The sequence below is a fragment of a genome, unplaced genomic scaffold, assembly GCF_019419815.1.
Source record: "Pyrus x bretschneideri cultivar Hongxiangsu unplaced genomic scaffold, Pyrus_bretschneideri_v1 Contig70, whole genome shotgun sequence".
Classification (NCBI taxonomy): domain Eukaryota; kingdom Viridiplantae; phylum Streptophyta; class Magnoliopsida; order Rosales; family Rosaceae; genus Pyrus; species Pyrus x bretschneideri.
In genome coordinates this window covers 495,617-557,962 of record NW_025999810.1, presented here as the reverse complement: position 1 = coordinate 557,962, position 62,346 = coordinate 495,617, and the positions used below count along the sequence as shown (strand labels likewise).

The 62,346-nt window shown below is 37.1% G+C and overlaps 4 protein-coding genes across 5 annotated transcripts; 1 reads left to right on the top strand and 3 right to left on the bottom strand.

Moving 5' to 3' along the window:
* Window positions 1-1,826: 1,826 nt before the first annotated feature.
* LOC125472651 lies at window positions 1,827-2,201 on the top strand. Its single transcript, XM_048574306.1, has one exon. The coding sequence runs from the start codon at window positions 1,827-1,829 to the stop codon at window positions 2,199-2,201; it is 375 nt and encodes a 124-aa protein (XP_048430263.1).
* Window positions 2,202-23,224: 21,023 nt separating this feature from the next.
* On the bottom strand, window positions 23,225-24,596 carry LOC125472637. The gene is made up of 3 exons (XM_048574291.1): window positions 24,440-24,596; window positions 23,841-24,186; window positions 23,225-23,738 (listed from the first exon to the last, which is right to left on the bottom strand). The coding sequence occupies exons 1-3, from the start codon at window positions 24,440-24,442 to the stop codon at window positions 23,671-23,673; spliced, it is 417 nt and encodes a 138-aa protein (XP_048430248.1). The 5' UTR covers window positions 24,443-24,596; the 3' UTR covers window positions 23,225-23,670.
* A 7,210-nt stretch (window positions 24,597-31,806) lies between these two features.
* Window positions 31,807-36,320, bottom strand: LOC125472657 (cyclase-associated protein 1-like). The gene is given in 11 exon segments (XM_048574313.1): window positions 31,807-32,425; window positions 33,422-33,565; window positions 33,844-33,900; window positions 33,976-34,031; window positions 34,192-34,301; window positions 34,394-34,541; window positions 34,614-34,929; window positions 35,117-35,181; window positions 35,272-35,420; window positions 35,422-35,438; window positions 36,039-36,320. Coding segments are annotated over 11 exon segments (1,428 nt in total). The 5' UTR covers window positions 36,315-36,320; the 3' UTR covers window positions 31,807-32,335.
* Window positions 36,321-37,549: 1,229 nt separating this feature from the next.
* Window positions 37,550-40,735, bottom strand: LOC125467952 (probable receptor-like serine/threonine-protein kinase At4g34500). 2 transcript variants are annotated; one of them, XM_048574296.1, is made up of 7 exons: window positions 39,954-40,735; window positions 39,196-39,300; window positions 38,982-39,104; window positions 38,605-38,775; window positions 38,375-38,504; window positions 38,080-38,289; window positions 37,550-37,934 (listed from the first exon to the last, which is right to left on the bottom strand). In XM_048574296.1, the coding sequence occupies exons 1-7, from the start codon at window positions 40,511-40,513 to the stop codon at window positions 37,911-37,913; spliced, it is 1,323 nt and encodes a 440-aa protein (XP_048430253.1). In that variant the 5' UTR covers window positions 40,514-40,735; the 3' UTR covers window positions 37,550-37,910. The 2 variants fall into 2 exon arrangements, with proteins under 2 accessions (XP_048430253.1, XP_048430254.1); XM_048574297.1 differs by having other exon boundaries at window positions 37,550-37,903.
* Window positions 40,736-62,346: the final 21,611 nt, after the last annotated feature.

The following is a 62,346-nucleotide window of genomic DNA, read 5'->3' as shown; positions in this document are numbered from 1 at the left end:
CAATCTAAAACATATTTGAACTAATTAGACACTCTAAAACAAATGGGGATTTGGTTTTGGACGAAAATCAAACAAACAAAACAAGAAATTAAACTAGGCAGATTTGGACGAATTTGATGGAATTAAGTGGATGATGGGATAGCTAGGAGGTTTTTCTCCACACATGGCATACTTGCATACAAAACAATCTCTAGTTGCTTATTCAATGAATTATGAACCTCAACATCCCAAGTTAATTAGGTACGCTTAAATTAACTCTCAGATTTCCCTTAGGTCATTGAATTGAATGGAATTAGCGCATTGCAATCAAATTATTCCTCAAAAGTTCTCTATATGAAAGCGCATAATAGAAAAACAATCAAAGATCATTAGGTTTTATGGAAATCATAAGTGTTGATGAGGCATTCGTAACTATGAAAGCGCATGATACTTATGCCAAGAATTTACTTAATATGATTGTGACCAACAATCTTAACTACTCATGAATATAAGTTCCCAACGATTAGGTGAAGTTTCCTTATACCCTAGCATCAGATTTATGCATGCAAATTAAGTGTGCACCCTCAATTCATATACATAAACAAGTTTTAATTCAAACAGATAAGTAAATTGAATTCACTATTCATGAAATCACAACTGAACGTAATCAAATCATCATGCAAATATAGCCATGGTTTCGAAATTCCCCCTAGCCAAAAAGGGGATTAGTTCCTCATACTCGCAAAACAAAGATCATTGAATTTAAACATTGAAAGAACAAGAAAGATTACACCTAAACGTTTCAGCAATTCCAGGTTGAATGGCATGCATGGCTAGGCTTCCCTTCCTCTTCCTTGCTGCGGCACAAGTTGTGGGTGGTGGATTTGGGGGTTTTGAATGGTGTGTTCTTGTTTAGAAGGATGAATAATGGCTAATTATGGTGGTAGGGTGCGGCAGGTTGTGTATGGAGTGTATGGAGTGAATGAATGAAGGAGAATGAAGAATAAGGGTTGCGGCAATAGGGTTTCTGAATAGCATAAAGGGTGGTACGAATTTGTGGCTGAAAATATGTTTATATAGTCTTAGGGTTAATTAGATTAGGGTTACACTTAGCAGATTTTTTGGATTAGGGCCCTAGGGTTCTGCACAAGTAAGTTAAATCCACTTAGGAGAGGGTTTGGCCCAATTAGTTTCATAAAAGGATTTGTGTAACCCAAATCCACAATGAATAAGGCCTAATAAATCAGAATCCAAAAGGAAAAAGGTTTAGGAAATTCGTCCAAAATTGGGCCTTCTAGAAACTAGGTGTTTTGTGGCTGATTTTGGGTTTTCTAGAAGAGATAAAAGGGGGAAGGGTGCAGCACCCTTTTAGGGTTAGATAAGGCTTCTAGAAATCATGTTTTTAGGTCCACTTGCAGCTAGGATTAAGGTGGAACAAGATTAGGTTAGGATAGGATAAGATAAGATAAGGTTTTGGATAATGTTGGATAAGGTTTTTGATAATGTTTCCTCTTTTGAGCTGATTCCTTATCCTCTTTGTCTTGACTTTAATTTCTTCCTCTTCTTATCAGGATCCTAGCCTTTTGAACTCCAAATTCGTCCATCCATCTTGGCCCATACATGTGTTATCCATTTAGTGCCCAAAACTGCTCCAAAATGCACTTTCTTGGTACCTTAACCCTTTGGACCTACAAACACACGAAAATGAGTTGAAATACTACATTAACTAAGAAATAATAACACAAATGCACAAGAATAAGCTAGCTAAGTCACCTAAATATGCTCCTATCAATACTTCCACTGCTGCACAAAGACTGAAGCATGAAAAGTAGGAGAAAGCCAAAAGGATGTCATTTATGGTCATAAAGAGGACCATAAGTGAGACTGTGAGAGGAGGCATCACTGCTTGTGACAAAGCAAAGGACTTCATGGAAGCTGTCGGGGCAAAGTTTAGGGAGTCAGAAAAGGCTGAGATGGGGAACTTAATGACCACACTTACATCTCTCAAGTTCAATGGAGACAAGAGTGTCAGGGAGCACATTTTCAAACTGGTCGAGACTGCTACAAAACTCAAGGACTTGGAGGCGCCTGTGGATGAAGCTTTTGTGGTGCATATGGCACTCACTTCACTACCATCTAGCTTTGATCAGTTGAAGATCTCCTATAATACACAAAAGGAGAAGTGGACCTTGGATGAACTCATATCCATTTGTGCTCAGTAGGAAGAAATGATGATGTATGAGACTATCAACCATATCAACTTTGTTCAAAGTGACAAGGGTAAGTAGCATGCGTACCAGTCTGGTAAGACCTCTAAGCAGTTGTCTTCTTATGGTAATGTTATAATTGACTCCTCCTCTAGGGGTCCTAAGATGCTTAGGGATAATTTGGACAATGTCAAACGTATTTTTGCAAAAGATATGGGCATTTGAAGAGGGATTGTGATAAACGCAAGAATTGGAAAATTAATAAAGGTATTTCTTTTGTTGAATTCTTTGTTTGCTTTGAAACTAATCTTGTTGAAGTCCCTCCAAATTCTTGGTGGTTTGACAGTGGGTGTTCGGTGCATATCACCAATTCCTTGCGGGGATTCGCAAGAGGAGTCACAACAACAAAAAAAAAAGGTCTTTCAAGTATATGTGGGCAATGGAAATAAAGTGGCAGTGGAAGCTATAGGCAATCTAAAGTTGAAGTTGTCAAGTGGCCATGTTTTAGAATTATTCGATGTACTCTATGTACCTTCGTTAAGAAGGAATTTAATTAAGCTTGTAAAATCTAGTTATGCTTTCATTGGTGATGATGAAAGCATTTGAATTTTCTTGAAAAATAATCCAAACAATGTTCTTGGAATTTGTTTCTTAATGAATGATTTATGGCAATTGTTGTGCTCACTTTTATTAAATTCAAATTGTTTGGTTGTTGAGTCAAGTTTATCTTGCAAGAGATTGCTCACAAATGAATCTTCATCCATGTTATGGCACAAAAGGTTAGCTCACATATCTAAGGCAAGAATTGAAAGACTAATAAAAGAAGGAATTTTGCCGACCTTGGATTTCAATGATTTAAAAGATTGTATTGACTGTTGCAAGGGAAAATTAACAAAAATAAAGAAGAAGAGTTCAATTAGGAGTAAAAAACTTTTGGAGTTGATACACACGGATGTGTGTGGACCTTTTCCAATTAAGACTCTTTGTGGCAATATGTATATGGTCTCTTTTATTGACGATTTCTCAAGGTTCACTTATCTCTTTTTAATCAAGGATAAATCTTCAATGTTTGATTGTTTTAAAATCTTTAAAAATGAGGTACAAAACCAATTGGATGTCCATTAAAGTTTTAAGGTCCGATAGGGGAGGAGAATATTATGACAGGTATAATGAGATTGGTCAAACAAAAGGACCTTTGGCGCTCTATCTGGAGCAATGTGGGATCCAAGCACATTACACATCAACAGGCACACCGCAACAAAATGGTGTGGTTGAAAGAACAAAACAAAACTTTGATAAAGATGGTGAGAAGCATGATGTGTCGTTCTAATTTACCACACAGTCTTTGGGGAGAAGCCTTACAAATGGCTAATTACATACTGAATAGGGTTCCCATGAAGTTAATTTGTAAAACTCCCTATGAGATTTGGATTGGACGAAAACCAAGCTTGAATCAAGTTTGTGGATGTTGAGCAAAAGCGAGGGTATATAACCCTAAGGAGAAGAAACTTGATTCAAGAACCATATCGTGCCACTTTGTGGGGTTTCCAGCAAGAACAAAGAGATATAAGTTCTACTCTTCCAATTTTCCCATGAAGATCTTTGAAACTGGGGTTGTAAAATTTATTGAAGAAGGTGAAGCAACATATGATTCTCAGTTGGGGTCTTCGAGCTTTGAATTTGCAGAAACTGGGAGTATTTTACCTAACAATACTCTTGGTGATTTTCAAGGAAGTGAGAGAATTGAGATTATTGGCAATGGTCAGGGAGTTGTCATTGAAGTTCAACAACAAATTGAATTTCACTTTGATAGCTTTAATCAGTCTCTTGGGAGCATTAATGGTGATCCGCAAACTAGAACATCATCGCATGCATGTAATGAGTTACTTCAACAAGAAGTTATGACAGAGAGCGGAATACAACCAAATATTGGGAATTCGTCAAGGATTTCTGATGAGTTGCTTGAACAACAAATCACAATTGAGAAGAGAGTGCAACCACAGAGAACTAGAAAGTCAGCCATCCCTAGTGATTATTTTGTATATCTTCAGGAGATTGAGCAAATGAAGGGATGCAAGAAGATCCAACCTCGTTCAATGAAGCAATGGAATGTGAGGAGTCTAATTATTTGAAGGAAGCCCTGCTTAACGAGTTAAATTCCATGCAAATGAACAGCGTGTAGACTTTGGTTGAGGCATCAACAAATGTGAAAGCAATTGGTTGCAAATGGGTCTTCAAAACAAAGAGGGACTCAAGTGGAAAAATCGAGAGATATAAGGCGAGACTCGTGGCAAAAGGCTTCACTCAAACTGAAGGCATAGATTATACTAAGACGTTATCCCAGTCTCGACAAAGGATAATCTTAGAGTAATTCTTTCACCGGTTGCACACTTTAATCTTGAACTCCATCAAATGGATGTCAAAACGGTTTTCCTTAATGGAGAGCTGGATGAAGACATATATATGCAATAGCCCTCGTGTTTTGTAAGGGAAGGAGAGGAAAATATGGTTTGCAAATTAAATAAGTCCATATATGGTTTGAAGTAAACATCAAGACAATGGTTCATGAAGTTTGAACAAAAGGTTACTGCCTTGGGGTTCTTGCATATATCTTAAGGTATGTGGTTCTAGATTTGTCTTTCTTATCTTATATGTGGATGACATACTCTTAGCTAGCAATTGTATGAATATGCTACTAGAAACAAGAGAATTATTGTCAAAAACCTTCAAAATGAAGGACATAGGTGATGCTTATTTTGTCTTGGGTATTGAAATTGTGAAAGATAGATCAAAGGGAATGTTGGGGCTCTCTCAAAGGGCTTATATAGATAAAGTGTTGCATTGTTTCAATATGCAACAATGTTCAGATAAAGAAGTGCCAATGAGGAAAGGTGACCGACTTAGTAAATCTTAGTGCAAGAGAAATGAATTTGAAAAAATAGGCATGTCTACTAAACCTTATGCCTCTTTAGTAAGCAGCCTTATGTACGCACAAGTTTACACAAGACCTAATCTAGCTTATGCAATAAGTGTGCTTGGTAGATACCAAGCAAATCCAAGAGAGCAACACTGGGTGGCAGCCAAGAAAGTGTTGAGATACTTACAACGAACCAAGTCTTTTATGTTGGTTTACAAGAAGGTTAAGAACCTAGAGTTAATTAGGTATACAGATTTAGACTTTGCGAGGTGTACCAACGATAGGAAGTCCACAAGTGGCTGTATATTTTTTCTGGGAGGTGCTGCAATTTCATGGAGAAGTGTTAAACAAAAGGCACTAACAACTTCAACCATGGAGGCTGAATTTATTGTTTTGTTTGAAGCAACAAAGAAGGGAATATGGTTGAGGAATCTCATCATTTTCGTGAGAATAATGGATACAATTGGAAGGCCCTTGACCATTTATTGTAACAATAAGGCGGCAGTGTTCTTTTCTAAGAACAACAAAAAGTCTGATGCAACTCACCTAATGGATGTAAAATATTTATCTGTGAAGGACCAAGTGAAGAAATGTGAGGTGCTAGTGGAACACATTGACACTTAAAAGATGGTGGATGATCCCTTGACAAAACCTTTATCAGTCGGAGTGTTCAAGGAACATGTGACAAGCATGGGAGTCTATGAAAGCTTTGAATCCGCAGAAAAGTGGGAGTGAATCATGTTGGACATAGGTGCTACTGCATTTTTATGATTTGTTGTTTCTTTTCTGTTTATGTTGAATTGCCATTTTGTTTTAAGACTCAAACATATTAAAGCACTAAATGTAAATGATGTTTCTTCCAAAGAACACATTGGATAAGTTTGATTGGTGCAGGAAACATGGTATGGACTCGAAGTCCTTTTATATAAGATGGAAAAGTCTTGTACACTAAACAAAAAGGGTGTAACATTTGTAGTGATAATTCAAGTATAGATTGTACATATATGTATATTTCATTGATGTCATATAGTGTCCTTTCAAAACATTGTGATTTCAGGGTGCATGCAGTAGTCTTACATGTGTTGTTTTATAGAGTTCGTGTTTTAAAGGGTCACTAGTAGATATGTATAGGATATGGATTGTGTGAAACTCACAGTGATCACTAAGGAATGATTTATGATAAACATGTTGTTTCTAAGAACAACTAGTTAACGTCTAAGTGGGAGAATGTAAAAATTCTTATGAGATGATAAGATGAGTCAGCATGTTTTAATTATAAATCAGTGTGAGTTTTGTATACGTGTAAAACCTTCCCTATAATTGAGGAGTTACATCCATAGTGTTTCAAACTGAAGCACGTACTTGATCCCACACATCCACGACTTATCCACGATTGGAACTGAAAGCAATAGGGTCTGCAACCAACTCCCACGATAGATGGAAGTTGTGTAAACCTTGCTTTATATATTGGATTCCTTGCTCATAGAGGAAAACACTCTTAGCTTTTAGGACTATCATCATAAGAGTATATTGGTCCCCCAATGAGTATAAGAATCCTTTTGAATCATTACCATGTCTACTGCAGGTTAGAAACTGAGATGTAATTGTCAAAATGGTGTTCTAAGATTTTCTGTTAGTCTAAAGTATATATGTTAATACATTCCAACATGAACTCCGAGCAACGACGACCAGCAGCAAAATTGAATAGAAAAGCCAGACGATCTTCAAAAACAAGGAATCGGGTATGTTTTGAAGAATTACATTTACTTTTTCTCCATTCTTAATTTTTATGTTCAATTTTTTTTTTTATGTGAGCAGGGTATTCTCTTATTAGGGTTTGCTCTTGTTATTATTAATGTTGTTCGAATTATTTAAAAATTCAATTCAATTTTATTTCAATTCTCCATTTTCTTTTCAATTCTAATGGAACCAAATGATCCATTCTCTAATGTATTATTTGATGGTATGTTTTCTGTCTTTGTATAATTTGAATTTGTATTTGAAATTTTGTCTTTTGGTCTGAAAATTGTGATAGTAGGCTATTTTTGTCCATTCTGTTATTGTTATTGGTGTTGGTATGTCAAGGATTGCAGTTGCACGAATTCTGGGTTTTTTGGGTTTTTTATTTTATTTTATTTATTGATTTTATTTATATTTATTTTTTTATAGTTTTGAGTATGTTTTCTTCTTTTGTGTTTGAATACAAGTAGGTTGAAGAGCTACATAAAGGACAACCACAAGGGCAAAGCCATACAAAGCAAAGTTCCCAACACTACGATGTCAACCATTTTGCATCTGTGAGTAGTAGATTCCTTTTTCCATTTCCATGCTCCTTGATTAGTTTTACAATTTAGTCACTTTTTTAAGATGTATTGTGTTCCGTTTTTTCTGGGAGTTGTCAAGATTATAGTAATCAACTTGTTCCATTTAGTGACGCCCATAAAATGAAAGCTACCGTGTTCATATGTCTTCCAAAATATCTAGAATCTCATAATCTATGGGTCATTTGTGTGCAGGATGTTCATTACGAGGACAAGGAATTGAGAGAAGCACAAACTCCCTGTGGTTATCACTGAGGCGTCTCAGATGCCTAGAGTTGAAGGAGTTGATGTCTCTATTTGATATAAATAATGTCTTTGTACATGCTGATGACTATGGTCTAATATGGACATAGATTGTTTCTCAAATTGGTATGAGAGGGTAAAATAGTATGTGAGATTCGTCTTAGTTTCATTTATAATTTTGGGTTGGAATCTATAAATCTGTAACAAATAAGAGACTTTTGTTTTGTATATGTATACTTTGATAGCATCTTTCAAATCCTTTCTATATGTCAAACAAAGTTTACTACCTTATATGAAAATGTTTTTGTTTTCATGTACATTTGAAAGTGTCTTTTCCTTTATTTAGTTTTACTTAATTAGGGCATTGTCATTTGTGTATCTGGTCAGAGAGTATCTATATTAATGCAGAGTTACATTGAGACACTGATGCGAGAATTATACGCACTCAAATTAACCCTCTTTTTGACAATTGTAGTATAAGTATAAGTAGGGATCGTTCTTAACCGGCGATTAGGAGGGATTGCAAATCACTTGGAAACTGACTCAAAAACGTAAAATAAAGTTTAAAACACTAAACTAGACTCAAAGAATGCGAAACTAAACGCTTAAAACACTAAAACAAACCAAAAGACTCAAAATAGCACAAACACACTCAAATCTGCCTAAAGACCACTTTCTGGGCAGTTTTGAGCACAAACCCAAATTTGGACGAAATTAAGTTGTAACTTGACTCAAGACTCTTAAAAACACAAACTAAATTGATTTCTAACTAATTTGACAATAAAGTAAAGGGGGATTTAGGGTTTGACGAAATTAAACTAAATGAACAAATTGCAATTAAAACAGAATGTAAATATGAAATTGATGAAATGGAATGAATGGATGCTAGCCAAGGGGTTCATCTCCACACATGTTACACTTGCATAATAAAAAGATTTCCAATTGCATTTCAATAAACCATGAATTCTCAACACCCCAAGTTAATCGTGATGCACTAATTAACCTTCAAATCTTCCTAACGTTATTGAATTGGATGATTGCATACGACAACCCAAAACATTCCCCACAAGTCCCCTACATGATTGCATAATAGAGATACAAGCAAGAATCATTACGCTCTATGAAAATTATAAGTGTTGACGAGGCATTCGTTACTATGATTGCATGAAACTTATGCCAAGAATTCGTTTAACGCGATTTTTTATAAGCAACCTCCACTACTTGTGAATATAAGTTCGTAACTATTAGGTGAAACTCACTTATATTCTAGCGTCATATTCATGCATGAAAATTAAGCGTGTACTCTCAATAAACATACATAAATAAGTTATCAATCAAACAGTTAAACAAATTGAATCCACAACTTATGAAACGCAATTAGAAGTAATCAAATCAAAATGCAAGCATAAACATATATTTCGAATCCCCCCTAGCCAAGGGGGGTTTAGTTCCTCATACGTACAAAACAAAGAGAATTGAAATTAAACATTGAATTCAAAGGAAAAGAAACACCTAAACATTCCAACAACTCAAACTTGAATTGTATGAACGTTTAGGCCCTCTTCTCTTCCTCTTTGTTGCTGCACAAGGTCTAAGGATAGTTTGATGGTGTGAATGTGTATGAATGGATGAATTTCTGAATATGGAAGAGTGTATGAATTGTGGCTGCAATGGATGCTTATTTATAGGTGAAAAAGAGGGAATATGACAGCTAGGAACTTGGTGGAAAGCTGGAAATGAAAAGGGGAATGCATGTGGCTGATTTATGAAGGGAATGCATGTGGATTAAAGTGGAATGACAGCTAGGTTATGATGATGAATGCATGTGCAAAGTTGGTTGAATGATTATGGGTGCATATGTCTGAAATAGCATGTGGAATGGCTGAATTATTTGTTGGGAAAGCATGTGATTAAAGAGTGGAAGTGCATGTGGCTTGGTTGGATGCACGGCAAAGGGGAGTGTTGGTGTGAATTTCTGGTACAAAGGGTTTCCTTTGGTCTTCAATTTCGTCCATCTACTTGGCTTCAAGTATATGCAATCCATTTAACGCCCCAAACTACTCCAAAATGCACCAAAATGCACCCTTTTGCGTACTTTGCCCTTAGAACCTGAAAACACACAAAAGAAGCATAAAGGACTAAAATAACTAAAGAAATATAACGTAAATGCACGAGAACAAGCCATTTAAGTCGCATGAATATGCTCCTATCAAATTCCCCCACACTTAGCTTTTGCTAGTCCTCGAGCAAAACAAAACAAAAGAAACCAAAAACAAAACAAAACGAACAAAACACAACCTACACCTTCCAACAATCGTCTCAGGGATTTCCAATGCACATGACAAGTTAAAAATCATTATTCCCACAGATTTTAGCCATCTTTACACTTAAGTACATTCTTACTCATAGTCACCACATACTAGTTCACAATTAAGCATTTAAAACCATGTTTTGAATGTAGTAACATGCCTTAGAGAATTTGCTCAATTCCTCACTAGAATGCACTCTATTTTCACACAGATTTTCTGACTTCACACCCTACACTAGGTATATGTGAGAAGATTGATGTAAATATGAAGACTAACACTCACATATGTTATATCAAAGAAAGCATTTTCTGGATTTAATAAGCATGTTTAGATATGATCTCATGAATGGAATGCTACGACTTAGATGCGAGAACCAGTGACACCATATGCTCATACCAAGTTCAAACTCCACAAATTGAAACACATAACACTCAAGATTGAAGTCACGGGTTGTAATGGGGCTTGGGGCATGTGGATAACAAAGAAGGGATATGGAAAACAAAGGTTCTTAAAGAAATAGTGAGCAAAGCACTTGAATCAACTTAGAATTCACTTTTGAATGAAAACTCAACTTTTGAACAAAAAGGGAGAATTTAGACAATTTAGGGCCAGAATTGGTGTTTTGGATCCTTTCTTCAATCACTCATTCTTTCATTTTTTTCAAGCTTTTTTTCTTTCTTCTTTCTTTCTTTTCTGTTTTCTTTCTTTGAATCTCAAAACATACTTAAGAACAAGCATTCCTTCCCCCACACTCATTTTCTTGCATAATGTAACTCAAAAGGAATTCATTTAAGTCATGCTCACTATCTTTTAAGAACAAGGGTGTGGACTGTCCTAAACTAGGCTAGGTGAGGATAATGAGGGTTAACAAGGAATAAAGGCTTAACAAGGCTCAACGGGGTTAACTTACACAAATAATGAAGTAGGATACATGGCAATTTGGCTTTGGTGATGGTCACTACGCAACTTCATCTTGAATATGTGTTATGCAAATCAATAACATGCTTTGAATGAAATGGGCATGAGTTCTAGCATTTGGAACTATATGATGAAACGCCTTCTAAGTAGTAACCAAGCAAAGAATAATGAGATCATGCAACGACTTTAGAAACAATAATGCACAGATTTTAACTCTCCAAATAACGTTTAGGCTCAAGTCTCACAGGGTTGTAGCGCTTGTTTGAGTTCCTTCCTTCAAGCATGTTACAAAAACGAATTTTTCTTTTATGATTGCATGTGAAGTCATACATTATAACCATAACCAAGCATATACCAAGAGTAAATCAAACTTTTCTCTATGTTTATAACTCTTTTTAACAGTCATGCAATTACAAACCAAATCCTTATCATTGTGTTGGAAGGTACCCTAAGACACAAACACACAAAAACGACTCAAAACACTCTTTTTAGGCTTTTCAAAACATGTTTTTCAAATTTTTATGTGATTTTCGGAGTTATAAAAACAAAACATACTAAAACACTCTAAAACAACTTAAAAACACCTTAAAATAGCAAGGAACAACATTTGAAGTTATGGGTGATAAAATCCCACGAATTTGCATCAAATATACTTAGTTACCCCCCCACACTTAAATCAAACATTGTCCTCAATGTTTCAAGCATAGACTCACACAAATAACAAACAAACAAACAAAACAACATCTAACAACCTAACATGGTATAAACAAAATCAACAACAAAGAGAAGAGTTTAGGAACGCAAATCTGGAATTGGAGTGCTTTCTCGGCCTTCCTTTGTTGAATGCATGGGCATGATCTTGGTGATTCCACAGGCTTACTCTTGAACTGGGCTGGAGGATTCTTCTGGTTTCCTCCAATCGTTGATTTTCCTTTGTGCTACTCTTGAACTGGGCAGCAGGATTCTTTTGGTCTCCCCCGAAGGTCTGAGCCTACTCCTTTTATCTGTTTCTTTGTTCAATCTCTCCAATTCGTATTGAAGAGGGTTAGAGGATAGCTCAGCATATGCAGTTGTTGCTTGTCTCCTCATGCTTCAATGTATTATTTTCACTTGCCTTACTTGCTCCCCTTTGCAGAAGTGGTCCCTTCTCTGGAAGTGTATCAACCGTTGAAGATGACTACTCGAGAGCAACGCTAGGTAAGCAATCAGGGAAGGGATTCCAGGCAGTTGGTTCCAGATCGAAAGACTGACTCCAAGTGCCGGTTGATTGCTTCTTTTACTTTGCCATGCGAGTAAGAACAGGACAAAGAAAAAGACAGGGAAAGAGCATGATATGAGATACTTTTGCTTTTGACCTTGATGATATGAGATACCTTTGCTTTTGAAGAAGCGGTGAATGAATCAGCACATGTATTTGTTGTGCTTGTCTACCGTTTCCTCCTGGGTCATCTGTACTCCAGGCATCTGGTATCATCTTTAGGGAAGAAGAAAAAATTGAGTATTTCGAAAGGCTTTGCTGGGCGTGCGCCCTCAGAGGTGAGGAAGAGTTGGGCATTTTCTTCAGGTCTGCCTTGCCATAAAAGATAAAGGTCGACATATATAGGGATTTCCCAATAGCAAGTGGTGGTACTGTTCTTTTACCCTTGTCGACAAAAGTTTTGATCCCGCAAATCCGGCCTTTTGAAATAGTGATGACTCTTTGATTTCTGAACGACGCCTCTTCGATTTCTGAACGAGCGCCTCTTTTGACAAAGTTGGACCCGTGTTCTGAAAAGCCGAGAAAGCGTCGCCGACCTCCACGTGTTTTCAACTTTGTCGGAGATCTTTTGACAAAGTTGAACGCGTTTTCTGAAAAGCCGAGAAAGCGTCGCCTAACTTATGCCGGAAAATCCGGCTTTTGAGATTTGCAGAGCGATATCTCTTCAACTTTTGAATAAGCGGCCCTTCCTTTTTATAGAGGTATCGATCACCTCTAACATGCACACTTTGAAGGTTGCTCATTCCTGAAAATCATCTCCGGCCCTTTGAGTTTTAACTCCATCCACCCATCTCTTTTAACACCTTTGAAAAATGGCTAACCCATCGAACCTTAGCTTAGAATTGAGTCTCAGCAGTGATACGGGCGCGCCGCGTCAAGGTAACGTATGGCGCCCTTCTTTCTTATCTTCTAACGGTCCTCTTACAGGTGAAGACTCAGTGATGCAGGATGCAACAATAGCTACGATAGTAGCTCGGAACCTCCTCACTCCCAAAGATAGTCAGCTGCTTTCAGGACGGTCCGATGAGTTGGCCGTTCAAAAGTCCCTGGCTCTCAGTGTTCAGTGCGCGGGCTCTGTGTCCAACATGGGCCAACGCCTGCTTGCTCAGTCCCGTCAAGTGGAATCATTGATGGCAGAGGTGGAAAATCTTAAGCAGGAGATCAAACAGCTTAAGTACGAGAATAGAAGTTTGCATGTGCTTGCAAATAACTATTCGTCGGGCATGAAGAGGAAGCTTGATGAGATGCAAGAATCTCAAGGTCGAATGCAAAGTGACCGTCAAAGGCTTGCGTCTTTCTTTCAGAGGCACCTTTTTCCTGGGTCATCCAGCGTTCCGCCAAGTATTGAGGCCTAGAATGCTCTATCTCCGATGTCTTCCGCTCCTATGCCTCTCGCTCCTATGCCTCTCGCTCTGATGCCCTTGCTCCTATGCCTCTTGCTCCGATGACTTCCGCTCCTAAAGTTTTGCCACGTAGTGGGGCTTCACGTAAACAAAAACAACCTTTGTGAAGGCTCCATCTTTCTCTTTCTTTGCGTTTTTTTTTTTTTTTTTTTTTTTTTTTTTTTGAATCAAACGGCATGGAATTGATCTTTGAATGGAAGGTGATACTTGAAATGATCCGGTAATGGTTTAAATTCAAGATTGGATGCCTGAATCATTAACAACATGTTAGTATAAAAGAAAATTGAAATTGGAGGAGGTGGCTTACTTATGTGATCCAATAAGAACTCAAGAATAAACACCCCTTCTTTGAACGTTTTAGGGACTTTGCACTTAGTCAGATTTGATGTGAGGATTGGTCCTTGTCTTGTGTCATAAAATTCAACTTCTTTGGGGTTGTTTATCTCAAGAACGTCCTCTTTGATGAATTCATGATATTCCCTACTTTTCACCTTTGGAAGGGCTTCCAAGGTGTCTTTTTCACTTTCTTCTTCCTTGGAATTCATGAACCTGCAAGGAATAGGGATATTAGGTGGAATGGGGTTAGAACTAATTAAATTTGGAATAACCTTACTTGAATTAGATGGCGTAGGAGCAATAGGTGCCTCCGGCAAAGGTGTCTCCACTCTTGCCGTGGGTTGGGTGTATTCCTCTTCCTTGTGATTTGATTTTGATGGTTGAGGGTCCGTTCCAACCTCCTTGTCACTTCTCAACATGATTTCCTTGGAAGTTTCAAATTCTCCCTTCGGATTTGCAATGGTTGAACTAGGAAGTTCGCCTTGGTCTCGAAACTGTCCTACGAACTCCGCGATCTGCCCAATTTGCTTTTCCAAGTGGTCCAACCTTTTGTCTTGATTTTCCCTCTCTTTGTTTTGAGTTTGGATTCCCTGCGTCAAAGTAGTAGGTAATTGAAAAATCGTATCATTATCATTTGAATTACCTACATTACTTTGGGCAGGTTGTGGTGGCTGCATAGGCGTTGAATAGAACTCCTCATATGGCTGCCAATATCCTTCTTGTTGAGCCTCATTGTCTTGATTTTGTGAGCCCTGCACCAAACAAATTAATTCATTAAGCTTTTGATTATAATCTATTGACGAACTTGAGTTTGGTTGGGCATATTGAATATGAGGTGGCTGCCAATATCCTTCTTGTTGAACATTTTGAGGTTCCCACCATATAGAGTTTGAATGATCACTCCAATCTGAATTGTAAGTATTGGAAAACACGTTATTCCTTGATTGAAGATCAAATATATCAACGCTTTGCATTTGGGACCTTTCCATGAGCTGTGACAATAAATAAGCATTATCAAGTGCCATGTTGTGCTTCTCTAGTACTTGAATTCAACAAACAAAACACAAATCAAAAACTAAAACTAAAATACATAACAGAAACGAACAATCCAAGGGATTAGCAAATTTGCTAATCCTCGGCAACGACACCAAAATTTGATGCGAGAATTATACGCACTCAAATTAAACCCTCTTTTTGACAATTGTAGTATAAGTATAAGTAGGGATCGTTCTTAATCGGGGATTAGGAGGGATTGCAAATCACTTGGAAACTGACTCAAAAACGTAAAATAAAGTTTAAAACACTAAACTAGACTCAAAGAATGCGAAACTAAACGCTTAAAACACTAAAACAAACCAAAAGACTCAAAATAGCACAAACACACTCAAATCTGCCTAAAGACCACTTTCTGGGCAGTTTTGAGCACAAACCCAAATTTGGACGAAATTAAGTTGTAACTTGACTCAAGACTCTTAAAAACACAAACTAAATTGATTTCTAACTAATTTGACAATAAAGTAAAGGGGGATTTAGGGTTTGACGAAATTAAACTAAATGAACAAATTGCAATTAAAACAGAATGTAAATATGAAATTGATGAAATGGAATGAATGGATGCTAGCCAAGGGGTTCATCTCCACACATGTTACACTTGCATAATAAAAAGATTTCCAATTGCATTTCAATAAACCATGAATTCTCAACACCCCAAGTTAACCGTGATGCACTAATTAACCTTCAAATCTTCCTAATGTTATTGAATTGGATGATTGCATACGACAACCCAAAACATTCCCCACAAGTCCCCTACATGATTACATAATAGAGATACAAGCAAGAATCATTACGCTCTATGAAAATTATAAGTGTTGACGAGGCATTCGTTACTATGATTGCATGAAACTTATGCCAAGAATTCGTTTAACGCGATTGTTTATAAGCAACCTCCACTACTTGTGAATATAAGTTCGTAACTATTAGGTGAAACTCACTTATATTCTAGCGTCATATTCATGCATGAAAATTAAGCGTGTACTCTCAATAAACATACATAAATAAGTTATCAATCAAACAGTTAAACAAATTGAATCCACAACTTATGAAACGCAATTAGAAGTAATCAAATCAAAATGCAAGCATAAACATATATTTCGAATCCCCCCTAGCCAAGTGGGGTTTAGTTCCTCATACGTACAAAACAAAGAGAATTGAAATTAAACATTGAATTCAAAGGAAAAGAAACACCTAAACATTCCAACAACTCAAACTTGAATTGTATGAACATTTAGGCCCTCTTCTCTTCCTCTTTGTTGCTGCACAAGGTCTAAGGATAGTTTGATGGTGTGAATGTGTATGAATGGATGAATTTCTGAATATGGAAGAGTGTATGAATTGTGGCTGCAATGGATGCTTATTTATAGGTGAAAAAGAGGGAATATGACAGCTAGGAACTTGGTGGAAAGCTGGAAATGAAAAGGGGAATGCATGTGGCTGATTTATGAAGGGAATGCATGTGGATTAAAGTGGAATGACAGCTAGGTTATGATGATGAATGCATGTGCAAAGTTGGTTGAATGATTATGGGTGCATATGGCTAAAATAGCATGTGGAATGGCTGAATTATTTGTTGGGAAAGCATGTGATTAAAGAGTGGAAGTGCATGTGGCTTGGTTGGATGCACGGCAAAGGGGAGTGTTGGTGTGAATTTCTAGTACAAAGGGCCTCCTTTGGTCTTCAATTTCATCCATCTACTTGGCTTCAAGTATATGCAATCCATTTAACGCCCCAAACTACTCCAAAATGCACCCTTTTGCATACTTTGCCCTTAGAACCTGAAAACACACAAAAGAAGCATAAAGGACTAAAATAACTAAAGAAACATAACGTAAATGCACGAGAACAAGCCATTTAAGTCGCATGAATATGCTCCTATCAGACACCTACAAAGGAATAGATAAGAAAATCAACTATGAAACTAGTTTGGCTTCTTAGTAGTACAGACGTTTAGTGAAAGGAAATTGTGTCGTTTGATGAACAAAAACCAAAGTAGCAATAGCAATCTCCAAAATTATCACCAAAGTAGCACTTGACTTGTGATATCCCTTTAGTCACACTTGTTTAATACAATATAAGTTCAACAAAATGACTTCTCCAATTCAACAAAAATTGCCTCCATGGTCTTTATCTTCTCATTTTCCAAGCCCCTTGTTTGCACTGTTACTTTGTGAAAGATCATGATGGTGCACCATAACTTCCTATAAATTACCAAACAAATTATATTATATAAAATCATTCATCAAAACAATAAGATAATACTTCTTAAGTTATACTAGTTGACACACCCCGACCGAAATCAAGGCATGTTGGCCGTCACGTGAAGGTGACATAGCCATGTGCACAGTACGGAAGCAATAATAATATAAGAAATGCAAATAAATAAAAACCAAACTAACTAGAGCACTAAATAAGATAAGGTGCAAGACAAAAATAAGTGTGAATTCACAACCAGCATAAGTACACTAAGTGTAGTGCAGTAGGACAACTACTAATTATACAACACCTAAAGGTGACCATACAACGGTGATAATCTGTCAGAGCTGCCGTGGATTCCTCACAAGCCACCAAAAAGCATTTCTAACTAGAACCTAGAGGGGCGCATAACAGAAAGTATGAGTGGGCAAAAACAAAGCTTTTCAAAACCATTTCATTTATCAAAGATTATAACCCCTCACCGTAAAACCTGTATAGTTTCCTAGAAAATAGAATACATATCTATACCACAAACATGCTCAAAATAGCAAAATTCACAAATATGACATGTCGAATATCTCAACACTAAAATATGTAAGCCAGGTGATATAAATCAATGCAAATGATATGTCAGCTGGAGTCACCTAACGTGACCTGTACGACTGAATGTAGAGCTCATCCATCTAGCCGGAGTCACCTAACGTGACCTGTACGGCTCAAATCCACAGCTCAACAAATATACCTGCACACAAGTCAGAACCACCTAAAGTGGTCTGTATGACAGGATTGGATGTAAATAAATACACTCAAGTGCTACGATCACGTGAAGACTGTGCGAATAATCGTGGGTCATTTATGAGTCAGAACCACCTATAGTGGTTTAGACGACAGGACTGTGCACCTAACTTGGATCCAAGGTGAGCATATGGTGTGGGAGGTGAACATCATGTGAAGGACTGTGCCCTAACCATGGACGGGAGCACTAACACCGGGGTGGAGGTTTATGAGCTCTCAACGCATCTCACATAATCATCAATTACATAAACAATCTACAACTCACCTGGTACTTACCTGAGCATCCACAGCGTCAAATCACAATATGCACACTATATTAATTCAATGATCTACGTATAAATCATTAGGCATGGCATTTCTAAACATAATTTCATTTAAATCAATTTTCTGGGAAAAATCACAAGTATATAGGTATATACGGAAAACCAAAAGCCACTCACTGATATGTGGAAGGGTCGTAGCCCCCAAGCCTCAATTGACTATGCTTGTCCTGAGGATAAGTCTCACCTATATGCGAAATAACTATATAAACGTTAATTTAAAGCACATAAACGAAACTAGCTAATAACTTCTCAAACATTGCTCAAATGGGGTGTTTGAATAAACCAACGTGATCTACTCAACACCATGAACATCCCCATATTTTAAAAATAATTTTCCAACCACTCACGCGCCGACCACGTGTAGGCAAATGCCTGGCACACGTACAGAAACCCTAACGGCGTTAGGGAATATTAAGTCCAAAAATGGAATATACCGTTAAATATACCTGACGCCGTTAGTATATTTCGTCAAAGTTGACGGAATATTCGTCGTCTTCTCCGGTGATCCTCGTCGGAGCTGCAGCCAGCCACCGGCCGTTGTCTGCGTCGCCGGAAACTGGAAAAACTTCTAATCGTCATATCTTCTTCATTTTTCAACCAAAATTCATGAAATTTGTACCAAAATGAAGCTTACAATGAGTAGAACAAAACCTTACCACTTTTAGGACTTGAATCCAATAGGATCTCGTCGAAAAAACCCACGATAATTCGGCCACTACTGCAACTCGATGAACTCAAGCTTCATGACATCCAAAACACTTCAAAATTACTCTTCGAGCTTCGTGAAGACGTCCTAAAGCTTCCTAGAACCTTAAAACTCACTGAAAATTCCACGATCACGACTGCATGAACAGTGCACCAAATCGGGAATTCTTGGTTCTCAGGTTTTTGAAGGCTTCACGTCCAACCAAGGGTATGGATGAGTTCCTGGGATTGCTAGGAGTCTAAAACCAACCTTCAAATCTTTGATCCATGCATGAAATGATTGGTCTGAGGTTTGTCTGTACAACTGTACAAAATTTGCAGAAAATTTGAATGGGATGAGAGAAAAGGTACACAGGTTAAGGGTGTGTGTGTGTGTGGTCCTAGTTTGGGCTACCAACCAAAACAAACAAAAGCTTAAGTCCTAAATGAGTCCAAACACTTAGGAAAGATTTTAATTGGTCCAAATCCTTAGCCCAATAACACAAACCACCACCAACATGCTCAAGGGCAAAATAGACATTTCACATTGTCGATACAAATAATTCGGGACAGGCTATCACAATCTACCCCCTTAAGAAAATTTCGTCCTCGAAATTCACACAATAAATACAAACCACTAGTAATCATAAAATAAGTGCAGATACATCTCTTTCATACGCTCATCTATCTCCTAAGTAGCCTCTTCCACAGAGTGATTCCTCCACAAAACTTTCACCAAACGCACTATCTTATTTCTCAGAACTTTATCTTTCCAATCCAGAATATTCACTGGCTCTTCATCATAAGTCAAATCTCGATTAATTTCCAAAGGTTAAGAAGGTATCACATGCGACGTATCAGAAACATAATGACGAAGCATGGAAACATGGAACACATCATGCACTTTAGACAACTCTGGAGGCAACTCAAGCCTGTAAGCAACTTCACCGACTCTCTCAGTGATCACATATGGTCTGATATACCTAGGACTTAACTTACCATTCTTCCCAAACCGTACAACACCTCTCCACGGTGATAACTTCAGAAACACCCAATCACCTATATTATACACCTGATCAGTGGCATGTTTATCTGCTAAGCTCTTCTGTTGATCCTGGGCCGTTTTATGTTAGACTTAATCACCTGAATATTCTGAGTAGTCTCCTCCACTATCTCAGGGCCCTCCAAAACTCTCTCGCCAGCCTCAGACCAACACATAGGTATACAACAAGATCTGCCATAAAGTGCCTTAAATAGTGTCATACCAATACTTGAATGAAAACTATTGTTATAGGTAAATTCCATCAAATCCAATCGCTTATGCCAAGCGTCACCAAACTATAAAACGGAAGATCTTAGCATATCCTCTAACGTATGAGCAGTCCTCTTTAATTGTCCATCTGTCTGAGGATGATATGTTGTACTATAAAGTAATCTAGAACCAAGAGCTTCCTAGAATGCTACCCAAAACTTAGAAGTAAATCTAGGATCACAATCCGAGACAATACTAATTGGAACTCCATGATACTTCACAATCTCGATATAAATAATTCAGCTAATCGGCTTAAAGAATACTTCTCCCTCACTGGAATAAAATGTGTTGACTTAGTAAGCCGATCAACTATCACCCAAATGCCGTCATAACCATTATGTTTACAAGGAAGCTTGTACACAAAATCCATAGTAATGTTTTCCCATTTCCACTGTGGAACGGGAAGTGGCGTTCTATGGCGACCACTACTCCTTGTGCTTCTTACCAGGAGTTCTATGAGATTTTGTTGAGGATTGAGGATTCAAAAAATATGCCCAGTGAGAGTGAAGAAGAAGAAAATGACGGCAATCAAAAGAAAGATGATAAAGGTAAAGGTCAATCATCTCAAGGACCTCCTAAGACTTAGAGCTTTAAGCGAAGTGGAGCTAGTTCCAATTCTTCCAGTGGGGGTTTTAGTGCCACTGGTCAGGGAAGAGGTGGTAGATTTTCTGGGGGTCCTAGATTCCAAAGGCAGGGGGATGCTAGTAGAGGAAGGGCTCTATTGTGCCGCAGATGTAACAATAGGCACTGTGGAGAGTGTAGGTGGGGCAGTAATGGATGTTTTACTTGTGGGCAAATGGGACATAGAGCTATAAATTTTCCTCAGAATCAGCAGAGGCCCTAGCAGCCTTCCTTGCCACCACCAGCGCCGATCCAGCAAGTTCCAGGGTCTGGTAGTTATGGTTGGATGGATCGTGGTGGTGCTTACCAATATCAGGGTGACGCTGTTCCTTATGCCACGCCTTGATTTCGGTTGGGGTGTGTCACTAGTTACCTGGAATTGTTGAATATGAAGAATGCTATTATGAGAGTTTATAAATGGACCAAAAAATGGTACTTGAGTTCCATTCTCAATACATGATCCTTATAATAGTGAAATATATAAACATGTCATAATTGTTAAATTATACATATATAAATAGAAATCATTTGTACGATATATAACAGTAATTAAATTATACTAATTACCTAAACCTGAAGAAGTTGTTGATTAGTGAAAGGCATACTTTCGTGCATATTAGTTGCAGCTATATTTGTGCTTGGAAATGATACTTGGGCTCCAACATTCATATAGGGTCCCTGCTAAAAACATGATATTTTTTTTATATGGAGTTTCTTTTTATCAAACAGTGAACAAAACAAAAATAAATATGAAAATGATATCTTACTTGAGTCAGCACATTGAACATAGGATATCCATTCGAATAACCTGTTGCTTATTTTAACTGCCACTAAAAGGAGCACAATCCTATTATATTCATAATGAAAACATACAATTCCTAAATGAAAACATAATCCACATAACTCGGCACAATGATATATTATATATAGCTTATTTATGATGAATTAGAACATGTACCTTCAAGCGGGTGCTTTTTCTTGTTGAAGATTTCGTGGCTTTTGTTTGTGTCTTCCCACGCCTTTCAAGCAGGTCCTTGTATCTACTACGTGGATGTCCAACAGTAGCTTTTCTTTTAACTCAGCGTGCTATGATCTCACACTTGTCATCAAGTTGTATCATTTCCTTATGCTCGCTTGCACCACTTTCACCATCAAAAGCTTGACCTTTTTGTTCACTTGAAACACATCCACCATCTAAAATTTGACCCTCTTGCTCAATTGCTCCACTTTTCCAACCGAAGCTTGACCTTCTAATGTTTTATTAGTATATGTATTATCTTGACAAAAACATTTTTTCATTTCTTCCAAACCTTTTAGCATATCAACTTAACACTCATGAGCATATGTTGTGAACTTCTCATGTTCTGCTGCCAATGATGCTATCTCACGAAAATTACGACACAAATGGCTATAATGCTTCCCCATAGACTCCTTAGCATGGTGACTACCCTCACCTCCACGATAATTAGCTATGCTTCTACCCTTTGCATCTCTTGTCCATCGCTTTAAAATGTAATCATGTGGGATTCTTTTCATATTCTTCTTGTCAAACACTTTTAATGCATGACAACATAAAATTCTAACAAAACTGAACTTCATGCAACTACATGTGATTCCTTCTGTTAAAGCTTCAAATTTGACAAAATGCTCTTGAGGTTTGCCATTATAAGTTACCTTGTACTCATATGTCATCCTAGACTTGCCAACTTTGTATATATTGTTATCCAAGATACACATGTACTCCTTTTGGAATAGTCTATAAACTTTTGGGGCGTAAATCTTTGCTGCATGTCGCAACATCTCAACATTAGTTAATAATATGGGTGTAGTTTGCGTCATCTTGAAATCTGCAATTAATTCCTGATATCGTCGATCTTCTAAAAGCCTCTCATAATGCTCAAAGAAATGCAAAAGACTGTGACTTGGTTTACTTCTTTAACACATTATTCATACTTTCACTACGTTGGGTACTCATCATGTCGGCAGTGAAAATGTGTCTCCCATATATTAATGCCCATTTTTCCTTCACAGCAAATAAATCCTTGAACCACTTATTTCCCTTGAGGTCATAGTTCTCAATCATATCATTCCATGCATAAAGCCATTTTTCCTCATCATCATACTCATATACACAAGTACCAAAATCAGAAGCAAATTGATTTGATTTGTTAAACACATGGCTCAAATTTTTGGCAGCATTCTGATAAATATGCCAAACATATAGGCGATGGTGAGATTCTTTAAAAACTTCTAATATTGCTTTAGCCATTACAACAGATTAATTTGTCAATATGGTATTTGGTTGCTTCCCAAGCATTGCTTCTAAGAAGGTCTTAAATGGCCATGTAAAAGAATCCACACTTTCTTCATATAAAAAAGCTGCACTAAAAACTACAATTTGTTTATGATGATTAACACCAAGAATTGGTGTAAATGGTCTACCATACTTATTTGTCCGATACGTTGTGTCAAAACAAATGACATCTCTAAGGAGACCATAATAACTTATTGAACGTGAATCTGCCCAAAACATATTTGTGATCATATCATCTTCATCAAGCTAGACCGAGTAAAAACTAGACAAGTCATTCACTTGCATTTTATGAAAATATTGCAATATAGCCCTAGCATCTCCTTTTTCCGTGTTGTCTATCGCTTTTGATATATATAATTTCGATAATCTTTATCAAGAAACGCAAAATTCTCTCGCGCACCAACTTCTCTGCTCATCAATTCTATAGTTGCTTTATTAGTATTCCTGACTTATTTGCATCATCGGCATAGGTCTTTTGAGCTCAGGACATCTTACGATTAATCTTCAACATGTGCTTCATAGGGGTTTGAACCAAAGCATGATTATGATCTGCATCAAAGGAAACAATCTTAAATTTTCCATTCTTTTTAAGAAGGCAAGTCATGTGGGCTTGATAACTGACCCTTGAAACTGGTTGAGCATAAGTTGTACCTTCAACTGGCTCATCATTTCTTCGAAAACCTTGTCTTGAACGAGTGTGAGTTACTCTTGTTACAATACTCGCAATTTTTTTTTTCCAATGATGCGTCATCACGTCAAAACCCTTATCTCTAGCATAGTTGTAGTAATAATCGTATGCGCTCTCTTTAGAACTACACTCCATTCCAAGTTCTAGATCTCCCATTATTTCTTTGCTTTTATTCAGATGAGGAGGTCCCAAAGAACCATCATGGCTTTGAGATTGACAAGTAGGTGAAGAAATTGCACCTTGTAAATCATCTTCATCACTAGGTAATGACTCACTATCTAATCTTGTAGGTTCTTTGTACTCCATAACCTGCAACATAACATTAATAACAGAGACATGAAATATGCTCTCCATCATTCATTTGCTTTTATTTTGTTGCATCTCAAATATTCTCTCCATTATTCATTTGCTTTTATTCTGTTGCATTTCAATATGGGACAAAACAGAGCCCGCTCAATACAAATATTGTAATTTTCAAACCCAAAGCCACAAACTTTGTCAAGAAAAACAACCATCCAAAATTTCAAACACAAATTCAAATTATACAAAACTGAAAACATACCATCTAATACAACAGAGAATGGATCCTCTGGATAGGTGCCTGGGTGGATGGTCGTCGTCGTTATTGTTCAGAGTTCACCGTCGCTGCTCTAGATGGGTGGTGGTCTGAGCGAGAATGAGAGAGAGAGAGGTAGTGTGAGTGGGAGGGATAAGGACGATTGAAGTCCTACATCATTGGGAGAAGACGCCGTTAACCTTTGGGCTTCTAAGCGTGAAAGATGTTTGGTTCTTTTTTGAAAAAAAAAATTACACGTGTTAAATTCTTATTGATCCATGTCATTTGGTTAGTAATTTGGGTACTCCTTTGTGAGTACCCAAGTATTATCTTTTTTCTAGTGTATTGAAACCAAGTATCATAATGCAAGTGATTAAATTTTCTTTTAATACCTATACTATGAGTAAGTGATCCTCTATCACAGTGGTGGAGAGGAGTGTTGTTCATAGTCTGGGTTCCAACTTGATCGACTCCCTGATCTAATGTCTAATCTGACAAATCTATCATTTGATAAAAAAAAAATACTTATACTATGACATTTAATGGTGTTCCGGCACACTAAAATCTCTCATGTTTGATGTCGGCCAAATGTTTACGAGCAAGTGTTTCTTCCGCACTTTCGTTTTGACTTTCTACCATTCGCGAGTTAATTTAGTTGTTTTTCTCTATTCATTTCTTCAATTTAATTTTGTAATGGCTAGAAGAAGAAAAAAATGAAATGCAACAAGTGAAAAGACAATGCAGAAATCACTCACTCCATTTGCCACTGTTAATTCTAAGGCAATTGCCACTTAGTAGTACAGTCTAGTGGTATTCCTCTTCACTTGTAAGTGAAAAGTCTTAGGTTTGATTCTCGCTTAATACAAATTTGAACCACATTATTACTAGCCCATTATGAGGCTTAATGCTCTCTTCCACCTCTTAGTGTAGATAATATCCTTTGCTAAAAAAACTCCAAGGCAATTGTTTCGTTTGTTAGTAGAATGAATTTATGAGAAATATTTTTCGTGTCTGTTCATTATGGATGGAAAATGAAAATTTTCTTTACAAGAGGGGTGCGTGCTTAACTCTCACTACAAAAAATAAAAATAAAAAATGACTTGACCAACTAAGTATTTTTTTTTTTTTTGTCAGCTAAAACATTTACCCCACAAAATGACACGCCTCGACCGGAATCAAGACGTACTAGCTGTCACGTGAAGGTGACGTAACCAAAAGTGCAAGTGATGTAAGAAAAATGTGAATAAATTAAAATCGAAACTAGAACTTAATTAACTAATAAGATGAGTGCACAGCAGTGGTTACAACCCAAAAACTACAAATATTCAAAGCATAGATAATATAAGGGTAAAGCAGTCAAACGAGAGAAGTACTTATTACACAACTAGAGAGAAGTTCCTACGTTAGAATGGAGATATGTCAGAATCATCGGGTAATTCTCGAGTGCGACAGAGTAGGTCAGCTATCTAGGACCTGAAGGGGCGAAACTTCACAGAAGGGTGAGTGGGCACAAAAATAAAGATTTATAAAATCCATTTGTTTTCTGAACATACTAACCTCTCGCTATAAAACAAGTATAGTTTCCGAAAATCATACTAAGTATAAGTATGAAATCAAATGCATGCCAACAATAAATTTAGGAATATGCCACAGCAGAATATCTCAACGGCAATATAAATATAATCATGTGCTCAATAATCTTTACTAGCACGCTAAGTCGGAGTCACCTAATGTGATCTATACAACAGGGCTAGATGTAATAATATACGCTCTAGTGCTACAATCACATGAAGGCTAGCGCTATTCGCTGTCACATACGAGTCGGAATTGCCTATTGCAATATGTACGACAGGGCTAGCACCTACTTGGATCCAAGGTGAGCGTGCAGGTGCTAATGTGAACGACACGTGAAGGACTAGTCTAGCCTAGGCTGAGCACTAACACCTGGGGTGTAGCAATGATGAGCCACTATATGAATATGAGCATGCCACAACACAATTATTCCAAACAACACAATAAACTCACCTGAACTTACATGCATATCCCATAGAATTACTTTAGTAGTTCACAACATATAATATTTATGAGCAGGTAAAATGCATATGAAATGCCATGTTAATATAAAACTCAACCACAAACAATATTTTTTTCAAATAAATAACTTGTTGCATAATATGCATAAATTCATTTTAAAAGCATTTATGGAAACTATACTATATATAAATATATGAAAACAAAGTGCCCACTCATTGGTATGTCGTAGGATCGTAGCCCCCTAGTCTCACTTGTCCATGTACGTCATCAAGGTAAGTCTCCCCTATATGCGAAACAACTAATAAAAATTAACTAAATAACACATATACATAAAAGTTAGGAAAAACTCCCCATAATTTGCTCAAATGGAAGGTTTGAAATACAAAAATGTTCTACTTGAAGTCACAAACCTGTACGTGTCAACCACTCACTGGCCGGAGGCCAGACACACCCTCACGTGCTGCCCAACCCATGGCCACACATGCGGCTACGTGCACAGCAGATGAGTGACGGAACAGAGGAATATTCCGTCAGATTTGACAGAATATTCTGTTAAATAGTAACAGACGATAACGGGGTTACCTGATACTGTTAGAATATTCTGTCAACTTTGACAGAATATTCCTTGTCTTCTCCGGTGAGATCATCGTCCGCCGTCGTCTGGTTTCGTCGGAAATTGGAAAACTCGCCGGTTTTTGGAAAATTTTCTAACCTTTATATCTTACTCATTTCCCAACCATTTTTCACAAAATTTATATGGATTTGAAGCTTATAAGGAGTAGAACAACGTTATACCTTCCTAAAGTCCAAAAGTGGACGGCAACTAGCCTGAAAATAGCTTGATAGGTTCAGCCAAAACTTTGCTCCTCGAACTCGTGTGCTTTCGAGGTTGTTTCTTCTTCAAACTTGTCCTAGGAGCCTCGGGAGTTGTAAGGAAGCTTCCCCATGTCCCAAAATTTCTTAACTCAACCGGGATCATGATGATACCAACTCGATCAAGTCAGAGCTTCCGAGTTGCTCTGCGTTGACCACTCAAAACTCAACCAACGTGTGATCTAAGGGTATCGTTGAGTTCGTGGTGACGAGAGGAGTGTGATGGTGTGGTTTATAGAGTTGATCTACAAGGTTTGGTGTGAGTTCATGGTGGTTGCAGGGGTGAGGGAGCTCGAGCGAGGAGAGAGAGAGAGAGAGAAGAAATGATTTCTAATTAGGGAGAGAAAGATGGGGGAGAAAAGCTGATTGGTTGCTATAATAAGGGAAACAAAATAATTGGTGGTAAGGTTTAAGGCATGGGTCTGGTTTTAAAGAAAAGAAAGGATATGATTTGTACAGGGAAATCAAATGCAATCTATCCAAAACAATGTTTCTAACACTAGTAAATTAACACGTGCTCGTGTACAATTTTACCCATCAATAACGTATTTTAACGTAACATAACTTTTTCATTACAAATCCAATTCGGGTCTAACTCACGCTCACGTGATCGTATCAACGAGTACTATTTAATTACAATAGCAAGAAAAATAATTTAAGAACAAATAAACACATCCACGTCACTTGCCAACAAGGGCATAAATGTCAATTCATATACTTGGGAAGAAATTACATAGAAAATTAGGGATGGGTCATCACACGAAATGACTTCGGTGGACACTTGGTAGGAAAATTCTCATTGGGCATTTTAGAGTGCCAACATATTATTTAGTATTAAAGACGTGAAGTTGTGCACAACCTGGTCAGTATATGAGATTTTTATTTTTATTTTTGCTACATATTTATATCACATTGGTGTTGTTCAAGGTAAAGATGGAATTGTCCCTTTGCACAGCTCCCCATGGGTGAATGGCACTTGGCATGTTGTTAGGCTTGCTCCTGCTGGTGTGCTGCAAAATAAGTTAGCAGTTAGCTTAAGAGGTGTCTTTGTGGGGCCTTAGGTATAGGCCTTGAGGTCCGCAATCAAGGCTAACAAGGATATTGGCATGCCACTGTTATCTCAGTATAACAGATGTAATGCAAGTAATTTAAGTCGATTACTTGCGCCCTAAGTTACTCAAACTTCTTGTTATCAAAGGATTATCACAGATGGGTTAAGTCTGTATTAAGTTATTTTTCTTGCCTTGTAAACAAGGACTTTTAGTCTATAGTCTTATATGTTTAAAAAATGAGGGAGTTCAGGGCTTTTTAGACCATTTCTTCAAACACAGTTTGTTCTAAATGAAGACAAACTTATTAAGTTAACCAAATCCGAGTGCAAATGAGACTCTTAAGTAGAAAACAGTTGGAAATAACTTAAATATATGCTGCAAAGTACATTTAAGCAATCGATCTACTAATTTAAAGGAAGAACAAAGAGACTCGGGCAAGATTTCACCTTGTCGGGGCAAGGTCAAACTTCTTGCAGCCACTTCTCTTTGAGTTTATAGAGGTTGTAAGCTAAAAGGGATGGATGGTAAATAGGTTTTACATAAGGGAATCGATACTACAACACTATGGAAGGTAGTAGACCTTTTACACTAGACAAAAGATAGCTTTTCTAAGGGAACTATTGCTAAAAAGACTGAATCTGGTGAGTTTCAGCTTTGTGGGTGCAAATCTGGTTTGAGAGTAGAGTTTGTATGTTGTTTGTTTAATTGGTTGAGTGTCCTTGTCCCTGTTGTCTCTTTGTCCTTTTAAAAGCAGTTTGGCCCGACGGTTTTGGCTTTGTTCTTGGCTTAGGGCTCTCAGAGGCAATGAGTCATCTTGTTTTTACACCTTGATGCCATCAGAAAGTGCTTTTTGGTTGGTAGTGAGCTGGTCTCTGTCACTTGTCACTTTTATCATAGACATTTAGCCTATGCCTTGTTAAGAAGGCTTCAATTGTTTCAGGCTTCATTGCTGGGCTTTGGGCAAGTTCAACTTGTTTGGCACCTTTGGGCTTCCTTTATGCTAAGCCCAATATTCAAATATTAACCCAAATAGGTGTACCATCACATGTGACAAGTGATGCATACAATCAACATTTAATGAGATAAATATATTAATTAAGATGAAATGTGCGCATTAGTTAACACAGCAGATGGATATACAAATGTGGTTAAAATGCGACTTCCCTAGGAATTTTTTTTTTTTCGATGCTAATTTTTTCCTCCCCTCTCCTTTTCCCCAAGGTTCTAAAAGACGTTAGGCGCTAGTCGCGCGCGGGGGCTGGGGCCTAGCGTCTACGCAACTAGGTGGGGTCTAGGCGGGCTCCTAGGCGGAATTCAATCTATTATATTTCATGTAAATAAGTGTCTATTTGGAATTTGAGTAAAACTTCAAGATCTGGATTTGAGATCGGAAGTAAATTTATTTTTTTAGGTGGTGGGTAAACCGGGGGTGTGTTCCACTTGCTATGCTTGTTTTTGGATAATTAGGAATTGTTACAATTCGTCCTTATTTTTATTGTATTGTATTTTATTTTTCCGTATGGATAGGTGGAAATTCTACGTATTATTGTAGTATTCATCACTAGGAATGCGTGAGGGCAAGCGGGGGAGTTAAAACAAAGAAGTTACATGTGTTTTAAGGCCAAGGGGAAATTGATAATTTTCCACCTACATGACTGAGGGGAAATTGATCTCCCCCTCGGATGCTGATGCTAGCCTCGCTAAGGTATTTGCTCGGCCATTCTCTATCCTTAGGATCTGGGTTATGGTACACCTGGAGAACCGATGCTACCAGTTCATTTGTCGCTTCCACCTCAGAATTGAAACTCGTCATTTATCCGGTTCACCACCAGCTATGAGTCGCTATAGGCCTGGAGGTGTTTAGCTCCTAATTCCAGAGCGAATCCTAGTTCTACCAACGCCTCGTACTCTGCTTTATTGTTAAATGCCGAAAACTTGAGCCTTGGATAATATTCAAATTCCGTGCGGTCGTGAGTGATAAGTAGGAGATCCATCCGTCCACGAATAGGCTCCACTGCTTGGGTAGCACATCCGGGGCGACTGTCTCACTGGGTTGGGTGCTAGTCATTCTTCAGGTGGGCCTGGCAGTTCCACCAGATGTTTAGCCATCCTCCCGATCTTTTCTTCTAGTTCTCTCCGTCTCCTGGGTCCCTCAAGGCCGCATGGCATGGCCCTCTTTCCTGCTCGTCATGCTTGTCTCTAGGAGCTCGTATGACGATCCCCCATGGGGCGTTCTCAGATCTGCTTGGTAGAAAAATGCAACCAAGTTGTATGTGCATTCCCATAGATAGCGCCAAATTGTTAATTCTCAAAACTCGTGAGGTTAATAAAGACTAGGATAGTTGTGTGTCGGCCTTAGTGGGCTCGGGGTTTGTAAATAGTATGAAATAGAGTACAAGGTTACAAGAGCATAGGTTTAGATAGTCCCGCACTCATCACACACATGATGCGAAGCCCTAGTCATTCTTAATCTTTAATGTTAGAACTATGCCACCACACTGAGCACAAAATACACTAGCTTTTCCTAATTTTGGGCGATTCGAAGCGACTATCGCTAAACTTTATCGAGACGGCCCTAGCAGCAATTCTCGTTTGCGTCCTCAAGGTAGTTCCAACAATATTAGTGCTCATAATGTGGTGCAATACCCTCACCTACGGCAAGTGTAGGCAAGGAGTAGAGGTTGTTATACCTGGGGTCGGCAATGACACCGAGATGACCAGTGTCCTCAAAAGAAACAAAACCAACTCACATGAGTTGTCCCTCACCAACCGAACTTACTCATGAGACCCGGCCCGTATTAGCAATAGCAACCTGCCCATGGTGGCGCTATCCACTACTAGAGCAATACTGTTCAATATCTAGGGCATGTCTACCAATATTCAGGCAGTATGATTACTTATGCTGGAAACACTATGCAATACCAGGGAATCATGTGCCAGTACTAGAATGCCAGTCCACAGTGGTATGGAGGTGGAAGATACTAGAATGTCAGAGAAACGTTTTGTAGTGGCGGGGCTGGCAAGCAGGCAAACCCAGATGATTATACATGTACACACACAAAGAGTTTTAGTTGAGCGTAAGGCCTGGTAGCCGAGTGCTTGGCCAAATTGGGGGTCCCTTCTGACTTTGGAGGCAGCCGCCTTTATCTTCCCCCTACTGTCCATCATGTTTTGTTAGAAGACGTGTCTAGTTTCGAAACAGAGACCCATTTGTGAAAACTCTCGCGGTTAAAGTGAACTTACCTGACGAATTGGACTAAAGTGAAATCAAAATGAAATTCCAAGGACAAAAATGTAACAAAACTATCGAGATGAAAAGAAAAATCCAAAGGCAAGCGTCTACTAGTGCAATTTGGCCTTAAAAAATGTAACAATTTTATAAGTACAGCCAAACACATTTCAAAGTTAGCACCATTGATTAAACCCCCAATCTGGAATTTATAAACTCATACAACCACATATATTTCGGGTCCTCCGTTCATATACATTTCCAGTACAAACTTTTAACAGCCAAAACCAAGAATTTAACTGCCTTCAGCAAATTCCCAGCCAATAATGTAAAAGATGAATACAAATGTATAATCATGAACAAAAAGACGGAGACAGAGTAAATATTACATGAGCAAAAGCGCTCATTCCAGCTCATTCGCAATTGTGGAAAAAAAAACATCGCTACAACACTCATCTGCAAACAAACTTCCAAAAACACCATGCAAAAGAATCTCATTTTTCGTGAGACATGTAAAAGAATCCCCCGGTTTGATAAGCCGACAAAAGACCAGTGAGATTGATAAGAGCATAACCACCAGCAAGGCTGGGAATGTGTCACCCTTATAAAATGAAAGCAATTGAACAAAGGAGAAAGTAGAAAGAAGCCACTCAACCCATCCTAGTATCTTTTTTTTTCAAGTACGATATAATTGGGGTATAAAAAGAGTCCAAATTACCCTCCTGCCGAGTGAGAGACTGATATCGTTTCAAAGCGACCATCCTTAAACACATGAATAAACTGTTCTGGCAAAGCATGCTCCGCCTGCAAGATAAAAAGTCATAAGCTCTCCCTGGTGAACTCAAGAAATCGACATAACAGTTAGTGCTACTTTGATTAGCAAAGATGCATTTCCCTTGTAATGCAGGAGTTTAGTAAGTATCCAAACAGTCAGAAAGTACATGCAACCCCTGATTATATCATACTCCAAATAAAGAGGGTACTAAGTGAAAATAGATTTAATGGAGTGAAAGAAAGTATCAGCTTCACGGGAGCAAACTAGAGATAATGATCCTACTACATTGTATGTGCCCAGAAGCTTATGGTATATTGGTAAGTTAAAATATCATAGTGAACAAACTAACCTACAGAACCTGAATTCGTTAGGTACCAACAGAAAGGCTTGCGTCTTCAGGCTCTCTTATACAAGCCAGTAGCCATATATCATACACAAGGCACCGCAAGCCAATATCATCATCCAACTAAAAGAACATAGCAATCCTAGCATTAATCATGTGAACCAACCCTAAATCCCACCTTCCCACCTAGGTTACCAGCAAAGTGGCTAGAAATATTTAAACAGGATTTGAAAAACACTAGTACTTCATATATTGAGCATCTACACGAGAGAAAAAATTTTCAGGCAACTAAAGGCCAGTTGTCCAACTGTTGCATACTCCAATTTTTACATTGAATTTAAAAAGGTAACTTAAATTTCAAGCAGAATCATGTATAACCAAGGGAATATGGCGAGTAATAGATTACAAGCTACTTCAGCAAACCTTTTAGTAAACATAAAACGGTACCATCTCTACAAATAACATATGTACGTATGCACCCCAGATCTAAGAAGTACACTGTGTTGTAGGCCAATTATTTAGGAATTGAAATAACCATTTAAACCACTAGCTTGCATTCCAAGATAACTTGGAAGTTGCACCCAATATAACATTATAACTTGGAAGTTGCAGGGAGGAACAATCAAGCAAGTCTTGAAAATAATAAAACAAATACAAAATAAAAGAGAAAAATGGAACACACCCAATCACCATCAGCTCCGGAACTGGGTACCAACACATTGACCTCACTGGATTTAGCAGTTGTTATAGATGCCCCCAGAGCATCTTTGCTCAAATAAAATTGGCAGCCAGCTGTGTTGTCAACTGAAACAGTAGGAGCCGAGCCCTAAAATAGCATACAATGAATGAGTATAACAAAGATCACAAGATCATTTTATATATCATATAAGAAACCAATGAATTGTTATATTTGGGATGATAATGACGCCAAATTCAAATGACGCCAAAATTCAATTTTCATGTCCTAGAATCATATTGCATATAGCTAAGATCATACAGTGGTTTTACATAGCATTATAAATGAAGCCACTGCATAGTATTATGATTGGCAACACTGGAGACATCCACTTAAATCGCTGAAAGTTTTATGAGAAGAATTCTAACCTGGCATTGCACCTCAACACGGTTGCAATTTACAATCTCACAAGCAGCCACAACATCCTTTGTTCACAAGAGAACACACAATTAGCACAGAGACATCAATATGTATTGCTTCATTACTAAACTCACACTAACCGTAAATAGGACTCCCATTTTAGTGCATTTGTCAATGGTAATGTTGTTTACTTTCCCTGCACATTGTGCAAATAATTATAAGTTCACATGTTTTTTGTAGAAGTACCATCCTGGAGAACATACATATGGAATACGGCATAAAGTTTGTAAGGAAGGCAATTTAACGTTTAATATGTTTATACAATTTAAATAAAGTTTTTCACGTGGTTAAATCACCTTGAATTTGCAGAACAGAATCTTTGCACCCAAAAATATACACAGACTGTTTTGAATCACATTCACTAATAACCAAATCTTTCTTCGCAATCTGATTCTCAACAACCCACCTGCCAGGGCAATACAATGAAAAAATAATAATCATTTACTGTTTTTACTCCCTCACATGAAGTATTAAACATAGTAGAATGATCATGTATACTTGCGACCCATTTGGAGCTCGAACTTTGGTGTTCCTACTTTAGCAACAGCAGGTGAACTCATACGACTTTCCTTCTCATGGGTACCAACAACGCCAGTTCTATCGGCACGATTCTTTGTCTTCATATCATCCGTCACCTTTCTCAGACCTAGGGGACACAAAAACCAAATCAGATCTCTCCAACATGTACTGACAATTTAATTAAAAGAATAAAAATTACCTGAAGTCACAGGCTTTCCAGAATTAATCTCTTGGAAAACAGCTGACATCCCTTCTTTGGGGCGAGATGATGAAGCCTGTGAAGTTTCAGAACTAAAGAGGGATGCTGATGGAGGAGGTGGAGGAGCAGGGGCACCTGGGGCAGGAGCTTTTGGTTTCGAAGGAGCAGCAGTTACACCTTTACTGGTTGAACTCCAAACTGGACCCAACGGATAGAAACTCTTAACATAATCTCTTAAACCAGGCAAATACAGTTCCTTGAGAGCTTTGGCCCACTCTAAATGATTTGGGTCTTTGGTTTTATACTCCACAAGAATCTGTATAATTATGAATTACATAGTCAAGACCTAGTCACTGCAAAACTTTACTTTGATGCAATCATTACACGATTGGTGATAATTGATAAGTCTGCAAGAAAAGGACCTGTGCAATTAGAACATGTGATTCTAGGACATGCAGTTCCTTTTGTGTAAATTACCAGATTCTTACAGACATGCACAGTACCTTGTTGCAATAAAATTCAGCCATCTGCCAACTTTCTTCGACATGTGCAATAGGCATGCTCATACCTTGAAAGAGACAAAGCACAAAAGGCATTGTAAACATAAATGAGTTTTCATCTGTTTGTAAAGCAAAATAGCAACCGTCCATTTTCTTACCACATTCTTTCCCTGTATATGCAATCCATGCCAAAGCTGAAAGACTGTCAGCAGCAGTCTTCAAGTGATTAAAAACATCAGACCGCCTCCCTTCTGTCAAAGAATTTGCCTTCGTGATTGCCTCGTTCAGTGGTTTCAGAAACTCAGCCACCTGCATTGTCAGGTTTCTGCACACCAAGGAACAACCCATTTAACATTATATTCATCTTACTAGCAAAGGTATAAGATAGAGTGCAGTTAAAGCAAATAACCTCCCTCATTCCTGCTACCATCGACATTCAAAATATTCATAGCTACACTAGATTCTAAGAAGAAAATTTCGTCGTGCAAAAGTATTTCAAGAAAGAGAAAGCGAAAACACGAGTGCTGTAATACCATATATAATCCTAATACCGGTTTACTTTTTCCTGATTTTCCGCTAACATTTCATTGGTAATTTGCTATGGTAAGGCACCCAAATTTCGATTCAATCTTTCGAAAGCTCGTAATTGTTATTATCATTGGATATGAAAAAATGTACACGCACAAATCGGATCCAAACGCAACAAGACAGCACATTCCTTCCATTGCCCTTTACATAATCAATCACATTATTAACATTTAGCATCAAACACACGGTTCTTAACCTCAATTCCGCAATCTATAAGCTAAAACCTCATCTCATTTTACAGTTATAAATCCGAAATTTCAACACCCAATGAAGCCAAAAAACAAAAAAACCGAAAAGAAAATCCCAAAAGCACAAAGGCATTACGCGCGAGACTGACCTGAGTTTGCTTAACCTGGATAAGCAGGTCCTTCTGAGCAGAAAAAGCTTGCTGGAGAACCTTTGTGATGTCCAACACCTGCCCCCCAATCTTCTCAGCTGCGGCCGAAACCCTACCCAGGTACTGCCCAATCAGATCCTCATAAGCCAAAATCGACGGATCCAGCGGCGCCTCGTCGAAACCCCTGGCCGTCGCCGAACCCCCACCGCCGGACAGCGACAGCGCCTCCAAGCGCAACACAGCCGATTCCAGCCTCTCTATCAGCTTCTCCTCCATAGCCACAAATCTCAATCACTCTCTCTCTTCCACACTATGTGTCTTTCTCTCTCTACGGATAGATTAGATCTGGGTGCGTGTGGCCGCCGTTAATTAGTAGAGAAACGAGATCGTTTGCTGCTTTTTTTCTTTCTTTAATTTTTATATTTTTGGGATTTTTTCGTATTTTCTGACGCCGAAAGGTGAAAGGGGCATTTCGATTTGGCGGGTGTTAGTCTGAGTCTCTGCGCTTTGTTTGGGGCTTCAAGTTTAAGTGAGACGTGGGGACACGTGGCGGGAGTGGAGCGAATCTTGGCTGTTTGTTCGTGCGTTGTTGTGGCCACCTGTCATTATTTAACTCAATTTTTGTGGGACGGTGTAAGGTGGCCCCCACTCCTACACTTATAGCGTGCGACCTAAGTTGGAAACGTTTCCCTGCTGACAATTAATTATTATTTTTTTTACTGAAAGTAACTTCAAAATAAAAAAAATTTCCAGTACATCCAGAGATCCAAAACAATCGAATAAAAAGCCGTTATAAGCTTTCTCCGGTCCCAAAACGCATAAATTTTCTACACCGGTGTATTGTGGTTCATTACCTCTAAGCGGTGGTAGTATTCATTACTTTATTTATTATCGTTGTATATATTTAAATTTTAAAATTTAAATCTATTTAAGACACAGATTTTAAAATTTAAATCATATTGGTGGCTTGGTCGTGGAGCTTAGCAGTTTAGGCCTAACTCTAGTTTTATTGTTACGTTAATCACCATCCGCCGCGTGCAAGATGGATCCGCACGCGATCTATTCCTTGACAGCTTAAGCTTTTCGGGTAAAGATTGGCTAACAGCAAAGTCATGGTACCAATAACAATGCATGGATTTTTACCAACATAGGCACCGCCTTGCAATGTTGGTGACAGCAGACAGCAGACAGCAGCAGGGATCGAGCAACAATATAAGTCACTAGAGTCAATGGTTCAACTTCCAAATTTTGTTTTAAGTCGAAGTAGAAGATGGATTCGTCATGACGGAAACTCATACCTTATAATTCCAGCATGAGTCATTAGTAATCCATCTCTAACTTTCAACTCAAACAAAATTTGGAGACACCAAATGAGGCCTAGGGGGTACGATAGAGTATTTTGGAAACATTTGTACTTCTGAATTCACATGATGATAAATGGAGAGACTCAAAACCCGTTAGTCCGTCCCAAAAACTACTTGACTCAAACTGCATTTGAACTGATAAAGAAATGAAGATTCTTAAGAGACCTTACATATAAAAATACCATACCAGTACTTATATATTTACAAGCTCATCTACAAGTATGATGCTCAACATATCAACACAATCTATCAGATCAAGAAAAAGAATTTAGAAATTTATATATGCACATTCAATACTTGTAATTTCTTTTCTATATATATACTAACGGAAAATCATGTACGCATGGCGCCTCAGGAGTTGCCTATCGGCCTAAAAATTATCATCTCCATCTCGATCTCTCTTCGTTACTGTCCCCCGGCATCCTTGGATGTGTATTGAACAATACTGGAGGCAGCTGCACGGGAAAGGGAGAGGATCTTTTATCGAGGTGATCGATTTTCCTGCAGATCAGAGATTGGCATACTGAGAAAGCTGAAAGTGCAGAAAATGTTAATTGAGGAGATGATGCTCCTGTGGCCTTGATATCGAACAAATAACAAACTGGCAAGAAACTTGTCAAAATTATCAAACATGTTATCTGCAATGCATCTATAAAGTACTGAACACAAAGACTTACTGAACGGAAAGGGAAGTCATCTGCCTCAAGCATATGAACAATTTGCCCCATTTTCGGTCGCTTATGGACATCTAAATCTATGCATCGAAGACAAACCAGCAATGCTCGCTTCATAGCTCTTGGAGGGGGCTGAACTGCAATCAGAGGATCAACAACATCCTCTCCACGGTGACTTTGGATCATTCCTTTAAACCAATCAACCAGGTTCATCTGATATACAGAAACTGTAAACAGTTATGATATTGATGCAATGCTTCTATAGGAAGAACCGAAGAAGAGGAGAATTTAGTTTTACCTCTCCGGCTGGTCTGGAATAGTCAATTGGGCTTCTTCCTGTAATTATCTCCATGAGTAGAACTCCGAAACTATATATGTCACTCCTCTCGTTAAGCATGCCTGTGCTTGCATATTCTGGAGCTACATATCTACAGAAAATTATAATAAAGAATCACACAGTTACACACAGCCTCGACAATGCATCATGGAAGTTATCGACTTATCATTAGGATTTGATAATAAACTAACCCGAATGTCCCCATAACGCGTGTAGTCACATGACTGGCCTCAGATCCTAAGAGCTTGGCCAGACCAAAATCTGATACTTTCGGGTTCCACTTTCTATCCAGAAGAATGTTGCTGGATTTTATATCACGGTGCACCACCTTGGGTTCTAACCCCTCATGCAAATAGGCCAGCCTGCCAGAGAAACAAGAAACATAAGTTTATCTAAAGCGGAAGGATGGTATTTTCATAGCAATACTATGAAATGATGAGGATGACAAACACAGCACAATCTTTTACACATATTTTCGTTGTACGACTGCTAGGTTACTTAACCCTCATGTTAAATTCACTTTTGAATAGAAAGAAAGGAAGAACAAGGAGTAACAAAATTATCTCACCCTTTTGCTGTCCCGATGGCGATTTTCATACGAATGTCCCAGGTCAGAGGGCTGACAGGGCCAACATCGCCATGCAACCATTGCTCCAAGTTGCCATTGTCAATGTATTCATACACAAGCATCCTGTCAGATCAACAGAAGTCCCCACGGACATGTCAGACGAAAAAAGAGGTTCATCTCAGTTTACCTAAAGGATACGAAAATGGAGTTTTACCTTTGAGCACCTTCTGCACAATAACCAATTAGACCCACCAAGTTCTTATGCTTTACTTTCCCAATGGCTTCCACTTCCACCTTAAACTCGTTCTCTGCCTGACCCCTGTGCATCAGATGACAACCAGCAATAAGTTTCGAGTTGATGAAAAAGAAAATAATGTTATACAATAACTAAAAATATAACATTACGTGCACCCAGAACCCACACAAATTTAGTTAACAGAATGTTTAAAATGCATGTTAGCGCGCAATTAGCCTAAATATCATCTCATAACTCTTTTTTTTTTCTTTTTTTTTTTTTTTTTTTTGAAGACCAACACGAAACTTACATATAACAAGGTGTACGCGTACTACTGCACCTAAGTTATAATCCACCACCACCACCACCGCACCTTAATGCCACTTGAGCTTAGAGAATTGAAATTAAAATATATAAAAAAATAGTATTAACCGTTGACCACTAAAAACATTATTGAGTTCACAGCGTGGAAGGCAACTTGGATTGGATCTAAATCCTAATACACAAAACTAACCTAATACGTGTATCATTTTCCTAAACTAATTCCCCATTCATTCAATTTTTTGCACAGAAAATAATTCCATTAAATAAATAAAATGGAAATTTTAAATTTTTTGTAAAATATTTGTTAAATTAAACGTTAGATTAGACATTTACAAAACTTGAATTCACGCTATTATTAAAAGACTCAACTCCGTTCCACGAGATTTTAAATTAAAAGTAATAAATTCACGTACTTGTTGTTCAGAAGGTTCTTGACGGCCACGACGGAGCCGTCCTGCAACGCGCCCCGGTAAACGATGGCGTATCCGCCTTCTCCAATCACGTTCTCTGGAGAAAATCCACGTGTCGCGATCTCCAGCTCCTTCAAGCTATACCACCGGCCCCACCCGATGTTATGCGGGCCCAACCCGTCACTCTCCAGCGCGCTCCGGTTCACTTTCCCTCTTTCGATGTCAATAATCTCCGCCACCTCCTGCGGAGCCTCCTTCAACTTTTCATTTCCCATTTTCCGCTCGCAATTGTCGGCGGCGCGTGGACTTGGGGCCTTGATCTCGGCGATCTCGTTGGAGACGAGGGGGATTGATCCGGAGCTGTGCTTCACGCGCATCTTGCGTTTTCTGGAGACTCGAGTTTTGCAGAGGCAGAGGAAGATGAGAAGGGCAGCGGAGAGGAGGCAGATAACGAGGATGGCGATGACGGCGTAGAGTTTGAGGTTGAATAATGGGGTTTTGGCGGTGAGCTTGTGGGAGAGGGAGTTGTTGGAAGTTTCGGTTGTCTCGCTGGGAACAGCCATTATTTCCGGCAAGTAAGGTTGATGGACAATTTGAGCTGTGAATTTTCTCCGGAGAGAGAGATAAAGGTGGTGGGAGTGTTTGTTGGGTTGATGGGAATTATCTTGAAGTTAAAGTTCAGTCAGCAATTTAGACTGTTGGAGGATTTTGCAGAGAGAGAGAGAGAGAGAGAGAGAGAGAAGAGTGCGGTTTCAACGGAAACAAAAGCGAAAGGCAAAAATTGAAGGGAAGGAAAGAAAATAAAAGAGACAAAAAAAGGGTAAAAAAGACAGAGAGAGGAAGGGGGTGTTGTTAGATTTTTGGGTTTGGTACGTGAGTTTATTACAGAACCACCACTGTAGTGTATGGAACATCCAGCCAAATCACAGTGACCTCTAGCCCGTTTGTTAAGCGGAATATTTCCAACTAGACTAGTTTTAAAAACTAATCTGAATTAATTTGTTATGAACTAAGCAATATAAGAATAATAAAGCATTTGATACGAAATCAAACTAAGGTACAAACTAAAATATTTTTAGCCCTTGTGAATTGTTAATTCCTAAGAAAGAAACATTCATAGTAAGTTTGACAATTTCTTACATAACTCATTAACTCGATTTGAAATGACACAATAATAATAAGTTCTAGGTTCGTTTGTTAACGAGTCAAATATTTATCAAGTCTAAATAATCCGTTTGTTTAACCCAACACGAAACGACATGAACATAACAAATTCCAGGTCAACTCGTTAATGAGTCAGGTCACTATCGGTCATCTGTTACGAACTCGTTAAGACAACAGGTTTGACACTATACAATTATTAAGTAACGAGTATAACACGAAAATGACACAAACATTACTTATTTGTTAATTATTTATTATATAGGATTCCAAAATTGTCCTTATCACCTTTTCTTTTCCATGGTACAATTTTTTCAGATTTATTTATACCAAGCATTTATTTGCTCAAGGTCCATTTAATTTGTATCGACAATTAATGGATGTGTGAATAACATTTTGTTCTTGATATATGATTTTTTTTTTTAACTGTTATTGATGTGTTCAAGAAGGACATCAAAGCACATAAATGTTATATTGACCATTTGTTCTTTAATAAAATTCAATGCCCTATCAATTCCAGATTGGTCTAGTGGAAAGCAAAAAAAGGTTTGGAACTCCCAATTAGAGTTTGAACTCTCACAAATGCTTCTCTTGCAACCACCAACTTTACTTTGGGATACCATTTGCCTCGAGAGCCAAAACTACAATAGCCTTATGTGGTACCAAAATTGCATGAGAAAGACAATTAGTTTGTCATCAATATTTTATGGGATACCTTTTATATTAAGGAAAACTAACGAAAAGTTCATAAAGACTTTATTTTTAATGAAAAATGACAAATAAAAGTGTAGTGAATGGTACCAGGAAAAAGTAAAAATGTGGTTTTTCGTTAAAAGTGAACAGTACCGAGAGTATTTCTTTAAAACTCCCCTTATATTATAATAACTAGATGAAACACACACTCTGTGTGTAAATATAAAAATTTAATAAGAAAATGCTTTTTAGCCAAAATAGTTCATGAGATTTGCATAACTCCTCAATTTGGTCCCTGAGATTTGAAATTGATAGAATTGGTCTCTGAGTTTGTTTACCATCAATCATTTTGGTCATTCCGTGAAAAATCTTCATTAAATAAGGATAAAATGACAAAAATGCCCTCAATTTTTATCAAATCATTTTGGCTTATTGTGTATTAAAGTGAGGGTATTTTTGTTATTTTAATCCTTACTTAACATAATTTTTCACAAATGACCAAAATGATTGATGGTGGACAATCTCAGTACCACTTCTATTGATTTCAAATCTCAGGGACCAAAGTGAGGAGTTATGCAAATCTCATGGACCGTTTTGACTAAAAAGCCATAAGAAAAAAAACTATAATATGAAAAAGAGAGAAGTTAAAAGAAATGTGAGACAGAGAAAAAAAAATGTGGATTTTTTTTTTCAAATTAGAGATATTTGGTGTGTGTGAAATTACATTACAGCTTTTGATTTTACTTTGTGCTAGAAGCCAAATTATTGTTTTACTCCATTTTAATTGACAAAGAGAATTTTGTTCATAGGTAATTTCGATGACCACGATGATGATAATAATAATAATATGTAGACGTCCTATCCATGGAAAACTGCATATAGACAACATATACATGTGTGATGTGTGCTTAGGCCATCTCCAACCGAGGGCTGGTCAGAGAGCTCGTTTTAGCCCTCTAGCCTTCCAAGATATTAATATTTTAATGAATAGTACATGGTCATATTTGTCTACATCTCCCACCGAGGGTCAAAGGGCCATAGGGCTCGTTTTAGCCCCATCACAAAAAACGGTCTTCAACCGAGCGCCAAAGGGCCATAGGCCAAACATAATTTATTATTTAAAAACTAAAACTTAAATTCAAATCCAACGGTTAAGTGACGTCAACTAGTCGTTGGATTTGAACTTTTTTTTTATATAAATAAGGTGGATATTGGGCTATAATTCACACAACTTTGAATTCAATCTATTTTAATTCAATATCTTTCAATTCAATCTTTTTCAATTCAAGTTTGCAATGAATTCCAACTTTGGATCCTTTGCGGATTCCAACTGGGGTCCTCATCCAATTCCAAATTGGAAGCAAAATGGTCACAAATAAGACGAGAAGATGAGGAGTCTGATGAAAAAGTTCAAGTAAGGCGTAACAGACAAAACAGAGCAACAGACATGGCTGCGGCCATGGTGTGTCAGCCAACTGAAGAACAACTTCAATAGGGTGGCTTTGTTGTTGGTTGCTTTTACAAACCACGAAATAGAGCGATGGCGCATGCCAATCTGATGAGCACCTACTTCAACCCCAACTCAGTGTACACAGAAGAGGATTTTAGATGTCGCTTCCGGATGAGGCGTCATGTCTTCGAGCGTTTACTTCGTGATGTCCAACAGGTCAATCCATACCTTCAACAAAAGTAGGACAAAGTAGGCCACCCTGGTTTCTCACCTCATTAGAAGGTTACTGTTGCACTCCGAATGATGACCTATGACTCCCCAGCTAATTCGATGGATGAAACTCATGGCATGTCTGAGTCTACATGCCTTCATACTCTTGAACAATTTTGTGACACAATTGTTCAGGTTTACAAAGACGAGTACCTTCGCGAGCCAAATCAAGAAGATCTGAATTGGCTATTTCACAAAGCTGATGGCAATGAGGCTTTAGCGGAAGGTTGAGAAAGCCAACTGTTATGTTAGAGGCGGTTGCCTCATATAACACATGGATCTGGCATGCTTTCTTTGGAGTCCCTGGATCCCAAAATGACATTACAATTCTTGGGCGTTCACCCTTCTTCAATAACTTGACGAAAGGTAAATCATCTCAACTTAACTACTACATCAACAACCGTCAATACAATATGGGGTATTACTTGGCAGATGGCCTCTATCCAAAGTGGGCAACACTTGTCCAAGAAATTCCGAACCTTAGAAATGACACAGAAAAGTTGTTTACCTTACACCAAGAGGCATACCGGAAAGATGTTGAGAGAACTTTTGGTATTCTACAAGTACGGTGGAAGATCATCAGCGAATTGGCAAGAGGGTGGGGTCAAGAAAATTTGGACTCCATCATGATGTCTTGCATCATATTACACAATATGATAGTGGAGGATGAGCGAGATGTGTATATTGATGAAGAGTTCGATGATGACCAAGAAGATCCAAATAGGTCAAGAAAGGCTCGTGCAAAAATATATGATGGACCTAATTTGCCTTTCAATCCAAGAACTGATAGTACCTCTATAAATGAGTACATGAGGCACTATAGAATGATAAGTTCTCGTGCCACAAATAAGTACCTACAACAGGATCTTGTTGCACATCTTTGGGCCAAAAGAAGCATGAAGTAGACGTTTAAGTTTTATGTTGTTAAATATTTTTAAAAATGTTGTTTAAGTTTAATGTTGTTAAATGTTTTTTTTTTATGTTGTATAATTTGTATGTTGGTTAATGTTATTTAATGTTGTTTCATATTGTTTAATGTTGTTTCATGTTACTTAATTTAATTTAATGTTGTATAATGGCTTAGGAAGTTATAGGAAAAAAATATAATTTAAAAAAAAATATGAAACAAATTTTGTGAAATAGAAGTTATAGGAAAAAAATAGAATTTAAAATAAAATGAAACAAATTTTGTGAAATAGAAGTTATATGAAAAAAATGGAATTTAAAAAAAATATGAAACAAATTTTGTAAAATAAAAGTTATAGGAAAAAAAAATAGAATTTAAAAAAAGAAAAGAAAAATAGAAGTTATAGGAAAAATTTTGTCAATAAAAAATAATAATAAAACTGTTAAAAAAAATAATCAAATGCAATGGCTAGCTGACAGCTAGCCGTTGCATTTGAAATTTAGTTTAAGCATTCTTGTCGGTTATAACCGACATGATTAATGTTTTTTCTGGCCAGTCCCGGGCTGGCTGCATGTAGCTAGCCCTCCAGTCCTTTGACCCTTTCAGATTCCTTGGGGCCTTCTCAGATTCCACCAGCCATCTGGCCTAACTCTTAATTGGAGACGGTTTTCGAGCTATTTTCGGCCCTCTGAACCCTTCGGTTGGAGATGGCTTTAAGGTCTGGTGTAGAACAAAAGAGAAAGTTCTAAAAAGAGTGTTTTATGTTTATTTTAAACGTGTGGAACCTACCATTGAATATAAGTAATAGTTAAGTTCATTTTCTGCTATTCTATTATATATCTATCTATCTATATGTAAAGCCAATGAAAAAGATAAATAGTGATTTTGGTGTCACCAAGCTTAGAAAAAAATATTTGGACAAAAATGCCTTCAAGACAAAAAACTTCATAGGCAGCCCAAAATAATGCATCAAATAAGACAAGGGCATTTTCGTCATTTTAACATTATTTTTTAAATAATTATTTTTTTTGTGTTTTTTAATTAGTAGCTCATAATATGTTAGCAATAATAATTCAATTTCTCTATTTTTAGATACGTTCAAAACATCTTAAGAGACATGTAATGCCGGTTATAAAAAAGGTCATTCGCACTCGGATAATAATGTGATTAAATTAGTTGTCAAATGATTGTTTTTTTTTTTTTTTTTTTTTAAACAACCGATATTATCTACACTAAAAGGGAGGGGAAGTGGGCTTAGCCTCACAATGGGCTAGCAATAATGTGATTCAATCAATTGTTTATTAAATATTATTTTCTCTATTTTAAACACGTCCAAAATATCTTAAGAGGCATGTAATGTCGGTTATAAAAAAAATCATTCGCATACGGATAATAATGTGATTAAATTAATTGTCAAATGATTGTCTTTCGCATGTGTATGAAGGTGCATGTCTAGGCTTAGTTTGACTTAAATATGTCAAGATCAAGCTTATGAGTTTTGGGTCGGCTCAATTATCTACTTAAGCTTGACTTAAAACAAAAATGTGTGACAAACTGAGCTTGAGCTTACGAATTGAAACGCAACGCTGGATTTCAGTATAAATTAAACTTAAGCTTACAGGCCACGTTGATGGCTTACTAATAATGGGGGAAAATTGTCAATAATTGAATGTTCAGATTTCAATATTTTAATTTGGAAGTTAAATGAGGATTAATGGGATCAAATCTGGCTTGATCTGGTTTCAAAATTCCTTAACACAAAAGTTTAGAACCAATCTTGGGCTTTGTTTGCTAGCTTTAAGTAGTTTTTGCTTGAGAGCTGGACTTGTTCATTTGGACGGCTCTGAATTTGAATCAAATTGGTAGATATGAGTTTTATTTTTATTTATTTTTTTTTTAACAAACGATATTATTTAGACTAAAGTGAGAGAAGTAGATATAAGTTACACAAGTAAATTATTGCAATTTGTCCAACTGCTTGCATTCAATTTTGAATATCTCTCTTCGTAAGTTAAGCTAGTTTTCTCTAGTTAATTTTATACCCTGTTTATATATCCTAAGGTCTCGTTTGGCAGCTCGAACTATACTGATTATTTCAGTCTGATAGAATAAATAGTCAATCGATAATATTGACTAAATTAATCGGGTGTTTAGTGCAAATCGAACTAATAATCATATTATTTATACTGCCACCGTATAGAATAGGAATGCTTCAAACTCTTATTATTTTCTTCAAACTATTATTATTTTTGGAACTTTGATGATCAATGAAAAAGAAGGGAGAAAAATTGCTTCAAACCAAAATAACTTTAGTAACTTTTCACATAATAACCTATGTTAAATGGAAAAAGGGAAAAACTAAAGAAAAACAGAAGGAAAAAAAAAAACGAATTAATCATACACCGAAGAAATTTTGGGATAGGCATATCAGATAAGCATCTTTGATCCGGCATGATGAACCTTTCAATCCAACAAAACTCCACCTCTCAATTTCTCATACTACTCTTCCAAGAACCAGATTAAAAGCTCTAAAAATGTCAAAACCAAAGAAAACCCATATCAAATTAGATGAAGATTCACTTTAATTAGAAGCCAGAAAGGCAAAAAGCTCAAATACCCATGCATGAAGCAAGCTTTTTAATCCAAAAATCAGAGCTTTGAAGGAGTCTACAGTTAAAAAGACCATGTTCTTGGTGATGGCGATGAAGAAAACCCAAAAGGCAGTGATAAGAATTTGTGAAATCAATTGACAAAGAGAGAATTTGAAGAAGAAGGAATACTTTTAGTTGGAGAAGAAGATGGCCGCACAAGCAGATCGCGGGACAAGGTCTATTTTAGCATTTTTGAGAACCGACTAAATAATACAGAGGTTTTTGAGCCGATGAGTTATACAGCGTGGTTTACCCCAAAAAAATAAAATTATACAGCGTGAGCCGTATAAAATGGACGGGCTCTGATAAATTAATCGGTGACTATTTAATACGAAGCAGCACCAACAACTGATTCGTATTAAATAATCATATTTGGTGTATAATACGGCATGCCACACACACTAATCATAATATAAAATAAACAAAAAATCACTTGTAAACTTTCACACACACACACATATGCATTAAGGTATATAACCTAATCATTATATAAAATAAACAAAAAATCACTTGTAAACTTTCATATATATATATGCATGAAGATATTTATGTACCGATAGATGCACATGGTATTCTGTACATTGCACATTAGGGTAGGTCTGTTTTCCATGTTGCAAGACAACCGGATCAACTACTTCGATTCTTTTGGTGGGATATTTTCACAAGTGCTTTTGATCTAAAAAAATAATAATAATTCACAAGTACTCAAGGTTTTCATACATTTATTTTTCGTAATCCCTATAATTAGACGCTAGTTTTTATTTAATCTTTGTGATGAAAAAATTGTTAATCATCACCTTATAATCAAGTTCGTTAACAATACCGATCAAATTTTTAATTTTCTTCTTTCTTCTGTTAAATCTCCCTTATGATTTAAGGGCAAATATGTCCTTCACTCCTATTAGTTGTCTCAACCAATCATTAAGCATGTATGTTTCATTTAATCAAAGAAAAATATATCCGAATTTCCCTCATCTCTATTATCGTCATCTAGTTCTAAAGGGAAAAATAAAAATAGCCATGGAAGGTATTCTCCAGAATCAACCTCCTCTGGCCCAGCAACAACCGCAAGCCATACCCATTTAGACTGAAACGACGTCGTGCAGCAACAACTGAACCTCGAGTCCGTCAAAATTCGAGCAGTTAACCTCTTCAACATCGTCAATGAAATCAAGGTCTCTAAGGCCTTCGCTCTTCATCCCAAGAATGTAAACGCTAAAAACTATACACTTGTTCGCGGTGATGCGGTTGATGCCTCAAAGCAATTGTTTGATGTGGGATCATGATTTTTTAAGGTTAGAGTAAGGTAGATTGGAATACGTATACCTTAAAAGTTCGGTCATTGATTGAATAGTTTTGATTGAATTGAGCTGCTTAAACAGGCCAACAATGTCATCACATCTTGCTGGACTCCAGAAGGTAGGCGGAGTCCACTGACTTTGCTGAGATTAATCATTCTTGTTCCGCAAGACATGGAAACCTAATCCAAGTTGGATCAGACGAGTTTCCTACATTCGTGGAAATTCCTACAATCTAGAGACGCAAGTAATCACACACCTAAGAGGAAACACTATCTAATCCTTGATATTCTCTTTGATTCTCCCGGTTTAATACGGATTTCATATTCTAAAAAGCTACCTCCCAACTAATATAAACAACCTTATCTAGGGAATAACTTTGGTAATGGAATTATCTCACGTAATGTATTGTTTGTTTATTCTCTTGTCCACTGCTTAAGTCTTAATATTGCTTACTAACTTAACCGTTAGAATCTTTAACGGATACCCCAGTGGTACCAAGGTACCACAATGTCATGATTAAAAGTTGCCCATTAATAATAAGAAATATATTATTTGAGAGAGGATAACATCTCTTTGTCAGTTCTCTATTTCAAAACCAAATATTCCAAGTTTCATCTACCATATATTATTATATACGTCGTGACCAGTAAACCCCATTTCGTGTTCTATAATCTATTGTAAGAAATTAATTTAATTAATTCCCTTTTTGAACGAATTTGTCTTGACTGGGTTGATCGAGGTCGGGCGTGACTTTCCAATGTAACTCACCACCTATATATATAGATACACACACACATATATTTATATATATGTATATATGTATGGCAAAGAGTAAAATCTTCAAGTTGTGAAGAAAAAATAGCGCAAGTTAGTCGGAGTTTTTAGGATTATATCGTAGTTTGAAGAATATTAATTTGTCTTAAGCCCTTCAAGTCCCATATTTATAATCAAATCATAGTTTTCTTCTCTGGCTAAAATCTTAAGGAATCTATCTCATCAGTCCCCCCAACCCCCACCACATAATGTCAAATGAATGAATTTATTAAAATCAAAACTGAGTTTTTAGTCTGATAGTATTTTTCTTCTTGTTCAAAATGGTTTTAGGTTTGAATTTCTTCAATATATTTAGGATGTGTATTGTGATGTGCTGATTGTTGGAAAATCATCAATTTATATGTTTGGAAATATTTTCAAAATAACTAGAAGCACTTTCAGATTACTAAAAACGCGGACCATGTTTGGTAAAAAAAGTTAGAAGTGTTTCTGGGTTTAAAAAAGAAAAAAGCATTTGAAGTGCTTTACTATGGAGAAGTATTTAAGTTCTTAAGCACTTCATATTCTTTCCTATGAAGCACTTGCATTTTTATTAAAAATTTCAATCCGCTAATAATAGAAGCTCTTTTATTGAAAGTGCTTCTGAGTAAAAATAGAAACACTTATGTTAAGAATGAGCCACACATTAATGGAAGAAAGAATCTTGCATAAACTTACGTTACTCTTCATATTACCAATTAGTTTACGATAAAACATCAACTTCTCCAACTCTGATCCAGCTAACAGTCATGCAAATATTCAGTCGACATATAGTAGAAAACCCATTGAGTGCAGATGAGGATCTAAAATTGCAATTACCAATCCAATTCACGTCTTAAACATGGGTAATGTGCGAGGGCTTGTTGTAAATATATTGTGGCAATATTATTTGAAAATTTCGTGAGTTGGAACAGCTGAGACGTAAATGTTGGATAAGTACTTCCTTTTAAAGGAGTTCGTAAGGGGACTGCTTTTAATTGGTCGCATGCTCATTCATATTGATGCACGAAATTGAAACCCAGAACACTTAATTACCATATGACTTGAATTTTGACGAGAAAATATGGAGATACTGCAGAGCCAGCCAGGCAGATGAGATGACGTTTCCTTTCGAAGATGGCTGAAAATCAGCCAGTTTTAGTAAACTGGTTAAAGTTAGACACGGTTATGCATGGATAAAACACCCGTTAGGTGTTTTTTTTAACTTAGCTCCTAATTAAGCTTTAGGAAAATAATAATATCTAAGTTTCCTTGTTGTTGTTGTTGTTGTTTTTTATTGATACCTATGGACGTAGGAATACTACACTAATTATAATTGGAAATTACATTCCTATAATACATGTTATAACTACGGAGAGGATTCCGATTTAATTAATTATATTCCAACATGCCCCTGCAAACTAGACAAGCTTGATTTGACAAGTTTGGAACAAAGAAGGCCATGGTGAGACTGATGAAGAGCTTTGGTAAGTAGATTAGCTAGTTGATTGGTAAAGGGAATATAACAAACACGATGACTACCAAAAGTAACCTTTTCACGGATAAAGTGATAATCAATTTCAATGTGACACGTGCGACCATGATGAACATGATTAGAAGCAAGATAGGTGGCACTCAAATTGTCACAATGCAGTAAAATAGGTGTAGTCAAGTGAACCCCAAGCTCACCAAGAAGAAAGCAAACCCAAGTGGTTTCAGCATACACATAAGCAATAGAGTGATACTCAGACTCAGCACTAGAGTGGGACACAGTGGGCTACTTTTTGGAGCACCAGGATGAGATTAGAACCCAAATAATAAGATAGCCAGTAGCAGAGTCTCTAGTATCCAAACAACCCACCTAATCAATATTCGAATAAGTAGATAAAGAAGCAGAAGAATTATGAGGACACAAATGAATGCCAAAGTCTAAGGCACCTTTAACATAGCGAAGAATCCGGCTACTTGCAATCAAGTGAGTAGTATGAGGAGAACTCATATATTGAGCAACTATGTTAACAACAAAGGAAGTATCTGGACGAGTAAGAGTGAGAAACTGTAGAGGGCCAACTAACACATGGAAGACAGTGTGTAAAGTCTAGTATTAAGTGTATGACTTTCCTTGTCAAATATCGTATTTGTGTACCACATTCTATTTAATGTTGTTGTCTAGTCAGAACTACTCGTTGATTTCCAGCTGGATGGACACATAAATTAAGAGCTGTTCACATGGGCTTCCTGACAACTTTATGCTGATAGTCAGATCTCAGCCCTTAATCTTTCTTGATCAGTTTGTAGTATGATAAGTGTCATTCGTTGGTAAAAAACAAAGTGAAGCTTTTGGGGTTAATATCCCCAGCTAGGATTCTTTGTTTTTTTGAGTTTCTAGGTTCAAAATCTGTCTAGAGAAAAGTTAGAGAGAGAAAGAGCATTTATGTTTCTACCTTCTACCTTCTTGCTTCTCCTCATTTATGAAACCCTAGTTGCAAAATCAAATTCATGCATTAAACACGCAATTATTGAATATTAGGGTTGCATTGTTTTAAGATTTTGCATTAAATTTTTGGTTTGGTTTTAAGCTTTAAATTCGTTTTTAGACTAAGCTTTTGGATTCAAGTTAGATTCTTCCTTCAATTGTTTAACTAGAGAATTTGACTGGTCATTTGAATCCAGATTTTATATGCATATCCTATCATTGATTTGAGTTAATCTCAGTGCCACAAGGTGAAAAGCTTAGGATGAGCTACCACTTCGTGAAGACCGAAGGAGTTCATCTCGTGTAAGACAAGGTTACACAAAGGTAAAGCTGCTGTGTAGATAGGGATCTAGGAATTGAGCTTGTGTGGTCTTTTTATGAATTTTTAACCTAGAGGTGGGTTTTTCTGGCCAAAAACATCTTGTATTCAAAGCTATTTATTTGTGTCACAGATCTCACATACACATAAATGGAACATATATCTCTTGAACATTTAAATGGTATGTGTTCATAGTTACGCTCACTTGACCGATTAATAACTTGCAATGAACTGCGACCTTGCTGACTAGGATAGTTTTTGGGAATTGAAATTAGTGATTGAATTCTTGATTTATTAACTAAAAAATCTATCATAGTTGACTAGTGGGCTTGGCTAGTTAGTCTAACATATTATAATTTTTATATACTAGATATTCCGCATGGTACCAATTTCAATTGGGATCAAAGCCTTACTTTAGATATACATAGAGTGATCTCTGGGATTTGCTGGTATTGGGTGGAATCTCACCATGGACCGTGATCGTGTCGATGGCTCGTGTAATACACCTCATTCTTTAATGGTACAAATTATGTTGCTTGGAACGAGAAGTTTCAAATCTTTCTTAAGGCTCAAGATCTTATAGTTGTTGATTATCTCTCCCTTGAGTTGAAGGCTCCATCGAGGCTAGTCAATGGAGAGTTTGTGATTAAGCCAAAAGGTGAATGTTCTCAAGGAGAAATTGCTTCGGCCATGACTAATAGGAAAGCAAAGAATGCTATTGTTTTTACCATTTCGTCTAATCAGTTTGCTCATGTTCGATATTGCACAACCGCCAAGCAAGCTTGGGACAAACTCTGAATTCTTCATGAGAGTGATAAACAAGTGAGAGATCTAAAGCTCCAAATGTCCTTTTCAAAATTTGAGGATTTGAGAATGCTCGAGTCCGAGGCATTATCAGTTTTCTATGAGAAAGTTGAAATATTGACAAATGAAATCCTTGGGATTAGGAAAGTTTATTGATGAAACAACTGTTGTTCAAAAGATTTTGAGATCCTTACCCAAGAGATTTCATGCAAAAAAGGCTGTCATTCAAGAGTTTCAGGATTTAAATGAAATCAAGCTTGAAAAATTGGTTGGAAAATTGGCCCTCCAAAGTGTTGAAAATAGTGAAGTTGTAAGTGAATTGTGTGGACAATCCTCTATTGATGATCTTGCACTGCTTGTCAAGCATTTTAGAAGAATTCTCAAAAAATAATGGGAAGGATTCTAAGTGGCTTGGTGAATCGTTAACTAATCGGGAGAAACTAGCTACTCGAATGAAACACAAAGGGCTTGGTAGAAGAAGTGACAAAGTGTGGTCAAAGATATTTGGTCCCTGCTTTGCTTGTGGAGGAAATAGGCATCATGCTGCTGATTGTGCTAACACCAAACTTCTTGGTCAACAGTATGAAAAGGCAATGATGGTTACTTGAAATGCTAACAATGATCAATGTTATATGCATTCTGATGAGTCGTCAGAAGATGAAAAAGTTTTTACATTTGTTGCTCCAATTGAGGAAGTGTCTTTAAGTGATGATGATTCTGTACTGAATCGCAATGAGGAGATGACTTACGATGAATTGTGCATTAAGTATGATACTCTCTTTGAGGAGATTTGTACTACAAAAGTGGAGAAGGTTGAGCTGACTAAGAAGGTTGCTGAGTTACAGAAATAAAACAAGTCTCTTCGTCTAGTTAGAACTAAACTGGATGAAAAGATTGATTATCTTGAGGCCCATGTTGAGGAGCTAAATGAGAAGGTTTCTAATGCAATAACAAAGTTGAAAAAGATAATGTTATTGCTACTCTTGAAGTTTAGGTTCAAAACTTGCTAGATTCTCAAGAAAACTTGATGAATCAAATTCATGTGTTGAAGGTAAATAATGTGACATATCATGAGGTTAACTGGAAACAGCTACTTGAGCTGAACAGGGCAAATGATATATTTATTTGCCTTACTATTGGGGCTAAAAATTTGACAAGATGCTGAGTATTGAGAAAACTACATAGTGACAAAAGTGGTCTTGGGTATGTGGGAAGTGGCTTAAGTTTTATCTCCACCAAAACAAAATTTGTGAGAGAATCTAGGCATGTATCTAATAAAGTCAAACCATGTCCAAAGACAAAATCTGTTCCTATGTGTAATCACTATGGTGAAGTGGGGTACATTCGCCCAAAATGTAGAAAATTGTACTTTGGAAAGACCAGTGTGCTAAAGGTTCAGGTGGATCGTCTAGTCATCGAAGTCAATAGAATTGTTCAACTCGTTCATTCTTCTTCATTTGGAAATATTAAGCAAAGTTCAAAGTGGGTTCAGAAGGTCTTAAATAGGTGCCTTGTTGTTCTAAATGCTCTATCTATTAGTAAACTAAATGTTTGTATCTTGATAGTGGGTGCTCTCGTCACATGACTAGAGACAAGGAGGCTTTCTTATATCTTTCTCCTTTTATTGGTGGTGGTGTTGTGTTTGGTAGTTGGGACAAGTCTCAGATCACAGGAAAATGTGATGTCAAGAAATTGCTTGTATACCCGAGATCTAGAGACAATTGCTACATTCTTGATGTCTTTAAAGTTGCTGAATACTCCAAGTGCCACAAGGTTATTGATGAAACTAGTGTATTGTGGCATAAGAGACTTAGGCATGTGAACTTCAAAGACCTCAAGAAGTTGTCTAAACATGAGATTGTGAGGGGGCTACCACCTTTTTCTTATTTAGACTCCTATGTTTGCAGATTATGTTAATTGGGAAAGTAATCTAGGGTGGGTCACAAGAAAGTGACTGACATTGGAACAACTAAGCCTCTTCAATTGATTCATATGGATCTTGTTGGACCAATTCATACCTTATCTCTTGGTGGTAAAAAGTACATCTTGGTGATTGTGTATAACTACTCTAGATTCACTTGGGTATGTTTTTTAAGGGAAAAATTTGATACTTTTCAATAGTTCCTCACTATGTACAAAGTAATGTTGAATGAATCTTTGTCTAGCCATCTGCTTTAGTTAGAATCATAACTGATCATGGAACCAAATTTGAGAATGTTCACTTTGATGATTTTTGTTGGCATCAAGCATGAATTTTCTGCTACAATCATCCCTCAACAAAATGGTGTAGTGGAAAGGAAAAATCGTGTTTTGATAAAGATTACTAGGGTGTTACTTAATAGAAAAAACTTGGTAAAACACTTTTGGGCCGAGGCCATGAACATCGCTTGCTACATTTCAAATCAAATGTTTATCAAACATGTCACTAATGTGACACCTTATGAACTCTGGAAGGGTAAGAAGCCAATGGTAAAGGTGTTTCAAAGTCTTTAGGAGTGTTTGCTACATTCTACTTGATCGAGAACATCTTGCAAATTTTGATATTAAGAGTGATAAAGAAATCTTCTTGGGGTACTCCAACACAAGTCGTGCTTATAAAGTATACAATTTGAGGACAAAGACCATCATGAAGTCCATAAATGTCAAGATTAATGATACTGATGTCCCTCCATCTTTGGCAGCTGAAAATGATGATGTGTTATTTCCCTCTACTAAAGATAACGGTGATGCTTCTGTTAAGTTAAGTTTGGTGTCAGAAAGTGACAATGAAAGTGAAACAAGCACTGATTAAGATTCTCGTGTCCTATTCAAGGTTAAATCGAAATGGGCCAGAAGTCATCGGGATGAGGGCATTGTGGGTCCGATTGACAAAGGTGTTAGAACTCGAAGACAAATAGCTGATAAAGTTACAAATGTTTGCTATATCTCCAAGATTAAGCCCAAGAATATAAAAGATTCTTTAACTGATGAAAATGGATCTTGGCTATGCATGAAAAGCTGAATCAGTTTAAGATGAATGAAGTTTGATCCCTTAATGAAGAATGGATCTTGGCTATGCAGGAATAGCTGAATCAGTTTGAAAGGAATAAAGTCTGGTCCCTTGTCGATCGTCCATCAAATACAAATGTTATTGGCACTAAATGAATTTTCAAGAACAAGTCTAATGAGTTAGGAAATGTGATCAGAAATAAGGCCAGGCTTGTTGCTTAAGGATACTCTCAACTTGAAGGTGTTAACTTTGATGAAACCTTCGCTCCAGTTGCTCGTCTTGAATCTGTAAGACTAATGTGTGATATTGCTTGTCATTTGAAGTTCAAGTTATTTCAATGGATGTGAAAACCACATTTCTTAATGGGTATCTCAATGAAGAAGTCTTTGTAAAACAACCTAAAGGTTTTGAAGATCCTCACAATCCTAATGGTGTTTACAAATTGAGGAAGGCTCTTTATGGTCTTAAGAAAGCTTAGTGTGCTTGGTATGACAGGTTATCTTCTCATCTTTTTACTTATAGTTATACTCTTGGCTCTGTTGATAAAACTTTGTTTGTTAAGAAGGTTAAATTTCATGTTATGATTGCTCAAGTGTATGTGGATGACATAGTTGTTGGGTCTACTTCTAATTCTCTTGTGAAACAATTCATCGATATGAGGACAAGTGAATTTGAGATAAGCTTGGTTAGTGAATCAAACTACTTCCTTGGAATTCAAGTGAAACAAGAAAATGATGGCATATTCCTATCTCAAACAAAGTATGCCAAGAACTTTGTGAAGAAGTTTGGCCTTGAGGGTTCAAAAGCTGCTAGATCTCCCATGAGCACATGTGCCAAAATTCATAAGGACTCAAGTGGCAAAGATGTTGACCAAACTCTGTATTGAAGTATGATTGAAAGCTTACTCTATCTGACTGCCAGTAGACCAGACATCACATTTGCTATTGAGGTATGTTCACGGTTTCAAAGTTGTCCCAATAAGTCTCACTTACAAGCAGTCAAGAGGATTATCAAGTATGTGTGTGGCACCACTAATTATGGACTTTAATATACTCATGACACAAACACAGACCTGGTTGTGATGATGATTGGGCTAGTTCCATTAATGATCGAAAGAGTACCTTAAGGGGAGCTTTCTATGTTAGGAACAATTTGGTAGTTTGGCACAACAAGAAGCAAAATTGTGTCTTTTTGTCTACTATCGAGGTAAAATATGTGGCTATCGGGAGTTGTTGCACTCAACCGATGTGGATGAAACAAATGCTCAGTGACTACAGTATATCTCAATCCACTTTTTATTTTTATTTGTTTATTATGATAACATGAGTGCAATTGATATTTCTAAGAACCCTGTTCAACATTCGAGAACTAAACATATTAACATTAGGGATCACTTCATTAGAAATCTAGTGGAAGGTAAGATACTTACCCTAAAATTTGTGCCAACTGAAAAACAATTAGCTGACATATTCACTAAAGCCCTAGATAATCGAAAGTACGAAGATCTTCAACGATCTATTAGTCTTTCTGCTATAAACTAAATTGTTTGAATAACTATGCTTCCAGGTTATGTTTGTCTTGTCAGCATGCTCATCAGATACCTATATTTTGTCTCTCTATATGCTTATCTCAATTGTCATACATTCATGATATTTTTGGGATTATTCTTGGTTAATTATTCACTGTGTGTCAAAGATTCTCCCTATTGTCTTGATAGTTTGAAAAATCATGTTTCCATCATCCAAACCTTGAGGTGATTTTGGTGTTAAACTTGCTTTGGTTCTATGTGATTGGTAGTGACTCTACTTACCCTGTAATCTAAACCAAGTGTCATTTCTCTTGTTCCTTTTTGTGTTTCCCCAAAATAAAATATCAAACAAAAAAAAAAAAGGGGAGTATAGGAAGTTCAAAAAACAACAAAGGGGGGTTTACTTCATAAAACATGTTATCATCGATCAAGGAGAAAATCTCTTCAAGTGTATCATTTCCTTCAATGTCATGGGGTGCGTCAATGTTTCAAATTCCCTTTCTCAGATTAGACATTAATCTTTTTATATTTTAGAATGGTGGTTCATAAATTATACACCTTCTCTTAAATGACCTTAGCATCTCTCAATTGGTGTCTCACTCAAAGTATCACAAAATGTGCTCCCTTCATTCAAGGCTTTTACCTTATTTTACACATCATGCCCTTTGTTTATATTATGTAGGAAGTGTTATCTCTTAAGGTCAATGAATTTTTAAAAGCTTGGTTAAAATTGGCATGACCTTTTTGGTTAAGTGCTTGGATCTATGATTTTAAGATGGCTATCCCAAATCCTTTCTCCCATACCTTGACACATAACTGCAGGATTATGACCTTGTGTTAATCTCATTATTAATGTTGTGTATGCCTTTGAAGATTTGTCTATTGAAAACTACATTACATGTCTACTTTTTGTGTTCTTCAAATTACATATATCTTGGAAGCATAGATATTCAAGCTACATCTTAGTTCCTTCTCTTCTAGTTGTTATGTTGTTGGTTGTTTATAGGTCCAAATCTATAATTCTGTGTGGTAATCTTGTTCAAGAGTTTGTTCATATAGCAAGCATCATTTATGGGGGAGTTTCCATTATGGGGGAGTTCAATCACAACACATGCATCTTTTTGTGCTTACTTGTTGTTAGTCTAATTGTTGTTGCACTTTGCTTGGGCATATCTTTATTTGATGTGCTCTTATTGTTCTTATCTGTGTATTTGCAGCAAATTTAACTATTCTGTGCATTTTTCCACCTTGTCTTTGTCTTACCATGACAAAATGGGGGAGAACAATTTTGTTGTGTTTCATACTGAACCATGATAAATTTCACTTGTTCTTGTCAAGAGTTATTCATATGTAGGTTAATATGCATAATTCATTCCTTGGCTCTTCTCTTGAGTGTGGGTGAGTGAAATTAGTTCTAGACTTGGGTATTTTGTCAAGGAAAGCCAAATTGGGAGATTGTAAAGTCTAGTCTTAAGTGTTTAGCTTTCCTTGTCAAATATTGTATTTGTGTACCACATGCTCAATTTAGTTTTAGACTATATTATCTGACTATGGAATGCTACTATTAGGATTAAACAAGGATGTGGCTCACCTCACTTCGAAAGGTTTGGTGATGCATCTGCATTTCACGTATATATTCTTGGTGCATTCTATTTAGTGTTGTTGTTTAGTCAGAACTGCTCATTGATTTACAGTTGGCTGGGCACACAAATTAAGATATGCTCACATGGGCTTCCTAATAGCTTTTTGCTGATAGTCAGATCTTAGCCCTTAATCTTTTCTGATCAGTTTGTAGTACGACAAGTGTCCTTGGTAGTTGAAAAACAAATTGAAGCTTTTGGGGTTAATATCCCCAACTAGGTTTCTTTGTTTTTTTTGGGGTTTCCAAGTTCAAAATCTATCTAGATAGAAGTTAGAGAGAAAAAGCATTTATGCTTCTACCTTCTTCCTCCTTTTCATTTATGAAACCCTAGTTGCAAACCAAGTTTATGCATTAAACACCCAATCATTGAATATTAGGGTTGTATTGTTTTAAGGTTTTGCATTAAGTTCTTGGTCTGGTTTTAAGATTGAAATTCGTTTTTAGACAAAGCTTTTGGATTCAATTTAGATTCTTCCTTCAATTGCTTGACCGGAGAATCTAATTGGCCATTTGAATCCAGACTTTATATGCATATCATAACATCATATCATATCATTGATTTGAGTTGATCTCGGTGCCACAAGGTGAAGAGCTCAAGGGAAGCTGCCACTTCGTGAAACCAAAGGAGTTCATCTCGTGTAAGACAAGGTTATACAAACGTAAAGCTGCTCCATAGATAGGGATCTAGGAATTGAGCTTATGTGGTATTTGTATGAATTTTGTTTACACTAGTGGATTGAACTCAGTGGAGAGTCTTTTTTGGCCAAAAACATATTGTGTTCAAAGTTATTTATTTGTATCACACATCTCACATACACATAAATGGTACATATATCTCTTAAACATTTAAATGGTATGTGCGCACAGTCATGCTTACTTGACACATTAATAACTTGCAATGAACTACGACCTTGCTAACTAGAATAGTTTTTGGGAATTGAAATTGGTGATTGAATTCTTGATTTATTAACTAACAAATCTACCTTAGTTAACTAGCGGGTTTGACTAGTAAGTCCAGCAGATTATAATTTTTATATACATGATATTTCACCTGGTACCAATTTCACAGTGGAAGAACTAAGCAGAGAGCCATATGTAGCAGTGAGAGCAACCTTGGTAGCAATTGGAGTCGAGGCCAATTTAGAGGAGACCATAACATGAAAACCAGTGGAGTAACGAGTAACCTATAATACCAGAAAATAACTGAGGGGGCCAAAATCCTTAATATCAAACTGTTGGCCAAGGAAATCAACAAACTTAGTGACAAAAGCAGAAGAGCTCCCAGTGACAACAATATCATCCACATAAAAAAGCAAAAATATAGTATAAGTGAGACGCTGAAATATAAAACGAGAAAAGTCAGTAGTACTCTAAACAAATCCAATGGACAAGAGAAAAGAACGGATCTGGTTCAATTTACTTGTTTTAATTATGAAAGTTGTACCTAGGTGGAATATCCTATATCTAAAAATTATAATTTGCTGGACTAACTAGTCAAGCCCACTAGTTAACTAAGATAGATTTGTTAGTCAATAAATCGAAGACTCAATTACCAAATTCAATTCCCAAAAACTATCCTGGTCAGTAAGGCATCATTTCATTGCAAGTTATTAATGTATCAAGTGGGCAAGATTGTGAGCATATACCATTTAAATGTTCAATAAATATATGTATAATATATGTGTATGTGAGATGTGTGACACCATAAAACTAACTTGAACACAAGATATTTTTGGCTAGAAAAACCCACCTCTGGATTAAAAAACTAGGGACTCTCCACTGAGACCAATCCACTAGTGTAAACAAAGGTCATACAAAGATCACACAAGCTTATTTCTTAGATCCCTATATATAAAGCAGCTTTACCTTTGTGCAACCTTGCCTTACACGAGATGGACTCCATCAGTCTTCACGAAGTAGCAACTCTTCCTGAGCTCATCAACTTGTGGCACCGAGATCAACATGATCAATGATATGATATGGTTTTATGATATGCATATGAAATCTTGATTCAAATGACCAGTTAGATTCTCCAGTCAAACAGTTGAAGGAAGAATCTAACTTGAATCAAAAGTTTGGTTTAAAACCGGATTTAAAGCTTAAAACCAGACCAAGACTTTATTGCAAAACCTTAAAACAATGCAACTCTAGTATACAATGATTGGATATTTAAGGCATGAACTTGGTTTTGCAACTGGGGTTTCATAAATGAGGAGGAGGAATAAGGTAGAAACATAAATGCTCTTTCTCTTTAACTTCTTTCTAGACAGACTTGAAACTCAAAAGCCCCAAAGAACCAAGAACCCTAACTAGGGATCTTAACCCCAAAAGCTTTAGTTTGTTTTTCACTTACCAAGGACACTTATCGTACTATAAACTGATAAAAAAAGATTAAGGGCTGAGATTTGACTATTAGCATAAAGCAGTCAGGAAGCCCATGTGGGCAACTCTTATTTTGCATGCCCAACCAACTGGAAATCAACGAGTAGTTCTGACTAGACAACAATACTAAACAAAATGCACGAATAATATAGACGTGAATTGCACATGCATGACCAAACCTTTCGAAGTGAGGTGAGCCACGTCCTTGAATATTTAATCCCAGTAGCAACATCCTATAATCAAAGAATGTAGTCTAAAACTATATTAAGCATGTGATACATAAATACAATACTTGACAAAGAAAGCTAAACACTTAAGACTAGACCTTACAATTTATCTTTTTAACGTGTGATCACATTGATAGATTTCCATGCGATGCGATAAAGAGGATACAAAGCCTAACAAGACGATCGACAACCTTTAGCAGGTTCCTTTCATGATCCATCAACAAGTGCAAACCATTCTTTAAGGTGATAAAGAAGAGCAAGGGATTGCTCTAGACTGATGAATTCGAGAAGCCTTCATGAAACTTAAAGAATACATTTCTAAACCCTCATTGTTACCCAAACCAATTGATGAAGAAGACTTGTACTTATAACTGGTCGTATCCAGTTGTGCGGTGAATGTAGCTCTTATCTGAAAAGACTTAAGGGAGCAGAAACTGGTATATCATATTTCAAAAGCTCTTCTCGAACCAGAGACAAAATATTAGAAAATGGAAAAACTCATCTTGGCATTGGTAACAACAGCTAGGAAACTCCGAGCATATTTCGAGTTGTTTAGAGTAGTTTACATGACTAAGTACCCACTCCGATCAACCTTGCACAACCCTGACACCTCGTCCAGAGTTACCTAATGAGCTATCAAACTAAGACAACACGAGATAGTTTATTGACTTAGGATGTTAATCAAGGCTCAAGCACTGGTGGACTTTGTGGCAAAGTTCACACTGGCAGCCCAATATGCTACAAATGCAACTAGGCTCCCAAGGTGTTCTAGAAAACCCCCGCCTTTGGAAACTTTACGTAGAA

Bases quoted from the DNA above. Each gene is read 5' to 3' on its own strand.
- LOC125472651 (XM_048574306.1), top strand. From the start codon at position 1,827: ATGTCATTTATGGTCATAAAGAGGACCATAAGTGAGACTGTGAGAGGA.
- LOC125472637 (XM_048574291.1), bottom strand. The intron at 23,739-23,840 runs GTACAACTTATG...CCTTTGATGCAG, and splicing joins AAATGATGAGCCAGTTGAAG to ATCATAATCATGCTTTGGTT.
- LOC125467952 (XM_048574296.1), bottom strand. From the start codon at position 40,513: ATGGCTGTTCCCAGCGAGACAACCGAAACTTCCAACAACTCCCTCTCC. The intron at 39,301-39,953 runs GTACGTGAATTT...TCTGATGCACAG, and splicing joins AAGAACCTTCTGAACAACAA to GGGTCAGGCAGAGAACGAGT. The intron at 39,105-39,195 runs GTAAAACTCCAT...TTGATCTGACAG, and splicing joins TGTGCAGAAGGTGCTCAAAG to GATGCTTGTGTATGAATACA.